The 72089-nt window shown below is 39.8% G+C and overlaps 2 protein-coding genes and 1 pseudogene across 8 annotated transcripts in view; all 3 read right to left on the reverse strand.

The window, feature by feature from the left end:
* Window positions 1-4974: 4974 nt before the first annotated feature.
* On the reverse strand, window positions 4975-40752 carry LOC123859744 (zinc finger protein 74-like). 2 transcript variants are annotated; one of them, XM_064589362.1, is made up of 4 exons: window positions 40236-40752; window positions 39640-39698; window positions 24195-24321; window positions 4975-11189 (listed from the first exon to the last, which is right to left on the reverse strand). In XM_064589362.1, the coding sequence occupies exons 2-4, from the start codon at window positions 39652-39654 to the stop codon at window positions 10840-10842; spliced, it is 492 nt and encodes a 163-aa protein (XP_064445432.1). In that variant the 5' UTR covers window positions 39655-39698; window positions 40236-40752; the 3' UTR covers window positions 4975-10839. The 2 variants fall into 2 exon arrangements, with proteins under 2 accessions (XP_064445432.1, XP_045753926.1); XM_045897970.3 differs by lacking the exon at window positions 39640-39698.
* A 10075-nt stretch (window positions 40753-50827) lies between these two features.
* On the reverse strand, window positions 50828-54785 carry LOC129046486 (zinc finger protein 684-like; annotated as a pseudogene).
* Window positions 54786-69812: 15027 nt separating this feature from the next.
* ZNF684 (zinc finger protein 684) overlaps window positions 69813-72089 on the reverse strand; it is a 12105-nt gene continuing 9828 nt past the window's right edge. For 5 of the 6 annotated variants that reach the window (XM_064589364.1, XM_064589368.1, XM_064589365.1 and 2 more), the window contains one exon: window positions 69814-72084. In XM_064589364.1, coding sequence (XP_064445434.1) covers window positions 71180-72084 — 905 coding nt within the window. In that variant the 3' untranslated portion in view covers window positions 69814-71179. Of the gene's footprint in view, window positions 72085-72089 lie in introns of all 6 variants that reach the window. The other variant, XM_064589366.1, reaches the window with a different exon arrangement.

Consider the following 72089-nt stretch of genomic DNA (forward strand, 5'->3'; position numbering starts at 1 on the left):
ATGCCTGTTTCTTTCCCCAAATTAGGGAAGTTCTCTGCTATAATTTGCTCCATTATACCTTCTGCCCCTCTCTCTCTTTCTTCTTCTTCTGGGATCCCAATTATTCTAATGTTGTTTCGTCTTATGGTATCGCTTATCTCTCGAATTCTGCCCTCATGATCCAGTAGTTGTTTATCTCTCTTTTTCTCAGCTTCTTTATTTTCCAGCATTTCATCTTCTATATTACTGATTCTCTCTTCTGCCTCATTTATTCTAGCAGTTAGCGCCCCCAATTTTGATTGCACCTCATTAATAGCCTTTTTGATTTCTACTTGGTTGGATTTTAGCTCTTTTACTTCTCCAGAAAGAGTTTCTCTAATAACTTCCATATTTTTTTCAAGCCCAGCTAGTATCTTTAAAGTGATGATTCTGAACTCTAGATCTGACATCGTACTAATGTCCGTATTGAGTAGGTCCCTGGCAGTCGGTACTGCCTCTTGTTCTTTTTGTTGAGGTGATTTTTTCCGTCTCGTCATTTTGTGCAGAGGAGAATAGATTAATGAGAGAACAAAATGCTAGCAGAGTAACCACGTCCCCAGAAAATATACTCTAAACAAATCAGAAAAGACCTGAAGCAGTGGGATAAGAAGGGGAAAGAGAGAAAAAAGAAAAAGAAAAAAAAAAAGAAAAAGATAAAGATAAAAACAAAAACAAACAAAACAAAACAACAACAACAAAAGAAAAACCAGAATGTGATCAAATATGATCTATATGGTATATAGATCAGTGCCACACACTAGATTTGGGGTGTGTTTTGGTCTTTTAGAAGAAAGTGTCTCCCAAAATTTTAAAGAAAGAAAAAGATATATGTACAAAAATAAGGGTTGATATGATGAAGGGATAGAAAATGACTGTAAAAATGGAAATTATAAAAAATTTTATAAAAGGAATTGATAAGTTGTTTGAAAAAGAAAGAAGAAGATTTAAAAAAAGAAAAAAGAAAAAGAAAAAAAAAGGGAGAGGATGTGATCAGGCAGGGGAATAGAAAACACCATATACTAGAGATTTAGGGTATATTTTAATCTGTTAGAAGAAACTATCTCAAAATTTTAAAGAGAGAACAACTTATATATATAAGCCAAAAATATGGGTAACTACTATGAAGGGATAGAATATGACTCTAAAAATGAAAAATAAAAATGTTTTTTTTTTAAAAAAAGGGATTGATAAGATGTTGTTTGAAAAAGGGAAAAAGAAAAATTCAAAAAGAAATAAAAAGACAAAAAGACAGTTAAAAAAAAATTAACTTTAAAAGACTAAGGAATCATGGTAAAAAAGCCGTGAATTCTATGTGCAGTATTCCCCTAGCGCTGGAGTTCTGCCGTTCTCATTGATCGGTAAACTTGGTCTTGGCTGGCTGTTCTCGCTGATCTTCTGGGGAGGGGCCTGTTGCCGTGGTTTCCAAATGTCTCTGCCGGAGGCGGAAGTGCCCCGCCCTTGCCCCCTCCCGGCTAAGTAATCTGCTCGGGTTTGCTCTCCGGGGCTTTTGTTCCCTGCGAGCTTTCCGTACAGCTTTGGAGGCGGAGAGTGAAAATGGCGGCCTCCCAATCTCCGCCCCGGAGGAGCCGAGAACTCGGGCCTGCTCCTCAGTGAGCCCCCAGAGAAAAGCCGTCAGTCACTCCCGTCTCCCCGGTCTCCGGCTGCACTCCATGCTCAACCGGCCTGTGACTGCGCGTTTCTATCTCTGGCACCCGACCCGGTCTGGAGTCTCCAAACCCAGCAGATCCCTGCGGTGCCCTCCCGCGCGGCTCCTCCTGGGGGAGGAAGGTGAGTCTCCCCGGATCTGCCGCTTGTTGGGTCCCTGCTGGAGGAGCAGTGGCCCGGCTGTGCCGCAGATCACGGTTTATGGCCACCCCGAGCTGAGAGCCCGCGCCTGGGCTCCGCCTCTGCAGCCGGCTTCCCTGCTCCGATACCTGGGAGCTCTGCCGCACTCAGGCACCCCCGGTCTTTCTGTGACCCCGAGGGTCCTGAGACCACACTGTCCCGGAGGGTTCCACCCCCCGCTTAGCCACCAGAGTGACGTCCCTCGGCGGAGCAGACTTTTAAAAGTTCCGATTTTGTGCTCCGTGGTTCTATCACTTGCCAGAAGCGGCCGACGGAGGCCCCTCCCCCGCCGTCTATCCTCCCGAATATCGCCTCGGATTCACTTCTCCGCACGTCCTACCTTCCAGAAAGTGGTCGCTTTTCTGTTCAGAAAGTTGTTGCTCTTCTTTTCTTTGATCTCCTGTTGGGTTTGTAGGTGTTCAGAATGGTTTGATCCCTATCCAGCTGAATTCCTGAGAGGAGACGAAATCCAGGTCTCCTACTCCTCCGCCATCTTGCTCCGCCCCCCTGATCTATTTTTAAAAATAGCTTTATTAAGGTATAATTTACATACCATACAACTCACCCTTTTAACATTAAATGAATGTTTTTTAATTTTAATTTTATTTTAGCATATTTAGAGTTGTGTAATCATTTCCCTAATCTATTTTTGGAACATTTGCATCCCCACAATAAAGAAACTCCATGCCTATTAGCAATCAATCCCCTTCTCCACTTCCCATCTTTAGCCCTAGCAACCACTAATCTACTTTCTGTCTCTATAAATTTGCCTGTTCTAAGGATTTCATATAATTGGAATCATATATGTGACCTTTTGTGACTGACTTGGCATATTTTAAAGGTCCATCTATGTTGTAACATGTATCAGTACTTCATTTCTTTTTATAGCTGAATAATAGTCCATTGTATAAATGCTCTATATTTTATCCATGCGTCAGTTGGACATTTTGCTTGTTTCAACAATTTAGCTATTATGCTGCTCCTATGAACATATGTCCACACAAAAACTTGCACACAAATATTTTCATTTCTCTTGGACATACCTAGGAGTGGAATTGCTGGGTCTTTTAGTAACTCCATTTAACTTTTTGAAGAACTGCTAAACTCTGGCTTAAAGTGGCTGCACCATTTGACTTTTCACCACTAATTTATGAGAGTTCCAACCACTATCACTTGTTAGTCTTTTTATTGCCCAGGCAGTGGATGTAAAGTGGTACCTCACTGTGGTTTTGCTGTGATCCATTTTAATTTTTGTGTATAAAGTGTAGATCAAGGTTCATATTTTTGCACACAGATGTCCAGTTCTAGTACCTTGTGTTGAAGACTGTCCTTTCTCTACTGAATTACTATTGTACCTTTGTCAAAAATCAGTGGATCATATTTGTGTGTCTATTTCTGGATTTTCTATTCTGTTCCATTATTCTACATTATCCTTTTGCCCATATTACACTGTCTCAACTACTGTAGATTTATATGTCTTAAAATCATATACAAGTCCTTCAACTTTGTTCTTTTTCAAAAATCATCTTGCCTAATCTAGTCCCCTTCACCTTCCTATACAGGTTTTTGTTTGGGATTGCATTAAATCTATAGATTAGTTTGGGAAGAACTGACATCTTAATTATATCAAGTCTTCCCATCTGTGAACATGATAGGTCTCTCTTTTTTTTTTTTTTTACCTCTTTCATTAGCACTCTGTATTTTTTTAGCATGTAGAGCCTATACATATTTTGTTGCATAAATATTTCTCTTTCTCTTTGGGAGCTTTTACGAATCGTAGTTTAAAACTTTTCAGTTTCTACTTGTTCATTGGTAATGTATAGAAAGACCATGGATTTTGTATATTAATCTTGTATCCTGCAACCTTGTTAAATTGATCAGTTCCAGGAGTTTTTAGGTTCCTTGGACTTTTCTACAGAGACCATCACATCAGCTGTGAATAGTTCTACTTCTTCCTTTTCAACCAGAATGGATTTTATTTTTTGCTCACCTTATTGCATTTGCTAAGGCTTCCAGAGCAATATTCAATAGTAGCAATAGTAGATATTTTTGCCTTAGTTTCCAATCTTAGGAGGAAAGCATTCCATCTTTCACTATTAAGTATGTTAGCTGTAGTATTTTGCAGATGATCTTTACCAGACTGAAGAAGTTCCCTTCTATTCTGCATCTGCTGAATTTTTATTATGAATGTTAAATTTTGTCAAATGCTTTTTCTGCACCTATTGATATAATCATGTTGGGGTTTTTTTTGTTGTTGTTCAGTCTGTTAATGTGGAGAATTACATTGAACCAGTCTTGTATTCCTGGGATAAATAACATTTGTTTTGTGTTATCTTTTTATATATCAAATTTGATTTGCTAATATTGAGGAATTTTTGCATTTATTTTAATGGGGGATATTGGTCTGCAGTTCTCTTGTATTCTTTGTCTAGTTTTGATACGAAGGTACTCTTAGCTTTATAAAATGAGTAAGAAAGTATTGCCTCTTCTGGAAGAGATTTTGAAGAATTGTTAATTATTCCTTGTACATTTGATAGAATTCACTAGTGAAATCATCTGCACCTGGAGTTTTCTTTTTTGGAATCCATGAATTAGATTTCTTTAATAGGTATAGTTCACTTTATTTCTCTTGAATGAGTTTTGGTAATTTGTGTCTTTCAAGAAACTGGTCCATTTCATTTAAGTTGTTGCATGTATGTGTAGAGTTGTTCACAGAGTAGTTCCTTATTTTAATGTTTGTAGGGAGAATAGTCTTTGTCAATAATTTGTCTTTTCTTTTTCTTGGTCAGGCTAGATACTTATCAACTTTTTAAAAAAGAATCAACTTTTGGTTTATTTTCTTTTTTAATTTAAATTCTATTAGCCAGCATATAGTACATCATTAGTTTCAGATGTAAAGTTCACTAATTCATCAATTGCATATATTTTCTTTCTGTTTTCAATTTCATTGATCTCTGCCCTTTATTTCCTTCTGCTTGCTTTTGAGTATATTTTGCTTTTGTTTTTCTCAGTTACTTAAATGAATTACCCCACTTTTAAGACTATAAAACCATAATAACAAATCCTGATTAAAATAAAACAACTCAAACCCATAAAAGCAAAAATTCTGCATTAAAATATTTATTAAAAATAACAAAATAGGGAAGCCAATATAATATCAATAAATGCTAAAAGCTGTTGGCTCTCATTGAGCATTGTTTTAAAAATAGCATGTTCAAATAAAAACTATATTTAGAAAAAAACAAAACCCTCACTCTGAGCCCTGCTCTCCCAGACAACCATTTCGTTAGTCCCTTGTTTATCCTTCCAGTGTGACATTATGCAAATATAAGCAAATATGGATATATATTTTCATTCTTAATAAAATGTATTATATATTTTATACAATATATTTTTATATATTTATATATACAGGCATATAAACACATTGTTCTCTACCTTGTTTTTGGCTTTTTTTTTTTTTTTAAGATTTTTATTTATTTGACAGAGAGAAAGACAGCCAGAGAGGGAACACAAGCAGGGGGAGTGGGCAGAGGGAGAAGCAGGCTTCCCACAGGGCAGGGAGCCCAATGCGGGGCTCCATCACAGGACCCTGGCATCATGACTTGAGCAGAAGGCAGATGCTTAATGACTGAGCCACCCAGGTGCCCCTCTCTACCTTGTATTTAATAATACATCTTGGAGATATTTCCATTTCAATAAGAAAATTTTTTTCATTACAGCTGCACACCATTCCACTGTAGATGTACAGTCTATTAAATCAGTCCCCTATTGATGGACATTTGTGTTGTTTTCCATTTTTTCACTACTGGAAACAATGCCAAATATTTAAGGCACAAATGCACATATATCTGTGGGACAGATTCTCAGAAATGGGATATTTGGGTCAAAAAGCAAATGTATCTATAGTTTTGGTAGATACTGTCAAATTCTTCTCCATAGTTTTATTTTGTAATCCCCACAGCAACTTATGAGAATGCCTGCTTCTCAATACCTTATTAAGAATGAATTTTTTAACTTTTCAGTTTTTTGCTAATCTGTTAAGTGAGAAATGGTATCTCAGTAGGGCTTTGATTTGCATTTCTCATATGAGAAAATTTGATACCTCTCCATACATTTAAGGGCCATTTATATTATCTCTGAACAGTCTCTTCACATTTTTGTGTGTGTGTGCTTTGCTTGATTTCTAAGAGCTCTTCATGAATAGGGAGGTGAATCTCTTTATGGGTTGCAAATATTTTTACCAGTTTGTAATCTTTTACCCAGTTTGTACTCTTACTCGGGGAACTGGTGAGGGAGAAAGTCTTCTCTTTCTTAAAGCTCTCCCTCCCTCAGGGGCTCTCTTTCCCACTCAATATTCATTAATTCATTCGATCAATCAAATAGGGGAATTCAACAGAATATGGATGAAGGAAGTGACTAGAAAAATAACACCATTTCATGATCTTATATACCTATACCCCACTGAGTTGACACTCCACAATAAACCAGTTACACTTACTTTTGCTTCATAATATTGTGATATTTTACAACAGACATATCATTTTGTAATTAGAAGAACCAATACTTCTGTTGGCAGGGACTAGGAAGCACAAAGTAGAAAATAATCCATTTACACTATTAATACATTAGTGTATTTTTCCAAGTTTTTCCCTCTGTCTTTACATCTACTATATTGTGTACATTTTTTAAGTCATTAAAAATGACCCCAAACATTTTCTTGCTGAAGAATACTGGATTATATAAATATATTATGATTTAGAAAAAAAATCTCTCTAAAGTAATCCTTTCCTTTTTAAAAATAGTAGAAATAGCATGGTAATGTATATCGTTTATATATAATTCAACTGATTATGTCCTTAATATAGATTATTAAATGTGACATTTGAGCCACATGATATGAACATTTTAAAGGACTTTGATATAGATTGCCAAACTGTGTTCTGGAAAGGATGCTGCCAAAGTATTCACAGGAAATTTAATTCACTGAAATACAGAAAATATTAGAAAATAAGAAAAGGCTAAAAATAAGTTCTAAACATGTAACTCAAGAAGCTAGAAAAATGACAAATCTAACAGAAGTACACAAAGAATAAAGAATTAATAGAAAACAGTATGTAGAAGCATAATATGTCCTGATTAGAAAAAAACCTAAGTAAACCCACACCTAGACACATTTCAGAAAATAGCACCTACTTTTCAGGATTTTGCTAAACCTTTTTTTTTTTTAAAGATTTTATTTGAGACAGAGAGAATGAGAGAGACAGAGAGCACATGAGAGGGGGAGAGGGTCAGAGGGAGAAGCAGACTCCCTGCTGAGCAGGGAGCCCAATGGGGGACTCGATCCTGGGACTCCAGGATCATGACCTGAGCCGAAGGCAGTCGCTTAACCAACTGAGCCACCCAGGCGCCCCTTGCTAAACCTTTTTAAAGATAAAGAGGTAATCTGAACATCAACCAGAGAGAGAAGACACACTGTCTCAAAGGGAACAATAAATTGGCTAATTACAGACTTTAAAAAGTAGCACCAGAGGCTCAGGACTGCTGAGTAAAAATAAATGTCAATTGAGAATTCTATACCTAGCTAAGCCATAATTCAAGAGTAAGGGAGAAATAAAGAACTTACTACTCACAGACACTCTTGCTGAAAAATTAGAAAAATCTGAGAGATTAATTTATTTATATAAGGAACTCTTTTATAAGGCTTGCTACAAGCCAGGCACTATTTTAACCATTCTACAAATATTAATTCATCTGATCCCTATAACAACCCCATGAAGTAGATACTATTATCATCCCTACTTTACAGATAGAGAAATTGAGGCACAAAGAAATTCAGTAATCTGCTCAAGGTCACAGAGCCACATATCAAACCCAGGCCATCTGGCTGCAGAGTTGGTGTTTTTGACCACTGCACAAGTTGCCTCTGCTCTGGGAGGCTGAGAAATGGAATTCACAAGGAAGGAGGAAATATAAGAACCAGTGGTAAGAAACTGGCAAATGTGCAGGTTAATCCAAACTTGCATTGTCTACTTACAACAAAATAATGACAAATCTGGGGACGTGTTAAAAACATGATGAAATTAAAACTATACACAACCATAACATAACCTGGGAGAAGGAGAAGCACAGTTAGTGTTCTACTCTCTTAAGGACAGGCATGATGCAGACTTTATTAAGTAATGAATGTTAACAAATGTTAAAACAAAAAGATAAAATTTAACTACTGATCTTGTAGAGGAAAATAGAGAATAAAGAAAACCTAATCCAATGGAAGGAATGAAAGAAAAAGAAACAAAACCCCAAAAATCATGATCCAAAAAATTTTTCACGGACTTTGACAAATTGATTCTACAAGGTCTTTAAATAGGACAATTTCTATAAAAGCTTGAAAATGTGTTATGGGCACAGAGGTATACAAATAATCTTTTGAAAAGATTATCTGATAGAAGATGACAAGCTGAAATTAATTAGTTCTAAAACATCAGCATAAAAATATAAAAAATGTAATGTTTGGGGCATAAAGCAAATTGCAAATAAATTATATTATCTATGTAAAAATTTAAGATACCATGGACATACAGGTAATAAAACTCAAAACATACATAGAAATAATACACAGTGACTTAAGCATAATTGATACCTCTGAACAAAGTGACATAGCTTGAAGCTTTACTTAAATCTGTTTTTTCCTTGCTAGAAAAAAAAAAAATCTGATGCTAATATGGCAAAAATTTTAACATACTATTATAGTCATTATATTTTCTGAACTTTTCTGTATGCCTGATATATTTTATACTTAAAATATTTTTTAAATCTAAAAAAAAGGAAAGGAAAAACAAAGAGGAAGAAGGAAAAGAAACTAATATAAAATGTGAGTTTAGAATTTTATTAATACCTTCATTCAATGATATTTGAGTGCCTCTCCTACGCCAATTGCCATTAAGCCCTCCAGCATATCAACCCTTTCTCCTAACGTGAGCCGATGGTCTCTGGACTGCTCAGCTGACAGTCCTCCTAGAGCCCCAAAGCCTTTCTAATTGTAGATATCCTTCCCCTTGAAATGGCTGCTTAGGGGGCACATAGAACATACTGCTCCTAGGTGAAGGATTCAGACAAAGCATCTCTCTTCCTTACCCACATTTAGTGATGAAACTAGGTCCTTGACCTCTTCCTAACCTCCACTGGTCCAGGTCTTCCCTCTTCATTGCAAGGCTCTGTCTCTGATTAATTTATGCCTCCTGAAAAGAATCAGCCTTATTGCTGCCTTCCTATATGATCCTTCCTCCCATTGAGGGATAATGGTCCTGCCATGCCTGACTTGGGCCACCTGGGGAAATTGGGGCATGGAGTTGCCTTCCAAGGCTCCTCACAGCAGCTCTTCCACCTCTGGTCCCAACTGGCCCTAATGCTGATGGGGTCAAGATCTACCCACTACAGACCACTCTTTGCTCAGCTCAGACTTCCAGGGACAGCCCGTATTGGGGGTCACCATACTTGCTAGAGACTTTGGAGAAGCCTCTGGGCTTTCCTCCCCCACTATTCCACAACCTCCTTTCTAGGCACTGTTCTCTTCCTTTTCCCTCTAATTATTCCCTTTCAGACTTGTTTTCCTCTCCTCTAACTCCCTTCCATAAACCCTGCTGCAGCCCTTTTCTTTAGCTGTCCCTTCTAGAGACATATACCCTGAAGATGCCTTACCTGGAGATTTCTACAATCTATGCTGCAGGCATCCAGCAGCCTGGAGACATGCTGGATGGGGAGATGCTCAATTAGGGCCAGGAGGCTTTCAGCCTAGAAGGGCCTTTGCCAGGTAAGGGGTGTCTTTCCCAGGAGGAAGACCTTATCTGTCATTGGTGCTGGGTAACTCATTGGTTATATCTAACAGAAGCTTCTTTGAGATGGAATGAACCTTCTGAGGAGACAGTGCAGAGCCTGACACAAAATGTCATTTCACAGGATTTTTTTCCTGAATAATACAACAGATACTTTTGTCAAAACTCCTATGTTAAAACATGTATTTTTTACAATTGCGAGGTTAGGGATGAGAATTCTTATGTTGAAGGTATATATTTTTAAATTTACTACACTGATTTAACTTGAATATTTATCTCAAGTCCATTAGTATATTCATCAGGTTAACAGGACTTCTCTCTTACAGGGATTAACTAATGATGAAAACCACGATCTGACCGAAATGTTTACCATGCAGCATTTTTTTTTTTTCTTAAAGATTTTATTTATTTATTTGAGAGAGAGAGAGTGCACATGAGAGGGGGGAGGGTCAGAGGGAGAAGCAGACTCTCTGCTGAGCAGGGAGCCTGATGCGGGACTCGATCCTGGGACTCCAGGATCATGACCTGAGCCGAAGGCAGTCGCTTAACCAACTGAGCCACCCAGGCACCCTACCATGCAGCATTTTTTAAAAAGGTTTCAATGTGTGGACTTTGAAGTCTTCACCACACATCACACTTACAGGGCTTCTCTCCCATGTGGATTTGCATTCAACAAATACTTCGTGAATGGCTACTTGTACCAGGCAGTGTGCCAGGAGCTGGGGACAAAATGGAGAGCAAAGCATGCATAGCTGGACTCTCATGGAACTCAGAGTTGTCAGAGAAAAAGACTCTGGTAAAAGGAGGAGAGATGCACTCTAGCAGAAGTTGTGACCACATGTGTAGGGTATTTCTCCCACAACGGATCTGATGAATGTGAAGACTTGAGCTCACTTCTCATGTACACAAGGTTTCTACCCCTGTGAGACCCTATGGTCTCTCTCATGAACATGAAGGTTCATGTTGTAACTGAAACCCTTACCACATCTATCATATTTAATGGTTTCTCTGTGTGAATTTTTTGGTAAACTTGGAGATCTATGCTCTGACTGAAGAAGCACTTACCACACACACTTGTAGCATTTCTTTCCTGTGTGGACTTTCAGACAAGCATTAAGTCTATGTTTTCAGAGTTTCACATTTAAACAGTTTCTCTTGTGTGGAGTCTCCGATGCACTTGGAGATCTCTGTTCTGACTGAAGCCCTTACCACACTTACCACATTTGTAGAGTTTCTCCCCGGTGTGAACTTTCTTATGGATGCAAAGATTGGAGCTCTGATGGAAGCCCTTGACACACTCCCCACACTTAAAAGGTTTTTCTCCTGTGTGGACTCTCTGATGAACACGAAGATTTGTGTTATAACTAAAGGCTTTGCCACATGTATCACATATGAAAGGTTTCTCTCCGGTGTGAATTCTCTGATGATAGCGAGGATCTGTGCTCCGACTGAAGCTCTTCCCACATGCAGCACAGTTGTAAAGTTTCTTGCCTGTGGGGAAAATGGGATTCTTTGAGAACAAGAAAATGTTTACAACGATGAAAAATATTATCAAATTAAAACTCAATCAAGGCTGCAAACAATAGGGTATCAGACTAGAGAATGTGGAAAACTATAGTCAATTATGGGGCACCTGGGTGGCTCAGTCATTAAGCATCTGCCTTCGGCTCAGGTCATGATCCCAGGGTGCTGGGATTGAGCCCCGCATTGGGCTCCCTGCTCCGTGGGAAGCCTGCTTCTCCCTCTCCCACTCCCCCTGCTTGTGTTCCCTCTCTCACTGTGTCTCTGTCAAATAAATAAATAAAATCTTTAAAAACAAAAAACAAAACCTATAGTCAAAAGACCAACTTGAAGAATTCTACCAGGACTCGGAAAGGATTAAAAAAGTGAAATTATGAGAAAAATATTAAGTTGTGAAGGATCTAGAAGATCTTATATATGTATAAGAAATCCAGAAGGAGCAAACAGAAGAATTAAAGAAAATGTACTTAATCTGAAAGAGAATTTGATTCTTTAGATTGAAAGTATCCCCCCAGTACCATGTAGGATTATTGAAGAAAGAAAAAAAAAAAAAACCTAACATACACATATTTGGATGAAATTTCCGAATTTCAAGGATCAAGAAAACAAAAGCATATAAAACATTAAACAAAATAAAACAAGTTACTCCCTTGAAAAGAGAGTAAGATTGGCAGAAGATAATGGTACAATGTCTCCAGTGTCCTGAGGGGAAAAGACTATAGTCAAGAATTCTAAACCTCAACTGATGATTCCCTTACATATGCAAAAGGAAGATACTCTCAAAAAAGCAAAGACGACCAAAATCAATCAAAATAAAAACTCATGAAATGGGAAAACATGAAATATAAAAAGTAGAAATGAATAATGAAAACATAAAAGCTTTTCCTCCTTTTCACTCAACAAAATCCATGAAATAATAAAGGAAAACTCTGAGCTGAAGAATTCAGAGATGAACAGGCTCAATGACTGGCAAACCTAATTTCTGGGGGGGAAAAAAAGCTGCATACCTAGACATATTCTGGTAAAACTTCAAAATTCCAAGGAGAAATGGAAAAAAAAAAATCTAAATGTTTTCAGTGGGGGGGGGCAGAGAAAAAAACAGGTTAAATAAGAATAAGAGAAAATTGGGTGCCTGGGTGGCTCAGTTGGTTAAGCGACTGCCTTCGGCTCAGGTCATGATCCTGAAGTCCTGGGATCGAGTCCCACATCGGGCTCCCTGCTCAGCGGGGAGTCTGCTTCTCCCTCTGACCCTCCCCACTCTCATGCTCTATCTCATTCTCTCAAATAAAATCTTAAAAAAAAAATAAGAGAAAATTACTAAATGAATCTATCAGATTGGAAGAACCAAAATCAGGAGCTCAAAAACAAAGATACAATGGCTAAAACATTCTCAGGGAAAATGATTTTGAATCTAGAGGTCTCTACTCAGCCACATTAATATTCAAGACTGGGGTGAATATAAATACCTTTACAAACCTGCAGAGATTCAAAAAGCTTGTTTGCAAGTGAAAAACAGATTGAAGCAAAAAAAAAAAGACGTGGGATTTAAGAAATTATGGAAAGGGCTGCCAAAAAATTAAGGTCACTTTAATCTCTGGGAAAATGAAGGTACAATGTAAAAAATTAACACAGTTATATATGGTTTCAACAAAACACAGGACATGGGGAGAGGGTGTGTGAAAGCTAAGTGAAAGTTTGCTAATGGCCTTGTATTGTTCTGGAGAGTGGAAGTTATAAATAACTGTTTAATACTTGCCACCGATAGAAAAATATAACTTTTAAAACATGTTACAATCTGGAGGGTAATTAACTGAAGGATAAAAATGGAGGGAAAAAGGAAAGAAATAAGAATTCATTTAGAACTCCCAAATAAGGGAAGGCAGTAAAGAATTAGAATGCATAAAATGTCAGGAATCAGACCTAATGTATTATTACAGTAAATGTAAACAGGCTAAATTCCCCTTAGAGTCTTAGAAACTCCAAGATTGGGTTAAAAAAAAAATCCAGCCATATTCAGCTTGCAAGAAAAAAATATATACCAGGCAAATGCTAACTGTAAGAGAACAGATGAACAACATTAATATCTGAAAAAGCAGGATTCAAGGCAAAACACACCAACTAAGGGACTTCCAAGGAAGATGGTGAAATAGGAGGACCCTGAGTTCACCTCATCCATGGACACAACTACATAACACTCGCATCACTGTAAGTAACCCAGAAAACAACAAGAATGGCAGAACAAACTCCACAATTAAACTTCCAATACCATCAAAAAGGGAAGAATGGAGATACAGTGGGGAGCTAAAAATAACCTGTGGGCCATCAGTGGAAGGGAGGGAGCCACAGGTGCAGAGAGGGGAGAGAAAAAGATTATCACACCAAGGAGCCTACACAGGGTGGATGAATCCCCATAGCATTTGGCTTTGAAAACCAGATAGGTCAAATTTCATAAGTTCAGTATTTAAAGCCTGGAACTTCAAAAATCAGCAGGCTTGGCTCTGGGAGAGCCCAGAGGGCAATAGGAAACAGAGTCACTACCATTAAAGCGAGAGCATAGCAAACAGCCCATAGAGATATAGTACAGAAGTAGTAGTTTGAAAAATGCCTGGAGCATATGGGAGGGAGAGCTATTTATTAATCACAGAGTGTGTCCTAGAGGGACACATTTCACTGGGAGATTCCTGCAAGAGCAAAGGAGATGGCAAGCACCATTTCCCTCCCCTGCTCCCCACATAAATATATGGTCACCTGCAGAAACCAGTGTGGTGCAGGCATTCACTAATTTGTTTACACTGTGCCCCACCCCCTCCATCTGAGCCTGCCTCAGTCCCAGCACTGTGGGTCCCCACCCCCAGAAGACCAGTGCAAATTTTGCCAAGACAGTGTCTCCCAACGGTGCTCTTTGTGGGGCTTCAGTCCAGGCAGCTGCAGTAGCTGGTTACCTCCTGTGGAGGATGCACATACCTTGTTGAAACTACCTGCCCTTCCCCTGCTTTGTGCAGCAGCCCTAGCTGCCCTGGTCTCAGTGGTGGCTGCATATCCCCTGCGGAACAGGAACAGCACCACCTTGTTAAAAGTGCACATCCCACCCACCACTTTCAAGAGCAGGAGACAATAGTGGGCTTTCCTAACATGCAGCTTTCTGTCTCTTTAGACACAGAGTTAGACAAAATGAGACAGGAATATGTCACAAGTGAACAGGACAAAACCACAGCAAGAGACTTAAGTGAAACAGATATAAATAATATGTCTGATAGAGAATTTAAAGTAATGATCATAAAGATACACACTGGACTTGAGAAAAGAGTGGAGGACATCCGTGAGACCCTTAAAAAGAGGTAGAAAACAAAAAGGAATGAAAGACAACACAACAAATAAAATTGAAAAATTTACCAGATGGAATAAATAGCAGGCTACAGGAAGCAGAACAAATTAGTAACTGGAGGGGCACCTGAGTAGCTCAGTCGTTAAGCATCTGCCTTCAGCTCAGGTCATGATCCCAGGGTCCTGGGATGGAGCCCCACATCGGGCTCTCTGCTCAGCGGGAAGCCTGCTTCTCCCTCTCACACTCTCCCTGCTTGTGTTCCATTTCTTGCCATCTCTCTCTCTGGCAAATAAAATCTTTAAAAAAAAAAAAATTAGCAACTGGGGGACAGAGTAATGGAAAGTAATCAAGCTGAGCAGGTGAAAGAAAAAAATTCTGTGAAATGAGAATAGACTTAGGGAACTCAGTGACTCCATCAAGTGCAATAACATTTGCATTATAGGGATCCCAGAAGAGGAAGAGAAAGAAAAGTGGGAATAAAATTTTTTTGAAGAATTAGCTGAAAAATTCCCTAATCTGGAGAAAGAAGGATACCCAGGAGGCACAGAGATCCCCAAACAAAATCAGCCCAAGGAGGTCCACACCAAAACACATAGTAATTAAAATGGCAAAAAGTAGTAATAGAGAATTTTAAAAGTAGCAATCTTTTCTAAGATGATAGTTACATACAAGGGAAACCCCATAAGTCTATCAGTGGATTTTTCAGCAGAAACTTTGCAGGCCAGGAGGAGGAGCAAGATGCTGGAGGAGTAGGAGACCTAAATTTCATCTGGTCCCAGGAATTCAGCTAGATAGGGATCAAACCATTCTAAACACCTACGAACTCAACAGGAGATCAAAGGAAAGAATAGCAGCAACTCTCTGAACAGAAAAGCGACCACTTTCTGGAAGGTAGGATGCGTGGGGAAGTGAATCTGAGGCAATATTTGGGAAGACAGACGGCGGGGGAGGGAGCCTCCGTCAGCCACTACTGGCAGTTAGAATGGCAAAAATGGACAGGGCAAGAAACAACAAATGTTGGAGAGGTTGTGGAGAAAGGGGAGCCCTCTTACACTGTTGGTGGGAATGCAAGTTGGTACAGCCACTTTGGAAAACAGTGTGGAGGTGCCTCAAAAAATTAAAAATAGAGCTACCCTATGACCCAGCAATTGCACTCCTGGGTATTTACCCCAAAGACACAGATGTAGTGAAAAGAAGGACCATATGCACCCCAATGTTCATAGCAGCAATGTGGAAAGAGCCGAGATGCCCTTCAACAGATGAATGGATAAAGAAGATGTGGTCCATATATACAATGGAATATTACTCAGCCATCAGAAAGGATGAATACCCAACTTTTACATCAACATGGATGGGACTGGAGGAGATTATGCTAAGTGAAATAAGTCAAGCAGAGAAAGTCAATTATCATATGGTTTCACTTATTTGTGGAACATAAGGAATAGCATGGAGGACATTAGGAGAAGGAAGGGAAAAATGAAGGGAGGGAAATCGGAGGGAGAGATGAACCATGAGAGATTATGGACTCTGAGAAACAGGGTTTTAGAGGGGAGGGGGGTGGGGGTATGGGTTAGCCCGGTGATGGGTATTAAGGAGGGCACATATTGCATGGAACACTGGGTGTTATACGAAAACAATGGATCATGGATCACTACATCAAAAACGAATGATGTATTGTATGGTGACTAACGTAACATAATAAAATTTAAAAAAAAAAAGACTGAAGTGGGTCTAAATATTTTGACACGCAAAGATATCTAGCATATATTATTAACTGAAAGGAAGTTGCAGAATTTGTTCTTCAAAACAGATAAATACACAAAATAAATACGTATTAGCTTATATATATGTGCTGCTTATATGTGAATATAAATAGTAAATAGCCTGGAGGTGCCTGGTTGGCTCAGTTGGTTAAGTGTCTGACTCTTGATCTCAGCTCAGGTCTTGATCTCAGGGTCATGAGTTCAAGCCCCATATAGGGCTCCACACTGGGCATGGAGCCTACTTAAGAAAGAAGAAAAGAAAAGAAAATAGCCTGAAAGATACTTTTTACTTTATGTGCAATATACTGTTAATATTTTCCTAATTAAAAAGTAATTATAGGAAGGAGGGATAAGGAGTGATGCTTAATGGGTATGAGGTTCTCTTTTAGAGAGATTCAAATATTTATTTTGGGGTGTTCCCTTTTGCATTGACTCTTTGAGTTGTTTTTTTTTAATTTAAATTCAATTAGCCAACATATAGTACATCATTAGCAAATATTTTAGAACTTGATTGAGGAGGTGGTTAAAAAACACTGATGTACTAAATGCCAATGAACTGTACACTTTAAAAGGTTTAATTATATGTTCTATGAAATTTACCTCAAACTGAAAAATAACAAATATAAATGGGGGAGGGGAAACTCATGTTTTTACTTAGGTAGCAACATTTTTCTTTCTTCAATAGTGATTTGAGAGGAAGGGTCCAAGATGGTAATGTAGAAAGACTCTGAACTCCCCTCCATAGACACAGTGAATGTATGCCTACATACAGAACAATTCCCCCTGAAGGACAACTGAGGATGGACTGAACAGCTTCTAAACAACAAAGGACAGAGGGACCACACAGAGAATGGCAGAGACAGAGACATGGTAACTTCAGGAACCCTACCCCAGATACTGCAAACCACAGTGAAAGTAGAAGGGACAGTACTGAGGGACCAGGAGGAGATTGCTCTCTGGGGCACAGAAAAAAAGCCACAGTTTAAAAGGGCAACTAGAATGTAAAGGAACCAGCCCTTGAGTGTCTGCAGAACACTGGGGAATGTGCAGAACACTCTCTGAGGTCAGAGGGGCAGGTGAGCACCATTGTTTACATTCTTCCTACACCTTGATAGCAGAGAAAGGAGAGGGTCCGGGAACCATAGCCAGCATGACCACACTAGCCTTAGCTACCCTGGGGCATAGGAAAAAAAGTCATGGTTTAAAAGAAAAACTGGAATATAAAGGAAGCGGCCCTAGAGGAGCTTTGGTAACACTCTATAGGGTTGGAGGGGCTGGCAAACACCATTGTTTATGCTTCCCCTCCACCTTGATAGCACAGATAGGAATAGGGTGTTGGGGCCCTGGCCAGCTGGCTGCCTTAGTGAGTCCCAGCTATACCACCAAGGCATCTCCCCTACCCCTGCCAGACTCCAGCTGTCCCACCAAGGCAACCTCAGTGTGGTGCACACTGGGACAACCCTGGACAGCACCCACTATGGCTCCAACCATCTTGCCAAGGCAACATGGGCACAAAGCACTCTAGGACACACAAGGCCCATACCTCCTTCAACTCCAGATGACGCATCAGGGCACCACCTGCATGGAACACAATGGGACTTCCCAGCCCACATGGACTTCAGCCCCAGCTGCCCTGCCAGGCCCCCTCTGCATGGAGCACCTAGAGACCAGAGACCTCTTGACCTGTGCATGCCTCAACTCCAGCCATCTCAGTAGGCAGCCCTGATACATAGTGCTCTGGGAACCCCAATCCATGCCTGCTACATACAGCTCTAGGCAGCCAGGCACATGTAATCTACGCAGGGAATGTTCCTACAGAAGGTCATTCCTTCAAGACCAGGAGAGATAGCTGTTCCATCTAATTTGCAGAAACGAACACAGAAAGTCAAACAAAATGAGGACAGGTGGGAATATTCTCCAAATGAAAGTGAAAGACAAACTTAAGAAAAAGAACTAAACAAAATGGAGATAAGCAGTCTACCTGATAAAGAGTTCAAAATAATGGTCATAAAGTTGCTTACTGCACTTGGAGAAGCATATGAACTCAGAACTTTAACAAAGAAATAGCAAATATAAAAAAGAACCAATGAGAGTTGAAGAGTACAATAACTAAGTGAAAAATACACTAGAGGGAATCAACAGCAGATTAGAGTTGCAGAAGAATAGATTGGTGATCTGGAAGATGGTACTGGAGAGTACCCATGCTGACCAGCAAAAAAAAAAAATTTTTTTTATATGAGAAGGCACCTCTGGGTCAACATCAAGCGTACTATATATAAAACATGAAGGGGGAAGGGGCGCCTGGGTGGCTCAGTCGTTAAGCGCCTGCCTTCGGCTCAGGTCATGATCCCAGGGTCCTGGGATCGAGCCCCGCATTGGGCTCCCTGCTCCTCGGGAAGCCTGCTTCTCCCTCTCCCACTCCCCCTGCTTGTGTTCCCTCTCTCGCTGTGTCTCTCTCTGTCAAATAAATAAAATCTTTAAAAAAAAAAAAACATGAAGGGGGAAGTAAAAATTTAATGCTTTTAGAATGCTGTTCGAACTTAAGTGACCATTGACTTAATATAGATTGCTATTTACATAGGATGTTATATATGAACCCAATGGTAACCATAAATCAGAAACCTAAAATACATACACTAAAAATAAAGAGAAAAGAATCCAATCATAACACTAAAGAAAGCCATTAAGCCACCAAGGATGAGAGCAAGAGAAGAGGAAAGGAACAGAGAATAACTATAATAACCAGAAAAAAAATTAACAAAATGGAAATAAGTGCATGCTTATCTATAATTACTTTAAATATAAATGGACTAAATGCTCTAATCAAAAGACAGGATGGCTAAATGGATAAAAAACAAGGGCCATGTATATGCTGCCTACAAGAGACTCACTTCAGACCTAAAGACTCACACAGAATGAAAGTGAAAGGATGGAAAATTATATCCTTGCAATAAGAAGGGGAAAAAAGCTGGGGTAACAATACTGATATCAGACAAAATAGACTTTAAATAAATAAAATTTTTAAATAGCTATTTATTTATTTATTTGAGAGAGAGAGTGGAAGGGGAGAAGCAGAGGGTGAAGGACAAGCAGACTCCACACTGAGCACAGAGCCCAACATGGAGTTTAATCCCACGACACTGAGCCCATGACTTGAGCAAAAATCAAGAGTTGGATGCTCAACCGACTGAGCCACCCAGATGCCCTAGACAAAACAAACTTTAAAACAAAGGCTAAAGCAAGAGACAAATAGGGCATTACATAATGATAGAGGAATCAATCCAACAAGAGGGTGTAGCAATTGTAAATTGTAAATATCTATGTACCCAACATAGGAGCACCTAAATACATAAAACAAATATTAAGAGACATAAAGGAAGAAACTGATAATAATAGTAGGGGACTTTAACACCCCACTTACATCAATGGATAGATGATCCAGACAGAAAATCAAAAGGAAACAGTGGCTTGAAAGACACATTAGATCAGCTAGACCTAACAGATAGATACAGAATGTTCTATCTAAAAACAACAGCATATACATTCTTTTCAAGTGCACATGGAACATTCTTCAGGAGAGATTACATGTTAGGCCACAAAATAAGTCTCAATAAATTTAAAGAAGATTGAAATCATATCAAGCATCTTTTCCAACCAAAACAATATGAAACTAGAAAACTATGAGGAAAAAAACTGGAAAAAACACAAACACATGGAGTAGTAGACAACACACTACTAAACAACCAAGGGGTTAATGAAGAAATCAAAGAGGAAATTTAAAAAAATATCTGGAAACAAATGAAAATGAAAACACAATGGTCCAAAATCTCTGAAACACAGCAAAGGCAGTTCTAAGAGGGAAGATTATAGCAATGCAGGCCTACTGAAAGAAATAAGAAAAACCTCAAGTGAACAATTTAACCTTACACACACCTAAAGGAATTAGAAAAAGAACAAAGCCTAGGGTGCCTGGGTAGCTCAGTCAGTTTAGTATTTGACTCTTGCTTTTAGCTCAGGTCATGATCTCAGGGTCGTGAGATCGAGCCCTGCAACGGGCTCCCCACTCAGCAAGGAGTCTGTTTGGGATTCTCTCTCTCCCTCTGCCCCTTCCCTGCTCGTGTGCTCTCTAAATAAATAAATAAATAAAATCTTTAAAAAGAAAAAGAACAAAGCCAAAAGTTAGTAGAAAGAAGGAAATAATAAAGAGTAGAGATAAATGATACAGATAAAAAAATAATAGAAAAGATTAATGAAATCAAGAACTGGTTCTTTGAAAAGATAAAATTGAGAAACCTTTAGCCACACTCATTGGGAATAAAAGAGAACTCAAATAAATAAAATCAGAAACAAAAGAGGAAAGGTAACAACTGATATCACAGAAATATGAAGAATTATAAGACATTACTATGAAAAATTATACTCAAACAAATTGCACATCCTAGAAGAAATGGATAAATTCCTAGAAACACAATCATCCAAAACTAAATCTGGAAGAAATAGAAAATCTGAACAGACTGATTCCTACCGATTCAATTAACAAAACTGAACTGGTAAATTCCCAACAAACAAAAGTCCAGGACCACATAGCTTCACAGGTGAATTTTCCCAAACATTTAAAGAACATACCTGTTCTTAAACTATTCCGAAAAATAGAAGAGGAAAGAAAGCCTCCAAATTCATTCTATGAGGCCAGCACTACCCTGATACAAAAGCAAACAAGACACTATAAAAAAAAAAAAGAAAACTACAGCCAACATCCCTGATGAAGACAGGTGCAAAAATCCTCAACAAAATATTAGCAAATCAAATTCAACAATACATTAAAAAAATCATTCGCCATGATCAAGTGGGATTTATTCCAAGGATGCAGAAGTGGTTCAATATTCTCAAATCAGTCAATGTGATACATCACATTAAAAACAGGAAGCATTAAAACCACATGATTAGGGGTGCCTGGGTGGCTCAGTTGTTAAGCGTCTGCCTTCGGCTCAGGTCATGATCCCAGGGTTCTGGGATCGAGCCCTGCATCGGGCTCCCTGCTCGGCAGAAGCCTGCTTCTCCCTCTCCCACTCCCCCTGCTTGTGTTCCCTCTCTCGCTGTGTCTCTCTCTGTCAAATAAATAAATAAAATCTTTAAAAAAAACAAAAAACAAAAAACCACATGATTATTTCAATAGATGCAGAAAAGGCATTTGACAAAGTACAACATCCATTCATGATAAAAACTCTAAACAAAGTGGGTTTAAAGGGAAGATACCTCAACATAATAAAGTCCATAAATGACAAACCCACAGTTAACATCATACTCAATGGTGAAAAACTCAAAGCATTTCTTCTAAGATCAGGAATAAGCCAAGGATGTCCACTCCTCCCACTTTTATTCAACATAATAGTGGAAGTGCTACCTGCAGCAATCAGACTAAGAAAAGAAAAGGTATCCAAATTGATGAGGAAGAAGTAAAACTGTCACTATTTACAGATGACATGGTACTATATGTTTAAAATCCAAAACTCCACCAAAACAAAAAACTACTAGAGCTGATAAATGAATTCGGTAAAGTTGAAGGTTACAAAATTAATATACAGATATTTGTTGCATTTCCTTTTTTATCTGTTATATTTCTATACACTAATAATGAAGTAGCAGAAAGAAAATTAAGAAAATAATCCCATTTACAGTAGCACTAAAAAGAATACCTAGGAATAAACTTAACCAAAGAGGTGAAAGATCTATACTTTGAAAACTATAGGACATTGATGAAAGAAGTCGAAGATAACACAAACAAATGGAAAGACAGCATGTTCATGGATTGGAAGAATTAATACTGTTAAAATGTCCATCGTATCCAAAGCAACTTACCAATTCAATGAAATCCTTATCAAAATACCAATATTATTTTTCAGAGCAGAACAAATAATTCTAAAATTCATATGGAACCACAAAAGACCCTGAACAGCCAAAGCAATCTTGGGAACAAAGCTAGATTTATCACAATCCCAGGTTTCAAGATATACTACAAAACTATAGTAATCAAAATGGTATGGTACTGGCACAAAAACAGACATGCAGATCAACAGAACAGGATAGAGAGCCCAGAAACAAACCCACGCCTATATGGTCAGTCTATCACAAAGGAGGCAAGAGTATACAATGGGGAAAGGACAATCTTTTCAATAAATGGTGCTGGGAAAACTGGACAGCTACATGCAAAAGAATGAAACTGGACCATTTTCTTTTACCATACACAAAGATAAACTGAAAATGGATTAAAGACCTAAATATGAGACCTGAAACCATAAAAGTCCTAAAAGAAAACACAGGCAGTAATTTCTTGAACCTTGGCCTTAGCAACGTACTTATGGATATGTCTCCTGAGGCAAGGGAAACAAAAGCAAAAATAAACTATTGGGACTATACCAAAATAAAAAGCTTTTACACAGCAAGGAAAACCATCAACAAAACAAAAAGGCAACCTACTGAATGGGAGAAGGTATTTGCAAATGACATATCTGATAAGGGGCTAATATCCAAAATATATAAAGAATTTATAGAACTCAACACCAAAAAAACAAAAAATCTGATTAAAAAATGGACAGAGGACCTAATTAGACATTGTTCCAAAGAAGACATACAGATGGCCAACAGACACATGAAAAGATGCTCAACATCACTCATCAGGGAAATGCAATTCAAAACCAAAATGAGCTATCACCTCACACCTGTCAGAATGGCTAGTATCAGAGAAGAAATAACAAGTGTTGGCAAGAATGTGGGGGAGGGGCACCTGGGTGGCTCAGTCATTAAGCGGCTGCCTTCGGCTCAGGTCATGGTCCCCAGGTCCTGGGATCAAGCCCCACCTTGGGCTCCCTGCTCCATGGGAAGCCTGCTTCTCCCTCTCCCACTCCCCCTGCTTGTGTTCTCTCTCTCACTATGTCTCTCTCTGTCAAATAAATAAATAAAATCTTAAAAAAAAAAGAATGTGGGGGAAAGGGAACCCTTATGCCCTGTTGGTAGGAATGCAAACTGGTTGCAACCACTGTGGAAAACAGTACAGAGATTCCTCAAAAATTTAAAAACAAAAATATTATTATATGATCCAGTAATTCCACTACTGGGTATTTAAAAATAAACAAAAATATTATTCAAAAAGATATACACAGCGCTATGTTCATTGCAGCATTATTTACAACAGCCAAGATAATGGAAGCAATCCAAATGTCCACTGATAGACGAATGGATAAGGAAGATGAAGTACACACACACACACACACACACACACACACACACACTGGAATATTACTCAGCCATAAAAAATAAGATCTGAAAATCTGCAGTAGCATGGATGGACTTAGAGTATTATACTAAGTGAAATAAGTCAGACAAAGAAAGACAAATACTATATGATTTCACTTACATGTGGAATCTAAAAAAAAAAAAAAAATTAAGCAGCAACAACAATAACAGAAAACACTTTCATAAACACAGAACAAACTGGTAGTTGCCAGAGGGGAGGGAGGAGGGGCAAAGTAGGCTAAGGGGATTAAGAGGTCCAAACTTCCTGTTATAAAAAACATAAATCATGGAGATGAATACTAAAGAATAGGGATAGTCAATGATATTGTAATAACACTGCATGGCAACAGATGGTAAGTACATTTATCCCGGTGAGTGTTGTGTAATGTATAGAACTGTGAAATCACCATGTTGTACACCTGAAACTAATATAACATTTTATGTCAACTATACTTCAATAATCAAATTTTTAAAAACAGTGATTTGGACACTCTGATATTTGAATCTCAAGCCCTTGCTTAGTTAAATACTTTAAGAGCCCACAGGTTTTAACAACCATGAAACAAAAATCCTCCAAAGAGTAGTTGTCCTTACCCACTAAGACCAGGTTGCCATAGATCTCCAGCATCACCTCTTTGTACAGGGCCCTTTGTACAGGGTCTAGTTGCCCCCACTCCTCCTCGGTGAAGTCCATGGCCACATCCTTGAATGTAACAGGTTCCTAAAAGACCAATGAACAGTAGTTCCTCTTAATCATCTACACCAATGTTTGTGGTACAAAGGGTAAACTTGGAAACACTGAAAAAGGTAGAATGGAGGAGACTTCAGAGTTCTGCCCTAAGCTGTAAGAGTAATTAAAGAATTAAAATATTTTAAAAGATACATATTATCTTATGCAGAGGTTCACTAACCCTAATAATACAAAGAGCTCTTAAAAGCATATGCAACTAATGAATTGTTGAACACTACATCAAAAGCTAATGATGTATTAGATATTGGCTAATTGAACATAATAAAAAATAAATTTAAAAAAAGCAATTAGAAGATAAAATGCCCCAGTTAAAAATGGACAAGTGAGGGGTGCCTGGGTGGCTCAGTCGGTTGGGTATCGGAGTCGATTTTTGCTCAGGTCATGATCTCAGGGTTGTGGGATCAAGCCCCCTGTCGGGCTCTGGACTCAGTGCTGAGTCTGCTTGAGATTCTCTCTCTCCCTCTGTCCCTTCACCCACTCTCTAAATAAATAAGTAAATAAATAAACAAAATCTTTTAAAAATGGACAAGTGAGGGTGCCTGGGTGGCTCAGTCGTTAAACGTCTGCCTTTGGCTCAGGTCATGATCCCAGGGTCCTGGGATCGAGTCCCACATCGGGCTCCCTGCTCAGCGGGGAGTCTGCTTCTCCTTCTCCCACTGCCCCTGCTTGTGTTCCCTCTGTCGCTGTGTCTATCTTTGTCAAATAAATAAAAAATCTTAAAAAAAAAAATGGACAAGTGAAAAATGATCTAAGTAATTCCTAGAAGAAAAATAAATGCCTCACAAATTATCAAAGAAATGGACATTCAGGTAATAAGATACTATTTTCTTCTATCCATCGTATAAAGATTAAGACTTATAATACCCATTATTAATGAGAGTGTGAGGAAACAGGACCCACCTATACTGATGGAAAGAGTATAAATTAGTAAAAACTTCTTTGGAGAACAATTTGGCAGTATTTATCAAACATCCTTTGTTCTAACACTCCCAATTCTAGAAATTCATCCTCATTAAGATAACTAATGACTTCCTTGCTCATAAATCCAATGGAAAGTTTTCAATCATTTTTATGCTTCACTTCTTGGTATTATTTGGCCCCAATAACCACATGGTTTTCCTCAAAACTCTACTCCTAGAGTCTGGCTATCATAGTAATCCAGTTTTTTCCCTACCTCTCTGATCACTCTCTCTTTCTCTACCCATCAATGTTGGGGTTCCCTGGGTTGGATCCCAGGCCCTCTTCTCACTCTCTCTATACGATCCCATCTATGCTGACAGCCTCAAATGCCATCCAAATGCTGGAAGCTCTTTTTTTTTTTTAAAGATTTTATTTATTTATTTGTTAGAGAAAGAGCGCACAAGCAGGGGGAGTGGCAGGCAGAGGGAGAAGCAGGCTCCCCGCTGAGCAAGGAGCCTGATGTGGGACTCGATCCCAGGACCCTGGGATTATGACCTGAGCTGAAGGCAGACGCTTGACTGACTGAGCCACCCAGGCATCCCCAAATTCTGGCAACTCTTAAAAGCACTTTGGCAGCCAAGACCTCTAGCCAGGCCTAGAGTTCTAGACCCCACTATCTACTTGATGAACATTCAGTATGAAGTAGGTAATTGATAAATATTTACCAAATGAAATAAAAATCTACTTGGATATTTCAAAGCCATCTAAATCAACCTCCTCAATTCTGACTTTATCTCCCTTTCCAAACCTGCTTCTCCCAACGTTCCCTAACTCAAGAAACTACACCTCCAACCTCTTGGATGTTCAAGTCAGCAAAATAGGTATCATCATTTACTTCCTCTGTGTCATCTCTCACACCCGCTCCATCACTAAATCTTCCTAAAGATCTCTTCTCTCTCTGCTGCCACCACTATTCTGAGCCACCATCCCACCTCTGCCTCCTCATTGGTCTATACCATCTTGCCTTCCTGCAACATAACCTCTACTCTGGCCCCTCTTTTTGTGACCATTCCTTAAATATCTGTGTTCCTCAAGGGTTTTCTCTAGTTACCTTCTTTTTCTTCTCTTGTCACATATCGGCTGGATGATCTCAACCAAGCCCTTGACTTTAATGACCATATACATGGTGACAACTCACCATGTATCTTTAACCTGGATCTGTCTCAGACCTTGATATCTAACTTCCTTCTAGACTTCTTTAATTGGATGTCCCACAGGAACTTCAAAATGTCCTCTAACTCCCCCTCCACAAACACACATGTATACATCTCCATCTCCTGTTACTTATCTCAGTGAAGAGTATCATTATCATCCAGCTGCCCCAAACTTGTGTTTCAGCCTTAACTACTCCCCATTCCTCACTCCCCACAACCGTACACAGACCCATAGTGTTATATGTGTTTTAGATACATACTTGGAGATGTCCATTTTCTTTATGTACTTATTTATCTACACAGCCACGTTCCATTTCATTTTAAAGTTGTAATTCAGCATTAAGTTCACTGAACTCTGCCTAATTAGGCAGGCTAACAGGTATCTTTATTATTAAACAAATCTAAAGGTTCCTTGATCTGTCATTCTTTTTGGCAACACAGCAACTTTAAACACCCTATGTCTAGGAAATTCTTCACTTTATGCATCTGTGTGTCTTCAAGATAGAAGCCAGAAACTCACTTGCCAGTGTCCCTTGGTTAGCCAACCAGATGCACATGCACAAGTCTTTAATTCAGAAGCTAATGGCTGGAAATGGTAAGGATGACAGCAGAGGCATCCAGTTCCAGAGGCAGTAGAGCAAATGTTCTAGGGGTGGTGTCTGCAGCCCTGCGTCAGCAGTGCAAACTGGGTGTCTGCTCTGCAGCAGTGGTCTCTCCACTGGGATGGTCCAGTTGTGTGATTTGGGCATTGTTCCAAATTGTGTGGCTTCCAGGTTGTCTTTCTGGCCTCTGAGGAGATTCTGTGAGCTACCAAATATCCTTCAATAAGTTTCTTTTAGGTAAAGAGGATTTGGGTTCTTTGAACAACTGTCATTAGAAAATCTATTACTTCTGTAATCATAACAAGTGAAAGACGAAAACCTATATGATCATCTCATAGGATGGCAAAACAACATTTAATAAAATAAACTTCTGTGTCAACTATACTTCAGTTAAAAGAAATAAACAAGAAATGTCTAAATTTAAAACCCATTTAAAGAACAGTGGTCTAGGTACTTGGGATACATCTGAAATAAACAGAAAATATAAAAACCAAAATGAGAATAACAGATGTCAATATGCAATGATTATTTTTAAAAACAATAACTATTTCCTTAGGAGTTCAGAACCCTTCTGATCATATTAACAACCTTCTGACCCCCATGTTCACAAAATGTAAAGTTTTCATTTGATTAGGAAGATATCATTTCTATTTTTAAGCACACTTGTAGATTCTTGAACTATCTTACAGACTACCAAGAGCAAATACAGCTGCATTCATACCCAAATAGAGTGGCTAGATCTTTTTTTTTTCTTTCTTTCTTTTTATTTATTTATTTTATTTTTTATTTTTTAAAGTAGGCTCCTTGCTTAGCATAGAGCCCAACACAGGGTTTGAACTCAGGACTCTGAGATCAAGACCTGAGCTGAGATCAAGAGTTGGACGCTTAACTGACTGAGCCAACCATGTGCCCCAAGAGTGACTAGGTCTTTTTTTTTTTTTTAAGATTTTATTTATTTATTTGAGAGAGAGCAAGAGAGCATATGAGAGAGAGAGAGAGCATGAGTTGGGGGGGAGGGCATTGGGAGAGGTAGAAGCGGGCTCCCCGCTGAGCAGGGAGCCAAATGAGGGACTCCATCTCAGGACCCCAGGATCATGAGCTCAGCCAAAGGCAGATGCTTAACCAACTGAGCCACCCAGGTGCCTCATAAGTGACCAGGTCTTAAAATGCTCTTGGGAAGAACTGGCAGTTTGGGCAATAGGCAAGCACATGTCCTACAAAATGAAAATCATTTTATGGGATTACTGAAAAGCTAGTGCTTTTCTTCTCAATTATTGCACTATAAAACAACTACTATGAATAAAGATGTGATAGATCTTTTAGTGTAGTTATTGGATGCATTATGGTTCTAAGAAGAAAGAATAAGTTGTACTGTGGGGAGATTCTAAGAATGAAATTCAGTGCCTTTTGTAAAGCCTTATAATAATTCACTAATGATATTTCAGTCTTAAATCAACATCATCAATATTTAGCGTATAATAATTGTAACTCTTATTTTCTAGGACTATATATTATATGTGACTTAAAGACTGAAAATTAATAAAAGGAAACCTCGTTTGGCAAGGAGAGCTCTCACACCCTACCACTGGGTCAACTGCAGACCCAACAAGAAAAGCACCTGTTGTACCTTCCAAGTGGACACTACTTTAGCTACTACTTTATTATCCCAGCAGGAGGAAGAAAGGTTTTCTCCTGCCCTGACAATAGCCCAGCCAATGAGAGACTGTCACAACTCAGCCAATGAATAGGCACTATATTCTGAACTCCCAGTTTACTCCGATGGACTTTTTGTTTGTAACAGCCCTCCCAATTTCCCCCACTCCTTTCCTCTATAAGAGAGCATTCCTCTCCTGTGTTCTCCAGACTTGTCTACGTCTTTGCCTTAGTTTGCTTGTCCCTACTTGCAGTTCTCTGCTTTTCCTGAATAAACCCAAAATAAATGGCAGTTTAAATGTTAACAAGACACGCTTAAGACATATGTTCTGGATACCTAGCCCCTGTCTTATTCTGTTTCAGAATCCTCACAAACTTATTTCCTATATAAAGCATTTGTTATAATGAAGTGAATTAATGCAAAATTCTAAATCTAGAGATACAACAACTTCAGAAACAAAGCTGATCAAAATAAATGCCCAATAATTAGACATGTTCATACTGTAGCACTTGTTTTCATTCTTAATTATGAGAAGCTTTTGGGAACTGGCTGTAAAAATGAAAATATTCAAGTTGGTCTTGAATATAGAAATACTGCTAATATTTTGACCTGGTCTTGAATATTGGGAGATTGACAATATTTGTTAAAGAGTTTGTTTTACAAATTTACAAAAATAAAATTGGATTTGTTCTTAGTCAATAATGAATGATCACATCAGTTACACTTTGTTATTTTCTAAAATTTATTCCTAAATATAATAGAGATGTTATTATAAATGCCTAAAACCACAGTTTTTAATACCCAACCCTATGTTTTATTTCAGCTATTAAAGAAAAAGCAACATCAAGTCTATATATGGCTGTACCACTACAGATCGTGTGGAAAAATCACTGGCAGTGTTAAGATGTCTCATATTTATAATGATCCTACACACAGTGAGTAGTATAGGCCCACATAAATTAGCTGCTGATATAACTATATACTCTAAGCCTCTGATCTATTTGGTCTTATATAAAGAAAGCACAACCTCTGGTTCTTCTTCTTCCTCTTCCTCCTCTTCTTTTTTAAGTAGTCTCCATGCCCAGCATGGAGCGTAATGTGGGGCTTGAACTCATGACACTGAGATCAAGACCTGGCCTGAGATCAAGAGTCAGACGCTTAACTGACTGAGCCACCCAGGTGTCCCATGGTTCTTCTTCATATTCCTTGCTTCTAGAATGCCTGTGCAATACAATTGTAGTACCACTTGGCTGGGATTATTTTTCAATGCTATATATCCTTTTTATATATATAAAAAAGCACTGATCTACACAAATGATGAATTATTGAATATTATATCAAAAACTAATGATGTATTATACTTTGGCTAATTGAATTTAAATTTAAAAATTTGAAAAAAAAACCCCACTGATCTAGCCCACTAGTTTGATGGAATGCTAGCCTGTATTTCTAGGCTAGACCTTTAAATCATGACCTTCCCCCTGCCCAGAGTATGTGCTAATTAATTACTATTCATCTATGGAAAGAAAACTTGATAATAAAACAACAAACATCTCTAATAACTCCCTCCCACATTTCATTTGCTACTTTTTTCTGATAACAAAAGTGCTATAGAAAATAAGAGAAAACTACAGAAAAAAATACATAATATATAATCACATTGCCCCCCAAATAACTGCTATTTATATTTTGGCATATATATGTAGATTTTTTAAATTGGGAATATTCTTTACAACTTAAAAAATATTTTTCAATTACAGTATCATGAACTTTTCCCTTTATTAGTAAATATTCGTCTACACCTTGTTAATAGCCACAGAATGGTTACCTTATGGTTACATAATTTATTTAACAGTCTCCCTATATTGAACACTTCAATTGCTTCCCAGTTTTTAATCACTATACTGACTATTACTCAATGCAAGTTATAACATTGTATTTAAATTGTATGCACTTATCAACTTTTTTCTTTGGGTAAATTCCTAGAAGTAGAATTACTAGGTCAAAGATATAGGCACTTTAAAGACTTTTTTTTTAAAGACTGTATTTATTTATTTATTTGACAGAGAAAGAGAAAGAGCACACAAGCAGGGGGAGTGGGAGAGGGAGAAGCAGGCTCCCCGCTGAGCAGGGAGCCTGATGGGGGGCTCAATTCCAGGACCCCAGGATCATGACCTGAGCTGAAGGCAGATGCCCAACTGACTGAGCCACCTAGGCACCCCACACTTTAAAGACTTTTGACACATACTTCCAAAAGCCCTCGAAAGGTTTGTGGCAAAATGACATTTTTTAAAAAGCACATATCTACCATTTTCAGGTGGCCAAAATGCCATTTCAATATTTTATAATCGACATTTCTTGGATTACTAGTAAAGTTGAAAAATACTAAACCAGATATAAAAATATGTGTAAGTTTTACAGGCCAATAACATTATTTTACAAAAACAAGGAATTTCACCTAACTAGAAACAACTGAAAAAGGACTATTCTTTTCCCCACAACTGAAAATGAAAAATAAAACAAAACCACAGAGTGAGCTGGTATCAGAGTGGCAGGCAGTTGGAAGGCTTAGGTTTGCCCCACAGAAAGATGCCAACAGCAGCACTGCTATGTCATACAGAACCTGTGCCAGCTGCAGGGTGGGGAGGTTAGACTGACTCTAAGGAACGGGAATCATCTAGTAGCATCCTCTAAGCTACTGGCAGAAACAGAAGCAAATTCCCTCTGGAGGAAAATGTCCCATAGGACTCATACATATTAAGATCAATCAGTGAGCTAACAATTAAAGTAACCAAAGGTGAGAGTCAGCAGGAAACAAATTTAGACTACCAACAACGATAGATATTGAAACTACTAGACACAGAACCAGAGCACCAATACATAAATCACTTGAGAAAATAAAAGACGCAATTATAAGATAATCAAGCAAAGAAATTATCTGGAAATAACATACAATTGTGAAAAAATAAATGGAATGTCTTAAGAGGCATTAAAAAGGAACTTCTAAAGAATGCACTTAAGGGGGAGGAAAAGATGGCGGAGGAGTAGGGGACCCTATTCCAACTGGTCCATGGAATTGAGCTGGATATCTACCAGACCACTCTGAACACCCATGAAATCAGCCTGAGATGTAAGAAGATAGATCTGGATCTCTACAAACAGACTATCACAGGGGGTTGGTTCTGAGGTATGAAGCAGAGAGCCGTGATTCTGCGGGCAGATATGGGGAGATAAAAAGAAGAGGGAGGCTGTGAGGATCCTACACCTCTGGTGCTCGAGGGCCTCCCGTGCTGGGGACAGGGCACAGACTCGCAGACCAGTAGTGGCGGGGAAAGGACTTTAGGGCAGCTCCCTGGACTGAAACCCGGAGCGGTGGGGCCACGCAAGCAAACTGGGGGCTGGTGGTTTTAGAAGCACAAAGGGCAGAGACGTGCCCCGACCTGGAGGCGAGGACTGGGAGCACTGCTGAGAGCGCACAACCCAGGACACTGCAGTTTATAGCAGCATAGACAGAAACGGAAATAGTGTGGCCTGGAGAGCTCACTGAAGAACAGACTGTGATCTCTCTGCTCTGAGGCAGAAGGTTGAAAATGATCTCTTCTGCTCTGACTCTCAGAAGAGACATGGAAAGCTGCCAGGGAAACCTGCCAGAGAACAAAAGCCCCCCAAAAACGGTTTTCACTGAGCCCATCCCCCACCACAGGGGGAGGGCAACTCTGCCCAAACAGGGTTGCCTGAGTAACAGCATGGCAGGCCCCTCCCCCAGACGACAGGCTGGGAGAAGAAGAGGCCAACAACCCTAAGGTCCCTAGAAAACAGGTGCATCTTGCTTGGGTTGTGGTCAATAATTTGGACTCTGTACATTCCCTCAACCACCCCTCAACAGAATGACTAGGAGGAGGAACTCCCAAAATAGGAAAGACTCAGAGACTGTGACTTCTGCCACAGATTTGCAAATGGATACAGATATAACCAAGATGTCAGAAATGGAATTCAGGGTAGCAGTTGTGAAGTCAATAGCTAGAATGGAGAAATTGATTAATGGCAACATATAAGAGTCTCTAAGGGCAGAAATGAAAGCTGAAGTGGCAGAACTTAAAAATGCTATCAGTGAGATCCAATCTAATCTAGATAATCTAACAGCTAGGGTAGGCAAGGCAGAAGAACGAATTAGTGATCTAGAAGACCAACTGATGGAAAAGAAGGAAAAAGAGGAGGCCAGGGAGAAACAACTCAAAATCCATGAAAACAGAATCAGAGAAATAAGTGACACCATGAAACATTCCACTGTCAGAATTATTGGGATCCCTGAGGGGGTGGAGAGAGAGAGGACTAGAAGATATATTTGAGCAAATTGTAGCTGAGAACTTCCCTAATCTGGGGAATGAAACAAACATTCATGCCCTAGAGGCAGAGAGGACCCCTCCCAAGAGCAAAACAGGCCAACGCCCTGCATGTAATATTAAAAATCACAAATCTTAGAACCAAGGAAACCATCTTAAGGGCAGTTAGGGGGAAGAGATTCCTTACCTACAGAGGGAGGAACATCAGAATAACGTCAGACCTATCCACAGAGACCTGGCAAGCCAGAAAGGCCTGGCAAGACATATTCAGGGTACTAAATGAGAAGAACATGCAGTCAAGAATACTTTATCCGGCAAGGCTGTCATTTAGAATGGATGGAGAGATACAGAGCTTCCAAGACCAGCAAAAACTGAAAGAATATGTGACCACTAAGTCAGCCCTGCAAGAAATATTAAGGGGGATTCTATAAAAGGAGAAAGACCCCAAGAGTGATATACAACAGAAATTTACAGAGACAATCTATAGAAACAAGGTCTTCACAGGCAACATGATGACAATAAATTCATATATTTCAATAATCACTCTCAAAGTGAATGGCCTAAATGTTCCCATAAAATGGCATAGGATTGCAGACTGGATAAAAAGACAGGACCCATCCATATGCTGCCAACAAGAGACTCATTTTGAACCTAAAGATACATCCAGACTGAAAGTGAAGGGCTGGAGATCCATCTTCCATGCCAACGGACCTCAAAAGAAAGCTGGGGTAGCAATTCTTATATCAGACAAATTAGATTTTAAGCTAAAGACTGTAGTTAGAGACACAGAAGGACACTATATCACTCTTAAAGGTTCTATCCAACAAGAAGATCTAACAATTGTAAATATCTATGCCCCCAACATGGGAGCAGCCATCTACATAAGCCAACTGTTAACCAAAATAAAGAGTCATATTGATAACAATACATTAATTGTAGGAGACCTCAATACTCCACTCTCAGCAATAGACAGATCATCTAAGCAGAAAATCAACAAAGAAACAAGAGCTTTGAATAACACACTGGACCAGATGGACCTCATCGATATATACAGAACATTCCACCTTAAAACAACAGAATACTCATTCTTCTCAAGCGCACACGGAACTTTCACCAGAATAGACCACATACTGGGTCACAAATCAGGTCTCAACTGATACCAAAAGACTGAGATTATTCCCTGCATATTTTCAGACCATAATGTTTTAAAACTGGAACTCAATCACAAGAAAAAATTTGGAAGAAATTCCAACACTTGGAAGCTAAAGACCACTCTACTCAAGAATGTGTGTGTCAACCAGGAAATCAAAGAAGAACTTAAACAATTTATGGACACCAATGAGAACAAAAACACATTGGTCCAAAACCTATGGGATACTGCAAAGGCGGTCCTAAGGGGGAAATACATAGCCATCCAAGTCTCGCTCAAAAAAACAGAAAAATCCCGAATTCACCAACTAACTCTACACCTAAAAGAACTAGAGAAAAAGCAACAAACGATGCCTAAGCCATGCATTAGAAGAGAAATAATTAAGATTAGGGCAGAGATCAATGAATTAGAAACCAGAAACACAGTAGATCAGATCAATGAAACTAGAAGCTGGTTCTTTGAAAGAATTAATAAGATCGATAAACCACTGGCCAGACTTATCCAAAAGAAAAGAGAAAGGACCCAAATTAATAAAATTATTAATGAAAGGGGAGAGATCACGACTAATACCAAGGAAATAGAAACAATTTTTAGAAATTATTATCAACAACTATATGCCAATAAACTAACTGAGCAATCTGGATGAAATGGATGCCTTCCTGGAAACCTATAAACTGCCAAGACTGAAACAGGAAGAAATTGACAACCTGAATAGGCCAATAACCAGTAGCAAGATTGAAGCAGTGATCAAAAACCTCCCAAAAAACAAGAGCCAGGGGCCTGATGGATTCCCTGAGAAATTCTGCCAAACATTCAAAGAAGAAATAATACCTATTCTCCTGAAGCTGTTTCAAAAAACAGAAACAGAAGGAAAGCTTCCAGACTCATTCTATGAGGCCAGCATTACCTTAATCCCCAAACCAGGCAAAGACCCATCAAAAAGGAGAATTTCAGACTGATATCCCTGATGAATATGGACTCCAAAATCCTCAACAAAATCCTAGCTAATAGGATCCAACAATACATTAAAAGGATCATCCACCACGACCAAATGGGATTTATCCCCGGGATGCAAGAGTGCTTCAACGCTCGCAAATCAAGCAATGTGATAGGAACACATTAATAAGAGGAGAGAGAAGAACCATATGGTCCTCTCAGTTAATGCAGAAAAAGCATTTGACAAAATACAGCATCCTTTCCTGATTAAAACTCTTCAGAGTATAGGGATAGAGGGAACATTCCTCAAGTTCATAAAATCCATCTATGAAAAACCCACAGCAAATATCATCCTCAATGGGGAAAAGCTGAGAGCCTTTCCCTTAAGATCAGGAACACGTCAAGGATGCCTGCTCTCGCCACTATTGTTCAACATAGTACTAGAAGTCCTAGCAACAGCAATCGCACAACAAAAAGAAATAAAAGGTATTCAAATTGGCAATGAAGAAGTCAAACTCTCTCTCTTTGCAGATGGCATGATACTTTATGTGGAAAATCCAAAAGACTCCACCCCCAAATTACTAGAACTCATACAGCAATTCAGTAATGTGGCAGGATACAAAATCAATGCACAGAAGTCAGTTGCTTTCTTATACACTAACAATGCAACTGTAGAAAGAGAAATTAGAGAAATGATTCCATTTACAATAGCACCAAAAACCATAAGATACCTTGGAATAAACCTAACCAAAGAGGTAAAGGATCTATACTCTAGGAACTACAGAACGCTGAAGAAGAAACTGAAGAAGACACAAAAAGATGGAAAAACATTCCATGCTCATGGATCCCAAGAATAAACATTGTTAAAATGTCTATGCTACCCAGAGCAATCTATACCTTCAATGCCACCCCGATCAAAATTCCAATGACATTTTTCAAAGTGCTGGAACAAACAATCCTAAAATTTGTATGGAATCAGAAAAGACCCCAAATCGCCAAGGAAATGCTGAAAAAGAAAAACAAAGCTGGGGCATCACGTTCCTGATTTCAAGCTATATTACAAAGCAGTGATCACCAAGACAGCATGGTACTGGCACAAAAACAGACATATAGACCAATGGAACAGAATAGAGAGCCCAGATATGGACCCTCAACTCTATGGTCAAGTAATCTTCAACAAAGCAGGAAAAAACATGCAATGGAAAAAAGACAGTCTCTTCAATAAACGGTGCTGGGAAATTGGACAGCCACATGCAAAAGAATGAAACTTGACCATTCTCTAACACCATACACAAAGATAAACTCAAAATGGATGAAAGACCTCAATGTGAGACAGGAATCCATCAAAATCCTAGAGGAGAACATAGGCAGTAACCTCTTCAACATCGGCTACAGCAACTTCTTTCAAGATATATCTCCAATGGCTAGTGAAACAAAAGCAAAAATGAACTTTTGGGACTTCATCCAGATAAAAAGCTTCTGCACAGCAAAGGAAACAGTCAACAAAACAAAGAGGACATCCACAGAATAGGAGAAGATATTTGCAAATGACACTACAGACCAAGCACTGATTTCCAAGATCTATAAAGAACTTCTCAAACTCAACACCCAAAAAACAAATAATCAAGTCAAAAAATGGGCAGAACACATGAACAGGCACTTCTCAAAAGAAGACATACAAATGGCTAACAGACACATGAAAAATGTTCATCATCATTAGCCATCAGAGAAATTCAAATCAAAACCACATTGAGATACCACCTTACATCAGTTAGAATAGCAAAAATGGACAGGGCAAGAAACAACAAATGTTGGAGAGATTGTGGAGAAAAGGGAACCCTCCTACACTATTGGTGGGAATACAAGTTGGTACAGCCACTTTGGAAAACAGTGTGGAGGTGCCTCAAAAAATTAAAAATAGAGCTACCCTGTGACCCAGCAATTGCACTCCTGGGTATTTACCCCAAAGACACAGATGTAGTGAAAAGAAGGGCCGTATGCACCCCAATGTTCATAGCAGCAATGTCCGCAATAGCCAAACTGTAGAAAGAGCCGAGATGCCCTTCAACAGATGAATGGATAAAGAAGATGTAGTCCATATATACAGTGGAGTATTACTCAGCCATCAGAAAGGATGAATACCCAACTTTTACATCACATGGTTGGGACTGGAGGAGATTATGCTAAGTGAAATGAGTCAAACAGAGAAAGTCAATTATCATATGGTTTCACTTATTTGTGGAACATAAGGAATAGCATGGAGGACATTAGGAGAAGGAAGGGAAAAATGAAGGGGTGGAAATGGGAGGGGGAGAGGAACCATGAAAGACTATGGACTCTGAGAAACAAACTGAGGGTTTTAGAGGGGACGGGGGTGGGGGGATGGGTTAACCTGGTGATGGGTATTAAGGAGGGCACATACTGCATGGAGCACTGGGTGTTATACTAAAACAATGAATTGTGGATCACTACATCAAAAACTAATGATGTATTGTATGGTGACTAAGATAACATAATAAAATGAAAATAAATTTTAAAAAACATGCACTTGAGGAAAATGAAAAGTGATCCCAAAAGTCTGAGAAGGAATGGCACGTAAATAAGTGATAAATATGTATGTAAATCCAAACGTTGTCTGTATAAAATAATTCTAATAATATCTAATTTATTAAGTTAAAAGAACAGAATTAAAATGCAGAAAATAATCACTTATAAGTCAAGTGAAGATGTGATCAGTAGTAAAGAGTTTTAAAGTCTTTGCAATATTCTTTGAGTTGTTTAAACTTGGATTTGCAAATATATCATAAAATTTCAAGGATAATCACCCAAAGAATAGATATAGGTTTTAAATTTAAAACAAATAGAGAGGGGTAAAAAAAAAAAAAAAAAAAACCCTAGCCACTTAAAAAACAATATACAAAAACCAAAAGGTAAGAAAGGAGGGAAAAAACAGAAAAATGGACAAATAAAATTAAAATGTAAGTATAGGGGTACCTGGGTGGCTCAGTCAGTTAAGTGTCCGACTCTTGATATCAGCTTGGGTCTTGATCTCAAGGTTGTGAGTTCAAGCCCCACATTGGACTCCACACTGGGTGTGGAGCCTACTTAAAAAAAAAAGGTAAGATAGTATAAACACAGCAAATATACCAATAACTACACTAAAAGCAAATAGACTAAATCTGCCAGTTAAAAGGCACAGATGAGGGGGGAGGAGGGAGAATTCAGCTTTAAATTGTTTTGTTTTGTTTTTTTCAGCTTTAAATTGTTAACAAGAGATATACCTAAAGCATAAGGCCATGAAAAGGTTGAAATAAAAGTATGGAAAAAGATAATAACCAAAAGAAAGCTGGAATAGCTATAGTAATATCAAACAAAGTAAATTTCTAGATGAAAAGCATCACTAGTGAAATAAAAGGTCAGTGCATAGAGATAAAAAATTCAATTCTCCATGAAGATACAACAACTCTAAACTTGTATATACCTCTTAAAACATCCACGAATTACATCTTTTTAAACAATGAAAGTACTGTAGAGAGAAACTGACATATCTACTACTCAAAGAAATTTCACATTTTTTTCCCTCAATTATTGATGGGTCAAACAAACAAAAATAAATGGGCACCTATAGATGTTGGCACCTACCATTAGAGAATATATATTGTACTCAAGCACACATGAAACATTGTAAAAATTGATCACCTATTAGGCCATAAAACAATTATCAACAATAAAAAAAGTAAAGACTTGAAAGAGGTATGGAAGTTCATATACTCAAATCTTCTCTTTAAGAAACAAAAGCTCACCTACTTTAGGAAGTCTTCCTCAATCACCCTTCTCTAGCACTGATACCACTGACTTCAATCCTCAGATTGATATTTAAATATGGCTTCTTTCATTTTAATTAATGGATACATGAGTAATTACTATTTTACACATGTATATATTAATCTCCCCCAAAGAAATCACATATTTCGAAGAAGTGTATCTAAGTCAATTTGTCTTACTCTTACAAATAAAAAGAGCTTCACAACTCAGTGGATAAATGAAGGAGCAACATGTCAGGTAGAGAACAAACTTAAAGGAGGGCATCAGGCCTGAAGGTAGCATTTTCTTTGGAGTCCCTCATTTCACAGATTAGACCCAGCCCTTTGGATGTGGACAATTTATGCCCAGTCCATGGATAAGAAGACTTGTCCATTGACAACGTGTACAGCAGAGACAAGGGACCTAGAGATGAATCCTGACTTCCCCATTTAATAGCTTGGTGAACTTGACAAGTCTCTAAACCTCACTGAGGCAGTTGCTACATCTGTAAAACGGGAATAATATCCACTTCTCACACCTATTGTGAGAACTAAAAGTCAATGTTGAGTGTATCTAGCATGCAGTAAGTGCTCCATGAATATTTCCTTCTCCTTTCCTAAGGAAGAAAGAGGAACTTATGTTTTTCCTCAAGAGTCTGGACTGAAAAAGGAAAATTGCATCTTACCTGGGAAGTGGTCATCTCTTCTTCCTCCTAGGCAAGGTCAGGGAGTTAAGGAGGCAGAGCTGGAGGAGGAAGGAGCCATGAGACACCAAGCCTTCCTTGCAGCTCCCAGAGAGTGTGGCCATTGTTCTGCCTTGTCTGAACCATTCCCTCAACCCCCCTGCCCTATGTTGCCTTCTTTTCTCCATGCTACAGATTGTTCACCATCTCAGTTAAGTTGTCCTTCCTCTGTTCTGAGTCAAACCTCGACAGTGTCTCCCTGTTCGCTGAAAGTGGTCACGTGACCCAAGCCTTGCTAAGTAACCTCTGCAGCCCCAGCAGCTCCACAATCCCGTCCTCCTCCACACCCCAGCCTTGGCTCAGTTTTGGCAGGCCTCAGGTCACAGGTGTGTCCCCTCAAGGACGGGTTCCAGCTGCCTGTGTTGCTGCAGCCTTCATTCATTAGTGCATGGCTTGTTCCCACTGGCTCAGGAACAGCATGTCCTTGGCTGGCAACTTTCTCCAGGGCTCCAAATCTCTATCCGGCCCCCTCCCCCCAACAAGTCTTCGAAAACCCAACCGGGCTCAAAGCTCCGCTAAGCACCTCTCAGGATACATACCTGGAGGAACACGGGCTAGGGACCTCTGGACAGAAGAACGGCAACGCAGGCGACCAAACACTTTAGGGAGAAACCTGAGGCACCAAAGGTTGGATGCCCCCGGGGCCACACTGCTCTGAGAGGGGAGACACAGGATCGCGGCCCCGACCTGGGAGGCGCTCAGAGCCGGAGCAGCCGGTCACAGGGCTGCGGAGCCAAGCCTGGAGTCGGAAGGAGAAAGGGATCCACGAGCCACTTGGAGGCAGATGCCACTAACCCCCGTCGGAGATGAGCAGAGCACCGTGAGGTGAGTGCTTTAGAGAACCCGAAATGTTCCCACCCTCTACAGTCAAATCTCGGCATCACACTCTTTTCGAGACCATCGCCCCCGGGGCCCCAGATTTGGGGGTTCAAGTCCCTCCATCGCACCCGCACTCCGGCGTTCTGATCTCCATCGTTCCGCTGACCCCTACTGCCCCTGTAAGCCCCAGTCTCTCCGCGAGTGACTGCTGGCGCTGCGAAGAGCTCGGTGGCCGGGACTAAGCCCGCCGCCCGGCAGCACTGCGCCTGCGCGCGGGGAGCCCGCGGCACCTCCCACAAGACCCCGCGGCGCGCCGCCTCAGTGCCCCCCGGCTGCCGGGTGAGCAACCTGGCCCCGCGACGTGCAGAGATTCCTCTGCCAGCCCTGCCGGTAGGTAGGAAAGTCACTTTTTAATTTCAGTTCCTGGGATCCTCAGTGGGAGGACGTTCTCCCTCCTTCCGATGTGGAAGCTTGCGCCGCACGGCAGAGCTCCGAGCCCGAGCCTCGCACTTGGGAGTCTGGCTTCTTAGGGGTTGGGGCTAAGAGACGGGCAGGGACTGGGTCCTCTTATTTGGCCGGTGGTCCTTTCTGGAATGTCATCGCACTGGCTCCTCTGGGCCGGCAGGCGTTCTCAGATAGGGTCGCCCGGGGCCTGGGTGTGCGGCCCTCCCTCTCGCACAGTTCTCTGATGCGTAGCCCCAGCCCAAGGTGACCCCGCCAAACCCCGGGCCTCTCCCCCGTCCCCAGGCAGGACACTTAATGTGATATCGACTTGGCCGCCCTTCCTCCCTCCTGTTTCTATACAGGTTTCCTACCTCCTCCTTGTAAGCAGCCTCAATCTGCACGAGGGCATCTCTTAGAATCCTCACTTGATTTTTGGAGCAAACCCCGGGGGGCATTCTCCCCCAAGGCTTGATTCATGGCTGCTGGTTTCCATCCCCACCCGCCAACTAATCTTGAAGTTATTTCAGGTGGTGGGGGTTGTCAGAACAGGTCTGGGGAAATGGTGGAGGATGGAGAAGCCTGTTTGGTCACCTTTTAGTAAGTCCTGGAAATGGAGAGGTTGTCTGGCCCCCAGTTATTTATGGCTCTCTTTACATTGTGGGGTGCTTAATGCCTCACCTCTTAATCCTAGTTTCCATCTGAACTAAAGGACAAATCCCAGTTAACGTCATGTTCTGCACCTGTGACTCTGGTAGTCGGCCCTGTTCACAAATGTTCTGGGTTCCCTCCTCTTTCCAGTACATGGTAGGACTGCAATTTCCCATCCCTTGGAAGTTAGTGATGACAGTGCAAACTGGCCACAAAATATGAGCAGAAGTACTGTATGCCACTTCCAAAGGGATCTTTTAGGAGCCAATGCACAATTTGTCATGTTTCTTTTCCCTCTGCCCCAGAAATTGTAATGTTCAGTGTGTAGGCAGCCTCTAAAATGACCCCCAATTATCCCCTGCACACTTCAGGTCTCTGTCACATTTTGGTAATTCTCGAAATTTCAAACTTTCTCATTTTTATATTTGTTATTGTGATCTATGATCAGTGATTACCACTTGCTGAAAGCTCAGATGATGCTTAGCATTTTTTAACCAGAAAGTATTTTTTCAATTAAGGTATGTACATAGTGTTTTTAAACATAATGGTATTGCACACTTATACAGACCACAGTATATACAGTATATACACACATATACATGTAATATAACACATATACATACAGTATATATAGTATATATATACATATACAGGCTTATAACATTTTAAGATTTTATTTGTGATCTTTCAGCCTCCATTCTTTTTTATTTGTCAGAGAGAGAGCACAAGCAGGGGGAGTGGCAGGCAGAGGGAGAAGCAGGCTCCCCGCTGAGCAAGGAGCCCAATGCAGGACTTGATCCCAGGACCCTGAGATCATGACCTGAGCCAAAGTCAGACACTTAACCAACTGAGCCACCCAGGCACCCCTGGGCTTATAACTTTTAAATGCACTGGAAAACCAAAAAAATTTGACTTGCTTTATTGCAGCAGTCTGGAACTGAACCTGCAATATCTCCAGGGTACGTGTGTACTTCAGTGACAACCCCTGTGTTAGTTATAGGGGATTAAACTGCTGTAACAAATAGACTTCCCAATGCATTGGCTCAAGCAAAATAGGAGTTCCCTCCTCTTCCTTATTTCACAGTACAGGGTAGGTGGTCCATGTTGGTGTGCAGCTCTCTCCCATGTGGTCATTCAGTGACTTAGTCCGTTAAGGCTGCTATAACAAAATGCCATAGACTGGGTAGCCTACAAAGAACAGAAATTTCTCATAGTTCTGAAGGCTGAAAAGTCTGAGATCAGGGTGCAGCATGGTCAGGAGAGGGACCTCTTCAGGCTGGCAGACTTCTTGTACCATCACATGGCAGAAGGGGCTAGTGAGCTCTGTGGGACCTCTTTTGCAAGGGTACTAATCCCAATCATGAAGTCTGCCCTGATGACCTAATCATCTCCCAAAGGCCTCACCTCCTAATACCATCACCTTGGGCATGAAGTTTTCAACATATGAATTTGAGGAGAACACAAAAGTTCAGACCATAGCAGTGATCCAGACTATAGTGGCTCTGCCCTCTTCAACACATTACTTCCAAGGCTGCTCTGGCTGACAGTCTAGCCACCAGAAGAGCATCTCCACTCCCAACACCCTAGTCCAAAGCACCATCATCTGTTGTCTGGACTTTGGAACAACTGCCTCTTAACTGGTCTCCCTATTTGCCATCTTGCCATCCCTACTATCTATCCCCCACACACAGCCAGGGAGAACTTTTCAAAAGTAAATCAGACTATACCAGTCTTCTGCTCAAAATCTTCACAACCTTCCCATCACATTTAGAATGCAATGTCACATACTCTGGAAACCTATCTAATGCACAAAACTCATCTCCACATCTCTCCTCCAGCCACACTGGAATTCTTGCTGGTTCTCAACAGGCCAGACTCACTCTTGCCTCAGGATCCTTGCAGGATCTTCCCAGTGCTCCTTCCTTTACTGCATTCAGGTCTCGGCTTAAAGGTCTCTTCTCAGAGGACTTCCTTTGCTACTCCATCTTAGTTTCCTATCACATTCAATGTCCTCACAGGTTTTAAAGAGTTTTACTGGTCAATACCTAAGATGATCATTTATTTGTTTCTTGTTGAGTAAAGTGCTGGTATCTTACGTTTTTTGGTCACTGCTGTGTTATCAGTATACAGTTAGAACAGGGGTAGGCAATCTACACCCGAGGAACAAATCTGTTTTTCTGCCTGTTTTTGTATATAGTTTTATTAGAATACAACCACACTCATCTGTTTGTGTGTCTTTGGCTGCTTTCATGCTACAGCAACAGAATAGTTGTAACAAATTGTATTGCCCACAAAGCAAGGTAACTGATATCTGGCCCTTTACAGGGAAAGTTTACCACCCTTGATCTATGGCAATTAATATTGATACATCAGCTTCCTATTATTTGATTAGTGGATCTTGTACCACTCCTTTATTTTCTATCCTTTCTGGATGATTTGGCTCCAATCTTGCATGCAGCTTATATTTGGATTTTAAAAAACAATCTGCTAGCCTCTGCTTTGGAAAAGTATGGATTTTTAGGCCTCTTTTTTGTTAAGAAAAAGGAGGAGGAATAAAAAGTATCTCCTTCTCCCTCTTGATTAAAATGCAGTGAAGACAGAGAACCCAGAAACAGTCACTCTGACTTTAAAGATATTTGTACCACTGCTGTGTGATGGAGAGCCTTGCTCAAAACAGACTAAATTAATCCTTTCTCTGCCCAACGTAAAGTGATAACTCTTACACTGATTAAGCACACTTACTGCTTTACTAGTTATAATTAATTTCTAGACTTGAAAAAATTATTTGAACTTTTTTTTTTTAGAGAGAGTGTGTGCACTAGGTGGGGAGGGGCAGAGGAAGAGAAAATCTTATGCAGGCTCCGTGCCCAATGGGGAACCCCACACGTGGCTTGATTTCAAGACCCTGAGATCACGACCTGAGCTGAAACCAAGAGTTGGACGCTTAATCAACTGAGTCACCCAGGCGCCCGGAAAACATTTTTTTTTAAAATAAGAGATAGCGTTAGTTCATGAAATAAATTAGTCATATCACCAATTTACCTTCTTTCTTCCTTCTTTTCTCAAAAAAGTATCAGCCTTTGTTTTTGGAGAGCACCTGATTATCTCCCTTTTGCAATGTAACTTATAAAGTGCTTTTGACATGTTAAAAAAGTATCCCTAAATATAATGCAGGCATTATTATTCCTCAGGATAGTGATTTAATCCATTTGCCTTTATGGTGATTAGTGATATACTTGGACACATTCCTGAGTTTTATTCTTCCTTTGTATTTACCATGCTTTTTCCTTGTTGCTTTAGTTTTCCTTTCCTGTGTTCTACTGGATTTATAGTTTTTATTCCCTTTTTTTCTCTCCAGTGACTTGTGACAGTCTGTTTCTTTTAGTGGGTAGCCTTCAGTTTTTATCATGCATATTCAACAAGGTATAAAGTTAATATCTATCCTCTCCCAGAACACAAATTTATAACACTGTAATCCTGATTCCTACCATTTATTCTAATGTTATCTAGAATATTCATTTCACCTTATTTCTAGCCTTCTCCCAAATTAATCCTTAAATTACTTACACCCAACATAAATTCAGATTTATGAACATGTTTACAATTCATTTGTTCATCAATGTCTCTTGCATTCTATTTCCCCCAGTGGCTGATGTTAATGCTGGTTTTCTCAGAAAAATGAGATTTCAGGTAATATTTTCATTAAAATTTTTTGTATGTTATATGTGGTTTTTTTTTTAAAGATTTTATTTACTTATTTGAGAGAGAGAATGAGAGAGAGCACAAGAGAGGGGAGTTTCAGAGGGAGAAGGAGGCTTCCTGCTGAGCAAGGAGCCCAATGCGGGGCTTGATCCCAGGACCCTGAGATCATGACCTGACCGAAGGCAGACGCTTAACTGACTAAGCCACCAGGCCCCCGTTTTTTGTTTTTGTTTGTTTTTTTTAAATAAGTAGTACTATATAAAAAATAACCTATCTTCATACTGGAAAAAATCAACCTAATGTCTGAGTATAACACTAAACAAAGAGAGTGTTGAGTGTTCCTGTTAAAAGGGGGGAAAATGAGGGGCGCCTGGGTGGCTCAGTTGGTTAAGCGACTGCCTTCGGCTCAGGTCATGATCCTGGAGTCCCGGGATCGAGTCCTGCATGGGGCTCCCTGCTCGGCAGGGAGTCTGCTTCTCCCTCTGACCCTCCTCCCTCTCATGCTCTCTGTATCTCATTCTCTCTGTCTCAAATAAATAAATAAAATCTAAAAAAAAAAAAAAAAAAAAAAAAAAGGTGGGGAAAATGAAAAGTAAAAATATATCCAAATGTGGGGCGCCTGGGTGGCTCAGATGGTTGAGCATCTGCCTTCAGCTCAGGTCATGATCTCAGGGTCCTGGGATTGAGTCCCGCATTGGGTTCCCTGCTCAGTGCATAGCCTGCTTCTCCCTCTCCCTCTGCCACTCCCTCTGCTTGTGCTCTTCTGTCTATCTCTCTATCAAATAAATAAATAAAATCTTAAAAAAAAAATATATATATATCCAAATGTAACATTCTAGAGGGAAGGTGAGTGTAAAAAAAGATATTCTGCTTACATTATATATGACTATTTCAGACACTTTTGACAACTAGACAAATGTGTAGACTTCAAATTTTAAAAAATAGAATCTGGGGATTCTAAGATCAAGTTTGAGCTGAGTGTAAATAGTATTTTGGTTTTCTTCTTGCCAAAATCATGTTCTGGGGTTGAGGTTATCTAGGAAAAGAATGAGGTCAATGGTAGAAAGTTCCCCAGGTAGCAATATGTATGTATCCAGTACTAGAATACTAGGTGTCAAAGAAGTCTGGAAATGTGGGAAAATAATTTTTTTCAGGTTAATGGTCATACTTATTGCTTAATTTTTTTTTAAAGATTTTATTTATTTATTTGAGAGAGAGAGAGAATGAGAGACAGCATGAGAGAGAGGAGAGTCAGAGGGAGAAGAAGACTCCCCGCTGAGCAGGAAGCCTGATGTGGAACTCGATCCCAGGATTCCAGGATCATGACCTGAGCCGAAGGCAGTCGCTTAACCAACTGAGCCACCAAGGCGCCCCCTTACAGCTTTAAATATAGAAGTACTTTGCCCACAAATATGTCTGAGGTTGAAAACATATTAAACATATCACTTGAAAATATAATTAGTTGGGGCACCTGGGTGGCTTAGTTGTTAAGCGTCTGCCTTCAGCTCAGGTCATGATTCCAGGTCCTGGGATCAAGCCCCACATCGGGCTCCCTGCTCCACGGGAAGCCTGCTTCTCCCTCTCCCACTCCCCCTGCTGTGTTCCCTCTCTCACCGTGTCTCTCTGTCAAAGAAATAAATAAAATCTTTAAAAAAGAAAATGTAACTAGTTACTGTGTGAAACTTTTCTTGCAGCATTATTATAATAGCCAAGATATGGGAGCAGCCTAAGTGTCCATCGATGGATAAGTACATGAAGATGTCATGCACACACACACGTATACACATACAGTGTAATTGTTATTCAGGAAGAAGGAAATCTTGCCATTTGCGACATGGATGGAACTTGAGGGCATTATGCTGAGTAAAATAAATCAGACAGAGAAAGACAAATACCATATGAAATCACTTATATACAGAATCTAAAAAAGACCCTGAACTCATACAGAAAACAGATTGGTGTTTGTCAGAGGTAGAGGTCAGGGCGTGGAGAAAATGGGTAAAGGGGATCAAAAGGTACAAAGTCCCAGCTCTAAAATAATTAAGTCCTAGGCATGTAGTGTACAGCATGGTGAATACTATGTTGTATGTTTGAAAGTTGCTGGGAGAGCAAATCTTAAAAGTTCCCATCACAAGAAAAAAATTCGTAACTGTGTGGTGATGGATATTCACTTGACTTATTGTGAACATTTCACAATGTATATAAATATCAAATTACGTTGTACACCTGGAACTAATACAATGTTATATGTCAGCTATATATCTCAATTTTTAAAATTTAGCAATATCTATTTGTAAAAATATATTCAAGAAACTAAAACACTACAATAACTTGGGATCAGAGAAATCATTAACAACACAGGTCTTGGCTTAGATAAGAGTCTTCCAATTACCTTTTACTTCACCAGTTTTTAAATTTATGAAAGATGAGGAAGATAATGTCAGTAGAGGTGGTAAAAACCTTTATGTGTAGTTAGTATAAGGCAATAAAGGAAATCTTCATTATTATAAGAGTGCAAAAAAAAACCCAGCTGAATTTTTCTTACTTTTGGAAAATTTGAAGAGTATCAAAAGTCTCAAGCTTCTATATTTTAACAGTGACTACTCTAAGGATTATGTTTGAGGCGCCTGAAATAATATATAAAAAATCAGTTAGCAATAAAGAACACCTAAACCAGAATGCTTACTAACCATTCTTAGTATTACAAAATTCTAGTCTTTCAATAAACTATAATTTGCTCAATAAAAAAAAAGAGTCTTCCAATTAAGTATAAATACCTAGTGCTCCTTGTAACCCTATTTTACTCAATAATATAGTTTCTTTATTTATTTGAGAAAGAGTGAGGGTGCCTTGGTGGCTCAGTAAGTGTCTGCCTTCGGCTCAGGTCATGATCCCAGGGTCCTGGGATCAAGTCCCGTGTCAGGCTCCCTGCTCAGCGGGAAGCCTGCTTCTCCCTCTGTCTCTCCCTCTCCCTCTGCTTGTGTTCCCTCTCTCACTGTGTCTGTCAAATAAATAAATAAAATCTAAAAAAAAAAAAAAAAAAGAGTGAGCCTAAGTTTGAGTAGGGGGAGAGGCAAAGGGGGAGAGAATCTCAAGCAGACTCCCCACTGAGTGCAGAGCCTGATGCAGGGCTCAATCTCATGACCCTGAGATCATGACCTGAGCCAAAATCAAGAGTTGGACACCTAAGCAACTAAGCCACTCAGGCACCCCTAAACATGATGTTTAAAAAAAAAAACTTTAGGGCACCTGGGTGGCTCAGTTGGTTAAGCGACTGCCTTCGGCTCAGGTCATGATCCCGGAGTCCCGGGATCGAGTCCCGCATCGGGCTCCCTGCTCAGCGGGGAGTCTGCTTCTCCCTCTGACCCTCCTCCCTCTCATGCTGTCTCTCATTCTCTCTCTCGCAAATAAATAAAATCTTAAAAAAAATAAAATAAAATAAAAACTTTAAATTCAATTTTACTTAAACAATCTGCATACTTGATTAGTTGACATAATGTTCTGCACACCTCACACTTAATCTCAAAATGTTGCTAATTTATGCATTTGCATAATATGTACACAGCATAGACCAGTTCCCCCTTCTCAAACATGAGCTCTAGCCCCATGAAATGCATTAGAATTAGTGGGATTCATGACTTTGTTTGAGTGCCTGACAATGACTTAGTTTTAATAGGAAAAAATTTTCTTTGTTTCAACTTTTCAAACATTTAATTTTGGTTCATACTTAGCTAATTCTTTTACTCTATTAATTACAGCATTTAAGAAAGGGAGCAAACATTTTAGTTCATAGAGCTCAGACTATAACATCAGATAACACTCCCAGCCTCCTCATTCTCAGTCTGCCCCCCGATGCACAAGACCTCTCTTAAGAGCCTCGCATAATTCTCACAGCAATGAGACATTCTACACCCCTAAGGGCGTCTTCTTGCTGTCTTAAAGTTTGTACTTGCTCAGATGCTATTACTGCTAAGGACAGGAGCTGAGAAAGAACTAGGAGGGGAAGAGTAATGTTAAATAAAGCAAAACGACAGCTTTAAAAGGAAATGAGAGATAAGGCAGTTGAACTTGGGAAAAGCTCCCTGAGTTTATAATTTGTTTACATATACACTTTTGTGGTTTGCCAAATGATTTGGTGTGACTACCTGTTTAATTAGCATGTAGTCTTAGTTATTGAAAACTTTGTGAGACAGGCTTAACTTAGATCTGATGGATATTCTGAAAATCACTCTCATGCGTAAGTCTTCACCCATCACCACCTACAAAAATGCTCAAGAAAGAAAAATAATTCCAAGTTCATACGTTTAATCCAAAAACTTAGGCTTGCAAGAGAAAACCTGACTTGGTGAATTTAGGTTCAAGCTCAATGCTGTATAAGCCTTACAACCACCAAAGAAAGGGTTTAAAGACTTTTTTACATTATCAACGAACATTTAAAGTGAAATATAAAATTTCCACTTAAACTATTGTTGGTTCATGTGTTTTAAAAGAGAAAACACAGAATTTACATAATGTCAAATTATAAAATAGCTGCCAAGCAGCTCATGAAAGCAGAAAAGCTTTTCAAATAGCTTGATGCAACACCTAGGCTAGTCACCCAGAAACTTCCAAACAAGCCTGAGATATTGCTAAATCAATTTCCAAAACAAGAAAGTAATAATTTTCTTCCAGAAGTCTCTGCAAAGTATCATGCCACCTAATTTTTCTAAACAAAGTACCCCAATTATAAGCTACTTGAGCTAGGTTCACTCCTACTTATGTACCTGTGCCAGGGAAATAGGATGGCTTTTATTTACATGACTATTTACCTGAAGAAATGCCTCTCTTCCTGTACTAAGTGCTTAGAGTACGAAACACAGCTGCTTTCTTTCTTCAGTGACTAATCAGGATTAAACACACACACACACACACACACACTTTGGTGTTCTGCATAGACAAGAAAACATATTATCCAATGTCCTCAGCTGAGCAGAGGCAGTACAAGACTTCATCACTGTCCCTAACTTCTATTATTTAAAAGGAGGCTCCAGAAGGCTCGGGCACAGGTGCCACAGCTTTACACAGGTGCCACGAAATGGTCTATAAAATAAGCCGTACGATTTCACTTATAACTGGCCAACCTGCATATGGTGATTTTAGGTTTGAAGAGACAATGATGCTGTTTACCAGACATAATCCTGGTTGAGAGTTTTATTTATACATTTTTTATTACAATAAAATATACACTCCATAAAATTTACTATTTTAACCATTTTAAGTGTACAATTCGTTGGCATTAAGTACAATCACAATGTTGTGTAACCATCACCATAACAGATAAAATTTTGTGTAAGTGCCTAGCATGTATTTCAAACCTATGGCTATACAAATTTAAGCAATGCATTAATTGTATTTGTATAACTTGTATGACAATCGTAAACCGGGGCAGTACATATATGTAATTATAGTCAGCTTGATGCCTTGATTTTTAAATTTTTTACAACTTCCTCGTTTTATGCTATACAGTAAAATTGTCAATTTATAACTCAAAATTTTCTATAATCTTCTCAATAAAATTAGTAGTATCACAGAATATGAATTTCAGAACATGCTTTTCCATATCTATCCAATTGACAGTTTTTCTCATGATGAATTCTTTGCCGCTTTATTAAAAGGCTAACTAATTGTAAGTTTTCCCACATTCACACAGCTTCCCTGTTTTTATGACTCCTTTGATGGAGAATGAGAGTCTTCAGGTTAAAAGATTTCCCACATGCACTACGTTTGTTTTGTTGCTCTGCTGTATGAGTTAAGTAATGTTTAAGGAGATGTGACTTCTTGATGAAGGCTTTGCCACATTTAGTACACCCATGGGGTTTCTCGCCTGTATGAATCCTCTGATGCATGACTAGCACTGAGAAGTCTGCAAAGGCTTTGCCACATTCTCTACATCGGTACGGTTTCTCTCCTGTATGAATTCGAGAATGTTTATAAAGGGATGAGCTGTACCTGAAGGTTTTCCCACATTCTTTACATTCAAATGAGTTCTCAAATGTATGCGATTTCACATGTTGGGTAAAGGAGGAGTGCCAAGTGAATGACTTCCCGCACTGATGGCATTCGTAAGTTTCTCTCCCACGTGGAGTCTCTGGTGGACCACCAGTTGTGCTTTATGCATAAACGCTTTCCCACAATCATTGCATACATAGGGCCTCTCTCCACTATGAATTTTTTGATGAGCTATAAGGTGTCCCTTACTGTTAAAGGCTTTCCCACAGTCATTGCATTCAAAGGTTTTTTTTTTTCCCCTTGTATGTTTCTTTTCATGTCTAATGAGGCAAGACTTCTTTTGGAAGGCTTTCCCACATTCAGGGCATCCAAAGGTTTTTTTTTTCTTGTAGGCTTTTTTTCATGCTTAATGAGACAAAACTTGTTTCTGAAGGCTTTTCCACATTCCTTGTATTCATAAGAGTTTTCGCGGATATAACTTTTATTATAACTGAGCAAGTGTGAATTAGGTTGCAGACTCTTTCCATTTGACTCACATTTACATTGTGTTTGTCTTAAAGAAATATATTTTATACTCAGATTATAATTTTGGACTCTCTCCTTGGTCAGTGTTTTCTCGAAGGTGAGCATATCTTGGTTCAAAAAATTGTCTTTGCTTCCCTCCTCTCTCTCTAGTGCATCACTGAGTAAGCAGATAACTTCTAAAAAGGTGTAAAATGAAATATTCCCAGTTACTCTTTCCAATCTCATGTTATAAAAAGAAAAAAATTTGAAGTATATAATGCCGGCAAGGATGCCTATTCTGACCACTTCTATTCAACATAGTCCTGAAGTCCTAGCAAGACCAATTAGGTAAGAAAGAAGTAAAGGTATCCAAACTAGAAAAGAAGACATAAAAATATCTCTGTTCACAGATGATATGATCTCATATGTAGAAAACCCTAAAGATTCCACAAAAAAACACTATTAGAGCTAATACTCAAATTTGGCAAAGTTGCAGGATGCAAAGTCAGCATACAAAAATCTGTGTGTTTCCATACACTAAAACAATCCAAAAAGGAAATTAAGAAAACAATCCTATTTACAATAGCATCAGAAAGAATCAATTAGGAATAAACTTAACCAAGGAGGTGGAAGACTTGTATACTGACAACTACAAAATACTGCTGAAAGAAATTAAAGACAAGTAAATGGAAAGACATCTTGTGTTCATGGACTAGAAGACTTAATATCGTTAAAATGTCCATACTAACCAAAGTGATCTATAGATTCAATGCAATTCCAATGGCATTTTTTGCAGAAATAGAAAAAACAATTCTAAAATTCATATGGAACCACAAAGGATTCAAACAGCTAAAACATTCTTGAGAAAGAAGAAGCAGGAGGCCTCACACTTCCTGACTTGAAACCATGTTACCAAATTACAGTAATCAAATCAGTATGGTACTGGCATAAAGACAGACATATAGATCAGTGGAACAGAAGAGAGAGCCCAGCAATAAACCCATGCTTATATGGTCTTCAACAAGTGAGTCAAGACTACACAATGGGGAAAGGAATCTCCAACTAATGGCTGATATCTGGGAAAACTAGACATCCACCTGTAAAAGAATGAAAATGGACCCTAATCTTACACCATATACAAAAATGTATTAGAGACTTAAAATGTAAGACCTGAAACTATAGGGCGCCTGGGTGGCTCAGTTGGTTAAGCGACTGCCTTCGGCTCAGGTCATGATCCTGGAGTCCCTGGATCGAGTCCCGCATCAGGCTCCCTGCTCGGCAGGGAGTCTGCTTCTCCCTCTGACCCTCCCAACCCTCCCCCTTCTCATGTGCTCTCTCTCTCAGTCTCTCTCTCTCAAATAAATAAATAAAATCTTTAAAAAAAAAAAAAGACCTGAAACTATAAAACTCCTAGAAGAAAACATAGGGGAAAAGCTTCATGTGATTGGTTTTGGCAAAGACTTCTTGCAGGACTCCAAAAGCACTGGCAGCAAAAGCAAACATAGACAAGTGGGACCACATCAAATTCAAAAGCTTCTGTGCAGCAAAGGAAACAATCAGCAGAGTGAAAAGGCAACCTACAGAAGGGAGAAAATATTCTAAAAACATTTATCAGATAAGAGGTTAATATCCCAAATCCATAAGGAACCCCCACAAGTCAACAGCAAAAATAATGGGCAAAGGACTTGAATAGACCTATCTCCAAAGGAGACATAAATGGTCAACAGGTATGAAAAGATGTTCAATATCATTAATCAGGGAAATGCAAATCAAAACCACAGTAAGATCACACCTTGCATCTATTAGATGTCTATTACAAAACAACAACAACAACAAATAACCAGTACCAGCAAAGCCTGGTGCACTGTTGCTGGTAATGTAAGATGATGGAGCCACTGTGGAAAACAGTATGGAATTTCCTCAAAATATCAAAAATAGAACCACTATACGATCCAGGAATCCCACTTCTGGGCATTTATCAGAAAACTGAAAACGGGATTTCCTAGAGATGTTTACACTCTCATGTTAATTGCAGCATTATTCACAATAGCCAAGAATTGGAAATAATCTAATGTTAATCAACAGATAAAGGTATGAAGAAAATATAGCATATACATATGTACTTTTATTTTTTTATTTTTTATTTTTTAAAGATTTTATTTATTTGACAGACAGAGACACAGTGAGAGAGGGAACACAAGCAGGGGGAGTGGGAGAGGGAGAAGCAGGCTTCCCGCGGAGCAGGGAGCCCGATGCGGGGCTCGATCCCAGGACCCTGGGACCATGACCTGAGCCGAAGGCAGACGCTTAATGACTGAGCCACCCAGGTGACATACGTACTTTTAAAAAGAAGGAAATCCATCATAAGCTATATGAATGAACCCTGAGGACATTAGGCTAAGTGAATAAGCCAGTCACAGAAGGATAAATACTGCAAGATTCCACTCATATGAGGTATTTAAAATAGTCAAACATATATGAGGCACCTGGGTGGCTCAGTCGGTTAAGCATCTGACTCGATTTAGGCTCAGGTCATGATCTCAGGGTCCTTGGATTGAGCCCTCCGTCGGGCTCCACACTCGGGCGGGGGGGGGCAGGTAGTCTGCTTAGGAATTCTCTCTCCCTCTCCTTCTGTCCCTCCCCCCACTCGCGCTTTCTCTCTCACTCTCAAATAAATCTTTTTTAAAAAAATGACCAGACATAAATTCCTTTTGCATCTATCATCAGTTATTTCCACCACTTGATACAACTTTGTCCTGAAAATGGCTTTTTAGTTATAACCTCTTTCAATCTCCCAGATATAAGTCTCCAGAACCCTGCTTTGCCCATGATACCACACGCTTCAACTCAAATTTCCCATTTTGGTTTCCACACTTAATGACTTCTATTAACTCTGAGGACATGAAACAGAAGACTTCTAGTTTTTAGCAACCTTTGCCTTTATATAGTTTACGATCAAGTAGGTCAATTCTGATTGTTACCATGATGCCACACCTTGCCCAGTGTAACAGCATCACTGCTGAGCTCAAATCCTTACAACGCTAAGTCCACTGATAAAATAATGTTAGGGAAAATGGGAAGAAGATGGTTCTTCATTATTTCTGAAATTTGATTCCCTTCCATTAAGAGGGAATATTAGTGCAACACTCTAGATTCTTAGCTCATTCCTTATTTCTCAAATCTATATGATCTGATTACCTTATAAGAACCAGATGTATGGAAAAGATCTGTGCCCATGTTGAGGAAAAAAAGAAGAACGAAGATTTTAGGAATTAAGAGAACAAAGCAAGGACCTCCATGGAACAGGCAGTGCAAGGAGCCAGGGCAGAGAGGAGAGGGCCCTCCCTCCATACAAAAGCTGAGCAAAGAGAAAGAGTAGCTATGCGAGCAGAGTGAGTGAAGGTGTCATCTGGGGATCTGACGATGTTATGTCAAGTGGACCCAGTCACTTCCAAAGCTGTGTGGCTTTTAAGAAGGGCTTCCTGAAAGAGCTGCTTCAGAGGGACCTGTCCCTCACTGACCGACTGGAATCTCAATTCCAAAGACTCCCATCTGCCTGGTTTTCTTTCATTCACCTGGATGGCGCCAACGTGGGTTCTCCCCCTCCCCCATCCATGGCTCTTGTCCTTGCTCTGCCTTGAAGATCGCTTTTGTTTGGGTAACTGGGCCCCCTGTTCATGGGAAACAACAGAACTGGAAACCAAGTGCTAGAGACAAACGACTACCTCACAATTCAGGTCTGTCTCCTTGAGTCTCAGGGCCTGAAAGGATGACAAACAGGCTTTAGAACAGAAAAGACCCTTCTCCTCCATTTGGGAGGCAGAAGCATAAACCCTCTATCTGTTTATGCATCATCTCAAAGGGGATTAAGAATCTGTGACCACTAACATTCAGGGCCAAACTCAGGAATGCTTCAGAATGTCCACAGCTTCCAACAAGTCCTAAAGGCAGGGTGCTAGGAGTATATTCTTAGTTCCCCTGAAGAGTTACCACCCACTGTCCTTACCCACTGAGATGAGGTTTCTAAAGTTCTCCAACATCACATCCCAATACAAGGTTCTCTGCTCACAGTCAAGCAGCTGCCACTCCTCTGGGGTGAAGTCCACAGCCACATCCGGGAATGTCACTGATCCCTGTAACAGCACATTCATCTTCAACCTGTAGTGAGTACCGCTGGGGAATGTGGAGGGGACTCAGAGCAATTCCTCTGATTATGTTCATTGTTCTGAATTTGCAGTAAGTTATACAGAGTAACTAAAAACTACTATATACTTGACTCAGAATTAAAATTTGTGAGAAAAAAATCATATACAAACTATATACCTATAAACACACACGTATATATACACAGATATATATACATCCATATATATGGGGAGGGAGAGAGGAAGAGAAGGAAAGAGAGAAAATATTAAGTTCACTGAGCATTGCTTTAGTCTCATGTATTCTGTTTATACAAAAGGACACTAAACAATGGTCATATGAAAACTGCTACTGCATTTACACAAATCCCCTACATAATAAATACCCCAATTTTTCTTTCACAGTCCATGCCAGGCAAACTTTTATCTGTGGAATTGTTATACCTTATTCTCTAGGACAAGGCCAAGAATTCACTGATTGGGTATCCTTTTTCTATGACTGCCAAGATTAAGCACACATTTGCATCTCAACATTACAAACAGTGTGCAGACCCAATGGTCTTCACATAGGCTAAGTTTGTATTCAATTTAAATGTCTATCTATATTTGTCCGGTTTCTTATATAGTAATACTTTTCCATGTCAGTATATGGATTCTTATAAGTCCCTGCAAATCCACCAGAAAACAAAGTGAAATTTGAATGAATAATTGGATGGACAGATGGATGGATGGATGAATGTCCTGCCTGGAAACTGGTCATTTTCTGATGCTCATGGAAAAGGACACAGATCTATGAAAACAAGACTTCGGGGATTTCTCTGCCTTTCCAGCCTAGAAATAAGTACTCATATGCCAGCTACAGAAAAGGCTACTTGCAAGTCAGGGAAGTCCACATTCTGGAAGCAATAACTTGTCCACTTTTAATTCTGATATGATAGTAGGAAACTTGGACAAGGATGTTCTCTTTTGGGTAGATGTACATATTTCTTCCCTATTGATCTATTATAATTTACTGTTCATTTCTTATCTGGTGATTTCTTTTCTCCCAGAAATTAATCCTAAAGAAATAAAAAGGGATGGATGCAAAGATTAAAGCCTGGGCTGGGGAGCCAGGCAGCCTGGGTTCAAATTCAGCTACCCTACCTCTTGGCAGTGTGACCCTGACAGAGTTACCTTAACCACTCTGTAGCTCACTTTTCCTATCTGCAAAATTCTGGTAATAATAGTACATATGTCATAGGATTTTATGAAGATTAACTAAGTTAATACATGTAAAGCATTCAGAACAATATATGGCACATGGTAAGCACTTAGTAAAACTATAATTATTTTTAAAAACAAAGGAGAGATAAAAAGTAATGTTTTCACATCATTGCTTATACTATGAAAGCACTGACAACAGCCTAAATATCCATTAATATGGTGTTGATTTTTTAAAAAATGCTATAGGAAGATATTGCTAGAAGAGGTTCCATTTATATTTGTAGGTAAAAAAAGTACATTAAAATACATAATATGATCCTTCCCTGTGCTTTTAAAAAAATATACACACAGGGACACCTAGGTGGTTCAGTAGGTTAAGTGTCTACCTTCGGCTCAGGTCATGATCCTGGGGTCCTGGGATCGAGTCCCACATCGGGTTACTTGCTCGGTAGGGAGCCTGCTTCTCCCTCTGCCTGCCGCTGCCCCTGCTTATGCTCTCTCTCTGACAAATAAATAAATAAAACCTTTTAAAAAAGTATTTGGTGAGATATATCATATTTAAAAAAATATGCACACAGACACAGACACAATCTTGGCAGTCATATATCAAAATGTAAATAACTATTATTTAGGGTTGTAAAGAGATAGCAGGGTCATATGTAACTTTTATACTTGTACTTTCAAAATTTTTTATAATGCATTACTTTTTCAAAGATATATGTACCTATATACATACACACATAAAAAAAAAAACAGCTGTACATATACAATCTACAAAGATACAAAGGCTGTGAGTCCCTACACCATCTTGGTTCCACCTCTTCTAATCTCATCTACTTCAATCTTTCAATCACTCTCTTACAGCTCACCTTGATCAGATCTTCAGCTTTCTTGCTGTTCCTCCCAAATACTGAGGTTGATTACTCAGGATCTCTATACATTCCTTCTGCTGGGACAGTTCTTCCAGGAAAAACCTAGATACTGCACAGCTCACTCTACATTCCCCATGTCATTTAGCAGTGAGGCTTTTCTTGGCCACTTCATATAAAATAGCTTCCCTCACTGTCACCATTACTCTGGACACCCTTACTCCTTTTCCTCAGAGCACAGATTATGTACCTGTTCATTTGGGTTTCATTTATTTCCTTCCACGAAAAAAAAAAAAAAGCTCTGTTTTGTTGACTGTGGTATACCAAACACTAGAACAGTGTTCAGTCCACAACAGATACTTAGCAAATGTTTGCTGAGTGTATTGATGGATAAACCTCTCTTAGTGTTGGTTTTCTCCTTGCTATGCATTTTCTAAAGAAACTTATTAAGCACCTTGGGCCCCAAGGAACTGTGAGGCAGGAAAAAGAACAACATTCTGGGAATTAAAGACTGGATTTGGGCCTGACTTAGCCATTAACAAGCTGTGAGGTTGCAGGCACTCAATGGCCATCTCTGGGCTAGTTTCATTCCTTCTTAAAATGAAGAAGCTAGAAGGTTCTTAAAAGACCTTCTAGGACTACCAGTCATTGATTACTCTGTAAAGTATTTCTGCATTTAGGTAAGGGGAGAGAGGGAATCAGTGTCCCCAAAAGGCAAATGTAACAACAAATGGTATGGAGCCAGCCTAATTCTGGAAGATCCAATGGACTAATAGGAAATGAAGGGAACACATCTGTGGTAATGTGTGTTTGTGAGAGCCCAGAGAGGGAGGGAGAGGGAAGGAGACAAGGACAAAGGGAGGGGCGGCAGATGCAGAGAGGAGGAGAGAATGTGTTTAGCAAAGAAACAGTTTCTTTTGGTAGTAGTTCTTGATTCTTCCTTTCCTTGATCATATCCTCCTCCTCCTCCAAGCGAGTTTCCTTTTCTTGTGGGGCCTGACCACATACACCCAACTCTCTGTTTTTCTGTAATTCTCACCTCTCTCCTCAAATACTTAGGATACCTCTACTGACAAAGTCCTTGAAGGCACTCACATGGAATGCCTTGAGTCAAGCCCTACTCTCACTAGATAAGCAGGACAAACGTTGATTCCTGTCTCTCCTAAAATGGGATAAAAAGTCACAGTTCAAGAGAGTCTCCTCCCCCTTTCCTTCTTCTAGAAAAGATGGACTGGTTGACAGACAAGCAACCCTCCAACTGGAACCTTCACGTTGGGCCCCAAGTCTGTAAACTCACCATCACCTGCGGCCCCAAGTTGGCCTTGTGTGGATTTTAACCAAGGCTGCTGGAAACTGAAACAGGCAGGAATAGGCAAGAGGAGCCCACAGTTCAATTACACCGTCTTCGTGCAGGGACACCAAGAGTTCTCTCAAAAAGCAGTGATCACAAGTTGAAATTCACTTAGCACTCACTCCTCAGAAACAATGCAAACTAACTTTTTTGTTTTAGGCAGGGTACTACGTTACAAAAAGAACTTTCAGGTAAAAGTGCTCCACGTTTGAATACTATCGCTTCCACTTACTGGCTGTGTGATCTTAAGCAGGTAACTCCGCATCTCTCTCCAAAACGATGAGGACACTTACATCGCAGAGCAACCATGATAAATAAATGCCATACTCTTTGAAAAGTGCTTAACAGTGCCTGGCACGGGGTATACTGGTTCTCGTCCCCGCCGCCTTGAGGGGGTTTACTACCGTTTGCGAGTCAAAAGGCTCCTGGAACGAGATTAGATTCAATTCAATGCCCAGGCGTGGGCTCCCTACGCAGTGCACAGCACCTACAACAGAGCGACGCACTGACCCGCCACACCCCAGCCAGACCTGGGCTCCACCCAGGGCAGTGGGAGCCCGGCCCTTCCTCGGCTTTCTCTGAGCCAAATGGTCCCGTGCAGAGGGTTTACCTATAGTTTTACTTCTTTTGAATGAACCAACAAGCCGGCCTTTGCTCTTCAACGGTCCCTCCAGCCCTTCATGGTCACCGGCAACTCGACACCCGAGCAAGCCGGAGAACTCGGACACTTCCTGATAGCCCGCTGCGCGTGCGCGGAAGTAGCGACCCGCCCAGTTTCCCAGGGTCTTCCGGGGGAATCCGCTTGAGACAACGTTTCCCACGTGGCTCGTGCAGTTTTTGTCCGGAAAGCCTCACTACCTGGTGGAGATTTCTGATTTGGTGGCCTTTGAGCTTCATGGAAGAGCCCTGGTTATACTGAAGGGAAATGTGTACGTAATTTTTATGTATTAGTGTAGACATGACATATAGAAAATATATGCCATATCCGCACGGCAAATAGAAAAGAGTAATTTATGAAAACAGACTATGGCCAAGTGTGAGTTCTTCTTTCATTTTCTTTTTAAAAACAAACTTCTTTGAGTAACCCAGGAATAACGTAAATACGTTTTATTTTAAATAATTTAAAAATATAATCTGTTTAATGTATTAGGGCCCTGTTAAAAAGGTTTTTTTTGTTTGTTTCAGGCAGCCTAATTATGAGTATGTTTTCAAAGTTTTGTTTTGTTTTTAGATTATTTATTTTAGAGAGAGAGAGAGAGCAAGCAGGGGGGAAAGGCAGAGGGAGAGAGAGAATCCTGAAGCAGACTCCTTGCTGAGCGTGGAGCCAGAGACAGGGCTCAATCCCAGGACCCTGAGATCATGACCGGAGCGGAAATCAAGAATCCGGTGCTTAAACGTCTGAGCCACCCAGGCCCCCTCAAAGTTTGTTGTGTGTGTGTGTTTTGTTTTTTGGGGTTTTTTTTATACTCTTGCTATTAAAGGAACGTTGGCAAGAGGCGAATTTCAAGTTTCACTTAGGGAAAAGACTTTATAAGTGGAAAAGAGATGGATTACATAATCATTTTTGGCTAGCTACAAAAAGAGTATATCTGAGAGGCATCAAGGTGGGGAAACGACTGGTTTCTACAAGTCTTAATTCCATTAAAGTCATGTTAAAATTTCTTATTAGGAATGATCATTCTTCTGAGAATTATCCTAGAATGATCATTTTCCCCATGAATTATGCAAAACAAAAACAAGCCCTTTTCCCAGACCAGGTTTGAGATAATTTCTCTTTTGCAGGATTTTTTAGACCTTTTCCCCTCAACCCTCTGCCCCCACCCTTTAAGATAAAATGTGTGTATGCCGTCAGGCCTTATTGTAAGCATATATCCAGTATTCTTTCAACAAAAACATGTTGATCGAGCTCCTATTATGTACCAGGCATTGGTTTATATATGTACTAGTGAACAAAACAGATAAAAATACTTGCCCTCATGGAGCTAATGTTCTATTTTATTAACACTAATACATTTTTTATGAGAAACAGGATATTTCCCATGCAAATTAATTACAAAGGAAAAAATGGTAATTTTACAAGGGAGAAACCTGGTAGATGCCACCTTAACCAAGTGATCAAAGTTCAAATCACCAATGATGAGACAAGTCAACATTGTGCCTCTTGTCATGAAATGCTGCGAATATAGCTTATGTGATATACTTGCCCCCAAATGCATAGCTTAAATCTAATTATGAGGAAACATCAGACCAACCAAAAATGAGGGACATTCAACAAAATAACTGGCCTGTACTCTTTTTTTTTAAAGATTTTATTTATTTATTTATTAGAGAGCGAGCGAGCGAGAGAGAAACAGCATGAGAGAGGAGAGGGTCAGAGGGAGAAGCAGGCTCCCCGCCGAGCTGGGAGCCCGATGCGGGACCCGATCCCAGGACCCCGGGATCATGACCTGAGCCGAAGGCAGTCGCTCAACCAACTGAGCCACCCAGGAGCCCAACTGGCCTGTACTCTTAAAAAATATCAGTGTCATGAAAGATGTCGAAAGGCTGAGGAATTGTTGCAGATTAAAGGAATCTAAAGAAATATGATGACTAAATGGAGTGGGTAATCCTGGTTTGGATCCTGGACTGGAAAAAAAAAAAAAAACCCAGTTAAAAAGAATATTGTTTGTTTAAATGCGGTGTAATATCTTGGATTGAATCCTCGACTAGAAAAAGGACATTTGTGGAAAAAGTAGTGAAATATGAATGAAGTCTGGGATTTAGTTAATAGTGATGTAACAGTGCTGGTTTCTTTGTTGTACTCCGATAATATGAGACGTTAACACTAGGGGAAATAGGTGAGGGGCATATGGGAACTCTCTACTAGTTTTGAAGCTTTACTGTAAATCTAAAATTATTCCCAAATTAAAAATTTATTTTAAAAAGAACATTATTGAAGAGCGCCTGGGTGGCTCAGTCAGTTAAGCATCTGACTCTTGACTTTGGCTCAGGTCGTGTTCTCAGAATTGTGGGATTGAGCTCTGTGTCAGGCTCCATGCTGGGTATGGAGCCTGTTTGAGATTCTCTCTCACCCTCTCCCTTTGCCCCTCCTCCCTAAAAAAAATTTTTTTAAAGCACATTTTTGAGATAGTTGGGTAATTTTATGGATGACAGATTAGATAATAGTATTGTATCAGTGGTAAATTTTTTGATGTTGATAATTGAACTGTGGTTATGGAACAGAATGTCCATGTTCAAATGAATGAAATATTAGTGGAAATCTGCTCAGCCCCACTTCCTCCTTTTTTCTTTGGAGGGACTGCACTGTTCCTATTACATGGGATCTTAGTGGTAATATAAATAAAGTTTTCCTACTCTCCAGCGAAGGGGTGAACATGTTATCCAATTTAAACTGATCACGCACACCTATGAATTTAAATACTTAACAGAGTGACTATATAGTTGGCTAGGTCTTCCATGACACAATACCACAGACTGGAAGGTTTAAATAATAGAAATTTATTTTCTCACAGTTCTGGAGGCTGTAAGTCTAATGTCTCAGTAGGTATGGCTTCTTCTGAGCTCTCTCTCCTTGGCTTGCAGATGGTCTCCTTGCTGTGTCCTCCCATGATCTTTCTCTGTATGCATCTCTGTGTCCAAATTTCCTCTTCTTATAAGGACATTAGTCAGATTGAGTTAGGGCCTACCCTAAAGACCTTATTTAATTATCTATTTAAAGATCTTATCAGGCGCCTGGGTGGCTCAGTTGGTTAAGCGACTGCCTTCGGCTCAGGTCATGATCCTGGAGTCCTGGGATCGAGTCCCGCATCGGGCTCCCTGCTCAACGGGGGGTCTGCTTCTCCCTCTGACCCTCTTCCCTCATGCTCTGTCTCTCATTCTCTCTCTCAAATAAATAAATAAAATCTTAAAAAAATAAATAAATAAAGATCTTATCTCCAAACATGGTTATATTCTGACGCACTGGGGTTAGGCCTTGATCATATGAGTGGGAGTACAGAGGGAGGATCACAATTCTGCCCGTAACAGTGACAAAATGATGTTAGGTGATTGGAGCTGAGTTATTCCACAGGCAACACTGTTATAGAAAATCAGAATTTTTAAAAGTAAATCTGTTAAAGACTTTTTTATTCTTGAGAAATTACATTTGCAAGAAGGAATGTTTTTAGATACATTCCTGATATTAAGAGGGTTTTCAGTCTTTAGAATGTATTATGTTTATTAAATTTGATTGAGTTCATTAGAATTGATTGAGTGGAGTCAGGGTCAACAGTTTAATTATCACAACGCCCAAATCTCATTGGTTTAAGATTAAGATTTAATATTAGGGTCTCAAAGGTTTATTTTTTGTGCTTGCTACACATCCATTACAAAACAGCCTGGGGGGGGGGGCGCCTGGGTGGCTCAGTTGGTTAAGCGACTGCCTTCGGCTCAGGTCATGATCCTGGAGTCCCTGGATCGAGTCCCGCATCGGGCTCCCTGCTCGGCAGGGAGCCTGCTTCTCCCTCTGACCCTATCCCCTCTCATGCTGTTTTTCTCTCTCTCTCTCTCTCAAATAAATAAATAAACAAAATCTTTAAAAAAACAAAAACAAAAACAAAAACAAAACAGCCTGGGGTTCCTTATTGTCACCCAAGACCCAGCCGGAAGAGTAGTTACCATCTTGGCATGCCAGAGGGTAAATCCAGTTTTGAGGGGTCTTGTATCAGCAATTAAGTGCTATGACTGGGAATAACACTTCAGTTTCGCTTATAATTCATGGGCCAGAACTAATCGCTTTGCATCATCCAAACATGAAAAAAATGGAGGGGCACCTGGGTGGCTCAGTCGTTAAGCGTCTGCCTTCGGCTCAGGTCATGATCCCAGGGTCCTGGGATCAAGCCCCACATCGGGCTCCCTGCTCCGCGGGAAGCCTGCTTCTCCCTCTCCCACTCCCCCTGCTTGTGTTCCCTCTCTCTCTGTGTCTCTCTCTGTCAAATAAATAAATAAAATCTTTTTTAAAAAATGGAAATTCAATCCTACTCAGTGCCTACGAGAGTTAGAAATCTTTGGTCAATGTATTAACAACCACTGGTCACCAAATATTCAACTCATGCTCCCCTCTGAAGGCAAAATACAGTCATCTTCTTCCCAATGGAGAAAACCAAAAAGTCCCATCCTGTCAAATATTAAACTCCTAAGCTCAGGATTTCTGGGTAGTGCACAATAGTGTATAAATAAGAGGTGATGAGTGGTAGTCTTTTTATGAAGTCCAGATGTGGCCGCTTGATCTGATATCTGTGACCCAAATGGACAAGTTTTCTGTACATCACACAACTTGATTTGGCAGAGGGTAGAACAGAGACTGATGAGCATATACACTCCCATTGTGAAAGATGACAAGTCTTTTGTCATTTTCATTCTGAAGACAACACTCCCTTTAGGGTGAGAAATGATCCTTCTGTAGGTCTTGGTTCTCCTTCCTGGAAGTAGCTTTTGTTCATTATTGTTGTTCTTTGTTATTGTCCATTATTCTCCATAGACCTTGGCTCCCTCTCCGGGAAGTTCTTCCTTTTCCATTATCCTCGCCCCCATCTAAAAAGGGCTTTGGGGAGTATGCCCTCCTTGTGCAGCTTTCTTACCACTTGCTATCTGTGCACAGCTGGGGCTTCCTATTTTAAATCTTGAGTAGTTGCTGTCTCTTGTAGTTCAGGTAGTACAATGGTCTCAAAGCCTTCTTACCTGTGTGATTCCAGTCAGCCTCACGTGGCGATAGCCACACCCCCAGTTCTTTTCCAGACATACTTATATTTACTACGTGTATCTTCTTTCTCAGCCCCAGCACTCCTATCCCGTCTCAATTCAAGTCCTCTGAGCCTGTAAGGCTTCAAGGAGAGAAGCACATCTTTAGTCTCCCTAGCTCCACCTATTTTGCTCATTGAAGATATTTGTGAGCATAAGGACATTAATTGGGTATTTTCTCGAAGAGACTTTCAACTGTTGAGAGGTTTTTAGGATGTGTGTGTCAGCCATAACCTTGATTTGATCCTTGCTGCAAGACCAAGTTTAATTCAGACTTTTTTTTCCCTCCAAGGCTCTCTCAATTTATCTTGGTAGGGAATGGAAAGTGGTACATGAGGCCAGCAGCTTCCCCCAGCGCCCCCTTGGCTGGTCTTGTAGAGAGTGCCTCCGGCTCCTGCAGCATTTGCCCCTCCTGCTGTGCATGGTGGCCAGAAGCGCCCAGGGGCCAACAGCTCTCCCGGCCTCCCACAGCAGTTACTAAGCATGTTGCTCCCAGTGAGACGCCTACCAGTGAAGAGCTTTGCCCAGTATCCCAGGGGTGGGTTTCCAGCAGCTTCTGCAGGTGCAGTGGCACACTTCTCTGCCATCCTGCGGCTGAGGCCTCACCACCAAGATTGGGATCTCAGCACTGGCTGGGGGGTGCTCTTCCTTTGGACACTATCTGAGCCCTAGAGATGGTGACTGCTCCTTCTATCTATTATTTCTGTATTTTTTAGGGTTCTCTTTACATCTTACCAGCCAATCCCTTGTTATCTGTTTTTTTTTTTTTTTTTTTTTTTTTAAGATTTTATTTATTTATTTGACAGAGAGAGAGACAGCGAGAGCAGGAACACAAGCAGGGGGAGTGGGAGAGGGAGAAGCAGGCTTCCTGCAGAGTAGGGAGCCCAATGCGGGGGCTCAATCCCAGGATCCCGGGATCATGACCCGAGCCGAAGGCAGACACTCAACCGACTGAGCCACCCAGGCGCCCCCAATCCCTTGTTATTTGAATCCTGTTACAGGTAAAAATTCTTCTATTAATAGGGGTGCCTGCCTGGCTGAGTTGGAAGAACATGTGACTCTTGATCTCGGGGTCATGAGTTCGAGCCCTATGGTGGGTGCAGAGATTACTAAAAGAAAATAAACTTAAAAAAAATTCTTATATGAATAACTTTCCCCGTGTGGTTTCTGTCTCCTGGTTGGACCTTGATTGATACATATCTTAAGTGAAACAAAACCAAGCAAGATGCAAAACATTATATATAGTAGTATGCTGTTTAAGATAAAAGAAGAAAGAATATGTAACAATAACATATAACATATGTATACGTGTGTGTGTGTGTGTGTAAGAACCTGGAATAAACAAGAAATTAATGAAAATGATTATATGGTAGGTGGCAATGGAATGGAGGAGATACAGTTTGACATTTAAACCTTGGAAATATTTGTTTAAAAACAAATTAGAAAAAATATATGAGGAATTCAAATACTGATTCAATGTTTATATTGGATTACTTTAATAAGTGTTGTTAGTAGGGATAATCCTATTGTGGTCATGTTTTTAAAAAGAATCCTTAACTTTTAGATATAGATATTGAAGTATTATGAATGTAATGATCTGGTTTCTGTGATTTACTTAAAAAATAATTGAAGAGTGAATGGATACTGGGAATGAATATAAAGAAACAAGATTGGCCTTGAATTGCTGATTGTTGAAGTAGGAAGCAGGTACATGGTTGGGAATTCATTATAGTATTCCCTCTATTTATGTGTATGTTTGAAAATTTCCATTACTTAAAGTAAAAAGTAAATTAAATAAAAAAGAAAAAAACAAAACCCTAAAATTAAATGCCAACAGAAGAAAATGAACCAAACTGCATATTAAATCAATAATAAACATGTAAAGAAATGAAGCAATTGAAATAATTTTGAACATGGTACAGAAAGTATACAATACTGGTGCTGAAACTCCTCTCCCAGCTCCTGTCCCCCATCAAAGAAACTCCGAAGTGTACTTAAGACAACAAGAAGTGAGGGACACCTGGATGGCTCGGTCAGCTGAGCGTCTGCCTTAGGCTCGGGTCATGATCCCAGGACCCTGGGATCGAGTCTCACATCGGGCTCCTTTCTCAGCGGGGAGCCTGCTTCTCCTTCTGTCTGCCTCTCCCTCTGCTTGTGCTGTCTCTCTGTCTCTTTCTCTCTCTGTGTGACAAATAAATAATTTTTAAAAAGACAACAAGAAGTGGGTAGAGGGCTGTTGCAAGTGAAGGGCAACTGAGTGGGTCAAGGTGGCAAGAAGTGTCCAGTGGTCTGCTCTAGCTCACTGGAAATTAGTTATTTTTAGTTTGCAAAGGAGATTATCAAAAGAATGGGGCACCTGGATGGCTCAGTCGGGTAAGCATTCAACTCTTGATTCCCTCTCAAGTCATGATCTCAGGGTTGTGAGATCAGCCCTGCATCAGGCTCTGCACTGGGCATGGAGCCTGCTTAAGATTCTTCCTCTCCCTCTGCCCCTCCCCTCCAAATAAAAAAATAAAAACAAAAGATTAAAGTGCTTCTGGAAAAATCATAATGGAAATTATTCTTCACAGGTGAGTTTAACCCATTTGCAGTTAATGTTATTATTGATAGCCTATTATTTATTTATGCCTTTTTTGTTTTTTTTTTAAGATTTTATTATTTATTTGACAGAGATAGAGAGAGCACAAGCAGGCAGAGAGGCAGGCAGAGGGAGAGGGAGAAGCAGACTCCCCGCTGAGCAGGGAGCCTGATGTGGGACTTGATCCCAGAACGCTGGGATCATGACCTGAGCTGAAGGCAGCCGCTTAACCAACTGAGCCACCCAGGCGCCCTTGTTTACTTTCTATTTACCTTTTTTCTGCACCTTTCATCTTTCCTGATCACTGTTGGATTTATTAAGTTTTCATTATTCCTCTCTTTAGATACATTCTGTTTCTGTGCTTTCTAGTTTCCCTTAAAGCTTTTCACATCTTAGAAGGCCTAAATGTTCTGTTTCTAGAACATGAGGACTCCTAAACTCAGACTTCCCTTTTCCACTTTTTTTCTTCTTTTCATTACATTTTTTGTATTTAATTCTTAAAAATTAGCATATATGATATAATCAGAAAAATGAAGTTTCACTGGGGGAAAAATACCAATCCACCATCCATGTATAAATAAAAGAGAAAGAAGGCATTTTTGAATGATCTTTTTATAGAGTGAAAAAAGAAAATATCAAGGTATGACAAACTCTTAGAGGTGGGAAAAATCAAGGGATTTCTCACCAAAATGCTCTGTTTCAGCCACAGAGCACAATAGACTAGGGAGTTCTGGGAATCCAAGATGTTTGGATGGATCCAAACATAGTTTTGTTTTTCTTCTTGCCAAAATCTTGTACAGCCCAAGACAATGAGGTCAGCGACAAAAGCTCTCTAGGAGGGAGTTTATATTTGCCCAGTACTAGAGATAATTTTATCTTCTATTTGTATTCCTACTTCCACTTAAAGGAGGGAGCAAAATAATTCATGAAATCCAGATTACATGCTCCCTGATCTATTACAATCAAAACACCCCTGCTCTTTCAAGGGGTCTCGCTCATGCTGGCAACAGTAGGGCCCCCCACTCCCTCTCTTCCTGTAGACTTAAGTAGTTTGGCATTTCTCAGATGAGAGGCACGGGTTTGGGAAAGGGAGATAGGATGGGATGGCAGAACTAAGTAGGATGAAGTGGGGATTTCATGTAGGAAATGAGAAAACAGTTGAGCTGAGAAAAAGGCAAGTCCTGTGACTATAAATACCTAAAGAATTTCCTGCATGGCTGTCAAACTGATTCTGAGGACAATTCCAAAAGAAAGAGGTTCCGGAAATTTGGGGAACTCCAAGAGTGAAACCAGCATGTAGCCTCCTGAAATACTTGGGTATTGTTGAAGAAAGAAGCTATTCAAGGACACTTATTAAAGATGGCAAGGCTGATTTTATTCAGATAGGTATAAGGACCACTGTAATGGGATTTTAGTCAGGTAGAGAGATTGGGCTCAACTGTGAATACAGCATGGGTAAGTGGGAATTTATAGCAAAGGAGGGGGAGGAGAGGGGTGGTGGTCAATGGATGGAAAATTACTAAGAGAAAACATCAGAGGTAAGGAGGGTTCTGGCTAAATTGGCCTAAAAGGAGTCCTTTCCTTTTTTTAAGTTTGTTTGTTTGAGAGAGAACATGCACATGGGAGGGAGGGAGGGAGAGAGAGAAAGAGAGAGCACGCGAGCATGAGCAGGGAGCGGGGCATAGGGAGAGGGAGAAGCAGACGCCCCGCTGAGCAGGGAGCCCCACACAGGGCTCAATCCCAGGACCCTGAGATCATGGCCTGAGCCGAAGGCAGCCCCTTGACCTAACAGGAATCTTGCTGAAGAAAGGCCAGGGTGATCAGACCTCACCTGATGGACTGTAGAGGGTGAGGAACCAGATCACATATCAAGAGTAGGGAGTTCTGGGCACCTGGGTGGCTCAGATGGTTAAGCGTCTGCCTTCGGCTCAGGTCATGATCTCAGGGTCCTGGGATCGAGTCCCGCATCGGGCTCCCTGCTCCTTGGGAGCCTGCTTCTCCCTCTGCCTCTCTCTCTCTCTGTCTCTCATGAATAAATAAATAAAAATCTTTAAAAAAAAAAAAAAGAGTAGGGAGTTCTGGTTAAACTGATTTAGTGAGATTCTTGCTAAAACTAGATTTTACAAGGAAGTGCACAGAAGGCCTAGGAGAAGGTTTGGGAGCCTGACTAAAGTTTGGTCAAGCAAAGAATTTTTGTCAGTAGACAAGATTTAATTTAGTTCCTTAAGTTCTAGCATGCTTGTTCAAAAAGGTACTATCATTCATTTACAGTCATTACACAACATTACTCTTCAAAAAATGACTAATGGAAGAAAAACAATGCAACAGAGTTGTAACTCAGCTTAAACTTGAAAAGGCTTGATATCCAAATTTAGGTTCAGGTTGTTTTGTCACCACTCAAGAAGGCATAAAGGTTTTTGACATTAGCAAGGAACACTGTGGACAGCAATAAAAACTCTAGCCTAAATAATGGGTGGTTTGTCCTTTTAAGGGAACAGGTGTAACTGATATAATATCACATTCCAGATTCAAGTTGCTAAGCAGAAAAACTTGCTCTTTTCAACTTGATTAATGCTGCCTATGCTATCACAAGGACAGTTCTAGGCACCCCTAGGTGCTAAACCTGTATTGATTTCTTAAAACAAATACAGACCCAAAAACTCACTCCCCAAAAGTTGCCAAGTATGACACCCTACTTATTAAAATCAAATACAGATGGTACCTGTGATAGACACTACTTGAGCTACACTCACATCTTATGTAGATACATCAATGAAAAAACAGGAGTATTTGAAGTGCAAATGTTTTATTTACAAGCTTATTTAAATACTTATTCTCCTCAACTGAATACTTACTGTAATACGGAATACAACGGCTCTTCCCTCTCAAATGGTGCCTTAAATTGGTTGTTTTGCTGTTTACATACATAGGAAAACATCTTTATAACAAGTTTTATAACTCAAGAGGAGACAGATCAGTAACACTGCCTTGCCCATTAAAAGTGCCAGCAAATAGGTAAAAATATTACTGAAATTCATATTTCATATTAGACCACATTTTTTCCCACTTGTATGTTAGGATTCGAAGAAAAAATGATATGTACTTCACTTTAATTGATATAATTTAATGTAATACATAAACATTTTATACTCACACTTGTATAATTCTACATTATAAAAACAAAAATCAGAGATAATAAGTGTTTTCACTGATTCCTTGATTAATTTATGCTCACTTTCTAAGCTCTATGCTCTATTACTTATAAATCAATGTTTTCTGTGAACTTTTTCTGTAAAAACTTTATTATCACTTCCAGAACATGATTGGCATTGATTCTTTTTTATGGGAATCTACTCTTGCAAATTCATTTAAATTTCTCATTTAGATTTCTCACCATGAATTCTGTTTTAATAAGATTTATCTAGTATTTAAGGCTTTGTCATATTCAACATGAATATTATGTATGAATTTTCTGATGTACGATAAGATTTGACTTCTGGGAAAATGCTTTCCCACATCTATTACATTCATAGGGCTTCTCTCCTGTATGAGTTATCTGATGTCTAAGCAGATGTGACTTCTTGATGAAGGCTTTGCCACATTCGATACACCCATACGGTTTCTCTCCTGTATGAATTCTTTGATGTGTAACAAGCACAGACGTGTTACCAAAGGCTTTGCCACATACAATACATCGGTACGGTTTCTCTCCTGTATGAAATCTAGAATGTTTATAAAGGGATGAGCTGTACCTGAAGGTTTTCCCACATTCCTTACATTCAAACGAGTTCTCAAGTGTATGCGATTTCACATGTTGGGTAAAGGAGGAGTTCCAAGTGAATGACTTCCCGCACTGATGGCATTCATATGGTTTCTCTCCCGTGTGGAGTCTCTGGTGGACCACCAGTTGTGCTTTATGCATAAACGCTTTCCCACAATCATTGCACACAAAGGGTCTCTCTCCATTATGGATTTTCTGATGAGTTGCAAGGTGAGCCTTCCTGCTATAGGCTTTCCCACAGTCATTGCATTCAAAGGGTTTTTTTCTTGTATGATTTTTTTCATGTCTAATGAAATGAAACTTCTTTTTGAAGGCTTTCCCACATTCAGTGCATTCATATGAGTTTTCTTCCATATAACATCTATTATAATTAAGTAAATCTAAAGTAGGTTGCAAGCTCTTCCCATATGATTTACATTTATATGATTTTTTTCTTGTAGGATTAAGACTTGTGCTCATGTTATAACCATGGAGTCTCTCCACAGTCAGCATTTTATTGAACGTGAACAAAACTGAATTCAAAAAATTGTCTTTGCTTTCCTGGTACTTCTCTGATTCATCAACAAGTAGGCAATCAGCTTCTAAA

Source organism: Mirounga angustirostris, unplaced genomic scaffold (assembly GCF_029215605.1).
Source record: "Mirounga angustirostris isolate CCGP_5_RB_7025 unplaced genomic scaffold, mMirAng1.0.hap1 SCAF_4, whole genome shotgun sequence".
NCBI classification, from domain to species: domain Eukaryota; kingdom Metazoa; phylum Chordata; class Mammalia; order Carnivora; family Phocidae; genus Mirounga; species Mirounga angustirostris.

What these genes read in the sequence shown, in the direction of transcription:
- LOC123859744 (XM_064589362.1), bottom strand. An exon ending in TGGCAACCTGGTCTTAGTGG is followed by an intron (nt 11,190 to 24,194) that starts GTAAGGACAACT and finishes TTTTCCCCACAG; the next exon opens with GCAAGAAACTTTACAACTGT.